General features: G+C 46.2%; 1 protein-coding gene across 1 annotated transcript; it reads right to left on the bottom strand.

The window, feature by feature from the left end:
• Positions 1-5,004: 5,004 nt before the first annotated feature.
• LOC126546111 (transcriptional repressor scratch 1-like) lies at positions 5,005-49,307 on the bottom strand. Its single transcript, XM_050194198.3, has 2 exons — positions 48,862-49,307; positions 5,005-15,945 (listed from the first exon to the last, which is right to left on the bottom strand). Exons 1-2 carry the CDS (start codon positions 49,064-49,066, stop codon positions 15,032-15,034), a joined length of 1,119 nt encoding a protein of 372 aa, XP_050050155.1. The 5' UTR covers positions 49,067-49,307; the 3' UTR covers positions 5,005-15,031.
• Between the last annotated feature and the right edge of the window lie 22,782 nt (positions 49,308-72,089).

Genomic DNA, 72,089 nt, shown 5'->3' on the forward strand with positions numbered 1-72,089 from the left:
GGCGGAGGGGCCTCTGGGAAACAGGCGGGTGCGCTCACTTTCTGCCACTGAATAGGGAGCGGGCGGACGGGCCAAAGGAGGCAGCGCGCCACTGTTGGGCGTCAAAACCTGTAATTAATACCTGAGGCGATTTATCGATTTTATATCCAATTCAAGCCGAGTGCGCAGGACACGGCAACAGATTGCGTTACCTACGCAGGGCCTTTTCTTTCTTTCTTTCTCTTTTTGCATACCAGCACTTATTTCTGCTGCCATAATAGCCGCTCACATTTATTCCTTGGACTGACGGCAGCGTGTCATCGAGGAGCCACTAGCAACAACGTACGCCTCCCGCCGCCCCAACTGTGCATTCGAGAGAGTGCTGCTCATTGTGGGAGAAATTCGTGGGCCAACCGGACCGAGCCTCGTTGTCGACTACTTTCTGTCTCTCTGTCTGGACCGTTGCCGATGCCGACTGGCAATTCTAGCCCTTGCTAACTTTCTCCCTCTTTTAGTTTGACAGGCACTGAGTCACAAATGAGTTTTACCGCAGCATTTGCTCTTAAAGGGTAGCCGCAGTGCACCTGTCGACACATTGTGTTGGCAAGAAAAACTGAGATATGTGCTTTTTTTTTTGTCCAAGTTCCAGATTATTTAGTTACCGATTACAGAGAGAGTGCAGTATTATTAATACCGTTGGAGGTCCCAAAAATAAAGAAGTATCTTCGCCCAACTTAAGGGGTAATAAAGATGAAAGTAGCGCAAGGGGTGGGGGGGGGGGGTGGGGGGTACGAAACCTAAGTTTAGTATACAAAACGTACGTTATACAATGACTACAAAGAATACTACATCAAGTTACCGACGATTACGATACTACCTAATGCGAAGTTTCAGCCCAGCTCGACAGGTGTTTTCAGTTCACGATATATTGAGGCAAAGAACATGAAACCGAAGTCACCGCACCGAGCGGCAATGTGCCAGTGCCGTCAGCGCCTTCGCAGAGGGAAGGGCAGTATAGGAATGCTGGCACTATGAGCGTCATCGGAGCCAGCTGTGGAAGAAGACGACGACAAAAGCGCGAACAGTGGCACGAGCGCGTTCGCGCGTTTACGCCAAGGGGCGCCGACGCTCAACCCAGGAACGGTCACTTCAGAGCGGCGCTCTCAAATTTTTATTGCTTTCAGAACCTTCAGAACCGAACAGTGTCAACCGCAGCAGCAGCCGTGTTTGTGTTGTTAGCTTCTTTGCAAGAAAACTGGTTCCTAGTTGCTTGCATTGTGCATCCTAACGGACCCACGCTTGTACGTAAAATTCTTATTTGTATTTGTGGACGTACATTCTTTTTCTCGTATTGTGGACGTACAGCACTTTCTCTCGAAAGGCGAAGCATTGATTTCCATAGCAAATTAATAGAACAGCTATACGAAGTAAGGATAGTATATTTATCGGCCGCATAAACTCGTAAATATAGGCATTAACTAAATTAACAAGCATAGTGTCACGCGCGCACAAGCCAACATGAACACATCTTACTCTTACTCGATGACCACAGAAACTCGATGTCGAAACGCTCCAGTGAGGAAACGCGGCAGCAGAGGCGAGCGAGTGGATCTCCGTGCAGCCGCTCGCATCAACGCGAACTACGCCGCGGAAACACAGCGCAGTGCGGACACTGAACCCGTCAGAGATGGCTTTCAAGATGTGGCGGCCCGGCCGCGTCGCCCAGAGTAGAACGCGCCTCCCCCCCCCCCCTTTCCTACCTTCACCCAGTAGCATTGCGCGCGACGGAAGGCGGCGCGCTTCCTATCCGCTTTCCGCCGTTGCGTGCGCGAGATTGAGGCGTGATCGCCGGCTCACCCTCGCTCGCTTTCACTCCCACGCACAGCGTAAGGCGCGCGGTAAGGATATTATCGCCCTTGGACTTGATACGGAACCTCACGGCGATGGCGACGCTGACGGCAGAAATGCGCCTAGAGTGTCCATCTAATTGCTATCTCAATAAAAGGAGGCTGGCAATTACATTATTTCCAAAGTGGCCTTTGCAGACGAGAACGCTGAACTGCCTTCTTACGAAGTGCGTGTACTTGCTATGTTATCAAGCAATATAGGGCAGCATTCCCTATGCTGCGCCCTTTGTACGCAATTTCTTAGCTAAAAAGCTCTTACGCAGTGCAACCGAAGTGGCAGCGCATTTGTCTTATGGCTTCGTACGAGAGTGATATGGAAACAAAGCTCGTAATAAACGAGAAGGAAATAAAAATCGCGCCAACTAACAGCATGATTGCCCTTCGTGGATCTGAATTTGAGGCTATGTCCTCACGGAAAGTCACTGCGCACTTCTCTTCGACAGCTTCCGTTTCCGGCATCTCCTGCAGCGCCGACAAGTGCGACAGTGCTCGCTTGTTCACCGCATCGTCAAAGCAATGGCAGCGCCCATATTACAAAGGGACTAAACATCTTTATTTAGATAATAATTAAGCAACAGAAAAAAAAAAAGAGAAAACTGCTTAACAACTAGTTCACATGGCTTCAAGGCACCGCAGACAGCACCTACACGTCCACAGGGATGTCATGTGACCCTGCTATACGTGGCTGCAGGTGCGGTTCTAATGCCGTGCATAGGCTCAATATATGCACCCTGGGCAGCTGGTACCGCCTAAGGTGCTGGTCGACGATCTCATTGAGCGGGAAAAGACGCCTAAATGCGTGCTGTCTTCGCAGGGGATCCCTGTCGAGCCTACGGAGACCTATGAATCCCACCATGAAAATTTATGACAGAGAGCATTGTTACGTTAATATACGTACGTGCACATTTCGCTGCCTATCACAATTTGATGTAACAGTGTTCGTCGCTTGTCGTTCTTCTCCGCAGCTGATAAAACGGCACCACGATGACGCTTCGCACGAAGTCAAGAGTTAGTTTTGTACATTCCGGCAGAGGCGGAATGCACAAAGGCGCTTACACTGAAATTTTGAAGTGCGCTAATAAATCATATTTTGGTGATATCGAGCTCTGGAGCCGGTGTCCATCATAGGCTAAGCGGCAACTTATAGAGGTCGAGGCTAATCAGTCAACACCACAACGATCACTGCGTAGGCTTCCATAAGTTTACTAGTTTCATTGAAACACATTTTCAAGTCCACGTCAGAATACTGCGCAGCTAGCACTGCAGCCAAAGCACATAACGGTTCAAAATTCGACATGGGTTTTGATCAGATCAGTCCAAATTGTCAGTCTTGTTACGCCAAGGCACTTTGTCTATTTGGAACCATCGCTGCACATATAGTATGAAGCCAAGGTGAAGGTCGGGGTATCCATGCTGCATGAGGCGCCGTTTTGTACACATTCTAATGCGGCATTGCAGTACGATGCAAACTTCGAGCCGACTCCAGCAGTGCCTGAAAATACCGGACAGATTTAGCATGTCGTAAAACATTTGAAGCCGAAAAAGAAAAGAAGGAAAAAGTTCTGAGAAGTGTGCCACTAGTATATTTTCCTGGGACATCGGGCCCGTCGCCTAATAGCTCGACGTAACCAAAGCTTCACTAAATGGATACTACTTACCTGTGTATTCTTACTATTATTGAATTCTTATTATGCAGAATAAGCAAGTGCTTATTCTGCACTAATTGGAATGGCTGACAGGGCTGAATGTGATGTCCGCGGCTGCGAGGAGAACATAGGCCACCTATTGTGCCCCTGTCCTCGATTTGACATACAAAGACGATCGATGTCCAATGCACTGTGGCGACCAGACTATCGTCCCGTGATAGCACACACGCTACTGGAACACCGTCCCCACCGGTCATCGACCCAGGAGGCAGTGAAGGCGCTTGTGTGCTTTTTGAGAACGACTGGCTTGCGCGAACCCCTTTGACTGTGTGCAGCAGTTTGCGTGCATGCGCACATTCACAGCCTTCCTCTCTCTCTTCTCTGTATTCCCATGCTCCCTTCCGCTAGCGTAGGGTGGCCAATCAGACGCTTTTCTAGTTAACATCTCTGCCGTCTCTTCCCTTTTTTTCCTTTCTTGTGGGAAAGCAAAGTGTATTACCTTTCAACTAAGATACGAACTTTTCTGTGTACATGTGCTCACAAGACTACACTTAACAGCTTATTGTTTTGCATTAGCAGAAGCGTTTTCTATGTGCGTTTTGGTTTCGCTAAATTCAGTGTGGCAGCAGAAACCACCAGTGATATTTTCTTTACTTTCTCATTTTTTTTTTTTTTTGTTGTGCCTGAGCGTCGGCTATGTCAGTTTTATGCCTTAACATTGTGAAAACTTTTAGAAAAAGTTCATTAGAGTCCATGCATTTTAGAATTAGCTTATGCCGCTCGTGAAAACTGGTCGGTCCTTCGTTCGCTCTTTGAGTAGGGGCTGCAAGCATAAACGGCGCTTTGAGAACGACAGTATTAGCTTGTTGGTATGTGCCCTTCTAATCGTTTGTAACGCGGGCATGGACAGCACATCAGACAGTACAGAGCACTGTGTGTTGTCCCAAGGGCCGTCTATGCCCGTGTCGTTGTGACTGCGCTGCAACAAATTAGGAGGCTCTACGCGAGTACGTAATTTGCGAAATGGTTTTTGTGAAAACGAATGGAGAAGAATTACTGTAGTAACGAAAAACATGAAGTCATTGGTTTTGATCTAAATGCTGTCTTTTGGCAAAATGATAGGCATGCTGTAGCTGATAGTAGATGTACTGTACCTTTTATCAAGGTTCCGCAGCCATGCCTTGGTAAAATACAGCTGCCAGCTAGAAATCGAAGCCGATATTCACAAATCAGTTCGTATGCTAAAGCAGTTCTGAAGAACTAAAGTCCGACAATCTCAATAACGAATATGGTAAATGAAGAGTGACTGGCTAATGACAAACAGTTGATATTGACGAAAAATTTCGTGAATTCAGCCCCTAATCCTTTTTTTTCGTAAACAGCTGCAATGTTGTGGTAGCTATTCTTGTTATAGTAATAAATTTGGGCACCGTAATAGCTATACTAAATGAACAACAGGACCCCAACAAAAGTATGTTCAAAGACTATTTATTTCGCTCTTTTTTCAAGGAATTCACAAAACAATTGTAAAACACCTTTCAAAACAATAACCGAGACATCTTGTCTCTAAAATAAATATTCTTAAAAGTGAACATTACTCTGCCGCAGTTTTATCGAACACAATATATTAGCGTTTATTTTATTATGTATAATTACACTGAACGGAAAACCGAGAACAGTAACTTTAATTACCTGTACATATGTATTCAATGATACACAAGAACCTGGGTCTCAAGCATGAATAAAATCCACACAAAACAGGGTACAAAGCAATATTTTAGGCTCTTTCGGAGATGTGAGAATTACCTGGGCTTCACATTATCGCATTTGTTGGAATAGAACCCGGCCAAGTGCCGTGAAATCTCAGATGAACAATATCGGAGAAAATCGATTTTCTGAAATGCGCACCATAACTAGTACACTTTCTGTCGTCGTTCGTAAAACAGGAAAAAAATTATTTCCTTGATTTTTTTTAATGTAAGGTTCTCCACATAATTTTCTAAAACGTTCAACAAGCAGTGGCGAAGCCAGTCATGGGGAGTGTGGAAGACCACATTTCTCTCGGTAATGGTAAATTTTCCTCAGTTTTGTTCGCAGTGGTTCTTTTCTTGTATTACTGACACTTTTTATGCGTATATTTATAGAATATGTCTGACGTTTTATTTAGGACTCCCCTTTCCGTGAATTCCGGAATCACGAATATCTTCCAATTCACGTTCCTGGCTGTGCCTCTGCCTCACAGTACAGTATTTACCAATTTTTATTATTAACACATGAATCTTCAAACTTTTGTGAACATGTGAGCTCATGTATTTTAGGAGTATTTGTTTTCTCTCTTTAGGCGCTTGATATTGACAGAAATATGAATAACAGCGCCTCAGCAGTGAAGACTGCTTCGGAACTCTCGAAAACAACACTCTGAACACGCTAACACCAACATTTTTTTATTAGCACTTAGTTTAATACTGGCATGGACACGGACACAAAGAAGCCGTAGTCTGAAGACTAACTTCAGTCGGCAACATGCACCAGAACTCCACGTGAAGGACTTTCGTTGATGTCAAACCTGAAGCGAAGGTCGCAATTAGTGCGACCTAGTCGTTATATTTTGTCAAAGACATGCACCTACAATAAAAACTAGACGAATTTAGTTTTTATACAGTGCACTGCTACACATGCAATAGAGTCTTACAGCAGAAGTACAATTGAATATCATGCAGTCTAGAAGAGAGATGTACACTACAAGAAGAGAAACGCTCAAAACGAAACCATTTCGCTCTTTTTGGCAGCAATCAAGCAGCCTTATTGCTTAGTCTCTTTTCGCATCGCCTACGTTCTCTTTAAGCCTTAATAAAACAACGAATGCACGCCTCTTATTATGCAGTCGTCCATGCATAGCCAGCTTACAGGCGTAAAAGCAAAAACTACCAAAAGTCGCATAGCTTATGCGTGTTCGAAGGTACGCAAGCGGTAAAATTATTGCTTTAGCTTAAGGTACAGGTGTTGTCAATGCATTAAATATTATTTATTGCTGCAAAAAGACCCCCGTTTGAGATCGACGACTTATAATTTCCTGTAGCCGTTATCGGTCAGATTTGTATGCTGCTCACTGACAAATGCCGCAGGCCATGCGATTGCAAGAAGCTCTCGGGAAACATAACTGTGTAGATTAACAGAGTGAGGAGCAGATGGCGGCGCACGGTACAAGCGCCATGGATACGTATAGGGTTGGCGAGTCAACTTTAGCATTTTTTATTTATTGCTTGCGCTTTCTTGTACAGCGTAGGGACTACAGTGTTTACACAACCGGTTCAATGCGATCTTCTGAAGTAGGCGGGGCTGAAAGTGGTTACAAAGCAGTTATACATCTTTTTATGTGCGCGCAAATGTTATTGCGAACAGTCGCCAAGCAATGCTTCCTTCAAGCTGGTAACTCACAAAGGACAGCACTATGTACACAGCCAATAGCACAGCGAGCTATTCTATTGGTGCTTTTGGCGTTGTGAAAAATGAGATCAATATCACACAATCTTCCTTCCTATTTGCTAATTTTCCGAAGTAACCAATTGTTACCAGTCTAGGCTTTTTTTTTTTTTTTTTGCCTAACTCCATATCTTCTTTACGTAGCAATTTCGGTAAGCTGGGAAATACAGTAAACATAGTGTGATAATGTAATTATTTCCCGATTTCCGTCTGAGAAAGCATGAAAAATGTCTGAATCTTCCCACATTTTATTCCTACTATTGCTTAGAATGTCATTTCAAATTGTATTTACTTTTGTAACGCGTCGCTTTAATTTTCGGGATTGACACCATATGCTTTAACATCATATGATTGTGCATAATTTGGAGCACAGTAATACCCACTGAAATCTTTACTGCTGACCGGGAACAGTCCCTACTGGCGTACATTTGGTTATGTCTCTTCGAACTCTATTTCATGCTACACAAACGAAAGGTTCCGAACAGAGGCTCAAATAGAGTAAGCTGCCGTTTCATGCTCAAGTACCCGCTCGCCAAGTAGTTATTAAACGAAATAGATGATCAGCTTTATTACATAACCTTAAGCCTTCTGCTGATAGCGCGAAAGGCGTTCGACAGCAAAGTGAACGAGAAAGATGTTATGCTCAGGGCATTTGAAGTGTTTGATTCCTCTAATAAACGAGATATACAATGTTTCTGCCGCAATGGATTACCTAACGCCTTCGAAGCAGGATTATATAGCATATCAAATTACTTGGCAGTTCCTCGCTCTATAGCCACGGATAGGCTGCTCAAATGAGCGTAACATTTAAAGTTTCATCAAGCTGAAAGCGTTGCTGCTTGACCTCAACAGGACACGTCCACCGCTAGAGAACTTCGCGAAGAAAAAATAGCGCAGTCAGAATGCCCTATGTAACACGCACGAACACACTTTGTAACTACTATTCATATACGTTCATCAAATCTATAACAGTAAGAGCGATGTTAGCGACATAGCGGCGAAGCGCTCTATATAGTCAGTTCACGTTAAAGCGCGCAGAGTGACTTGGCTTGACTTCTGCCACTTTCTTGCTGCGTCATTCAACAACCCCACGCTGGCCAGTATTCAAAAGTAACGCAGCCATGTATACGGCTTTTTTATCAGCGTTTATGCATATTGCTTTCATAAAAGACACCTAACTCAAAGACTGTGTCATTTGCTGTCATGGGTAGGCTGCCATCATCCTGACTTATTGTGCTCAAACAGCGGGACATATCGCACCCAACACAGGTGCAAACTTCTTTGCATAACATTATGTAGTGATTAGCTCCTGGTTTTTCTTTTTTTTTCTTTTTTTAGCGCAGTTGCACATGCAACTAAGTTAAGTATTAGCATGCAGTGCTTAATTTGTGCGTTTTACCTCATTGATTGAAATCTAGCTGCAAATGTGCGAGTAGATTTCCTTACATTCCCCGTATTTCACTGTGACATTTAGGTTATCTGCTGGGATTTCGGTTTAATGGTGTGGCTATTTGTGGAAAAACAACTACGTAGCTTTCGCCGTAATTCTCCCCTTCTCATCCACTGGATTTTTCAGATCTGGCGTTTAGCACTGATAGTGCTCGATATCGGTGAGAAGTCAGCATAAACATTTGTGAAATTACAAAGCTCAAGTTTCCCAATGCATCGCAAATGTAATTTATGTGTTGCTCTTAAAATAAAATGGGAGCACTGGGTACCTTCTCATCGATTCGGATTAGTTCAACGATCCCGGTTTCCCTATTGAACGTGAACCGAAGATTTAGTAACCAAAGACGCTCGTCATACCTTTGAACTCATAAGCAGCGAAGGAATACTGAACGACGGAGTAATAGCAGCACGCATTGGCAGAGCCAGCCAAGTATCGGAGATTGTGAATGCACTTCAAATCGCCACTCCAGACGTATACTACAGCTGACGTAGGCGAACCGCATTAGCGAAGAGAGAAACCGTAACACGAAAGCACACCGGCACAAGCACAAAACGAGAACCACTCGCATTCCGGCGCGTATTTACAAAAACAGACGTTTACGAAGCATTTGTACAAAGCAGAAGCCACACGGTACATTCTCGTCGGCACTAGACACAATTCTATTTCGATTGTCTCTACTTTGAAGTATAAAGTAGTGCCTGTATAACCATCTGTACAGTGGCAAAGAAAGCAAAGCGTTTCCTATCACACCGCTTGCTGTCTCAGCGGTATACATCATTGCTGGGAAAGCGGCGCACAGGCGTCGAGGACTATACACAACCGCGCGCGATGCTTTAAGCCAAGCATCCACTGCGCCCTGGCTACACCTATTCGCAAGCGCAAAGCGGTGTACTGCGCGACAAACTGTACAATGTATTATTGCTGGTCGAATATGTCGATTGCTTTGTGGCAAGACGACTGTAGTTGGGAAGCTGTCTAGCCGCCGGGGCGATTCGCTCCGGCGAAGGGTCGAACCAAAAGCCTCTCCGGTGGCTGTCTACTGCAAAACGGTGAGGCACGCCTAGCACTATTTCCTAGCTTCTCGATACAAGAGCGCGCTTGGCAATGACTACGGGACCGCGGGAACGAAGATTCCATCGCGGTACACCGGGAGGGCCTTCGCTAGAAAGTCAGATGCAGCATCAGTAACACCCAAAACTAGACAGCGGTCGTTGCAGAGTTAAAGGAGAACACAGCCGGGGTCGGACCCGGGAAGGGATCCGAGCGTGTACGAGCGGTCCCCGAGGGAGCGAGGACTTTCTAGCGTGTGGAACAGCTCGGTCTCTCTCTTTGTCGGGATTGCATAGGAGACTACGTGATGTCTATATAGCGCTAATGCACTTTGTTTTCGAAGATTGCACGTTTTAGCCAGGTTATTGCTATGTGAACTATACTACAGCAGATACAGCAGGTCACGTAAAGATGTGCGAATGTTGGCCACCACTAACGCGTTGAAAGGCGACCTTGTATTGAAGTGCTCGCATGAAAGTCATCTGAGCTCTCTGTCCCTTTGCTTGAGGCTGAGCACTGCTGCTTGTGTTCTTTGAACACATACTATGTTTTGACTAGAACGTTGAACACCTTAAAGGTCGTATTCTACATTGCTTTTTAGAGTTCAGTAACATTTCTTATTCAAGAGGTTTTTATTTGCATTCATTCAGTTCACTTTTATCTGTTCTGTTCAACATCCAAGAATATTTTTCCCAACATAACGCAAATGCGTTAGAATTAGGCTACATGACCCTTTGGTTACCTTTGAGCAGGGTGTAGCTTTGAGCGAGTTGGTGGAATAGACTCTCAAGACACAGCGAACGCGACTGTCATGACTGGACACATGAATTGCTGGACACCTAATGTTTCGAGTGTATGATTTTCTTCTTCGTGCTGGTCGTGTTACTTCCTGTATCATTAGGCTGGTTATCTTTACTGCGTCAACTGATTTTCGTGCCCCGTTATTCGGTCCCAATAAATTATTGTTTCTGCTTCTGCGGGAGTATTCTTTAGATATCGCGCAATGTTATGCTCTATTATGTTGCGAATGAAAGCTGATTATGTTGAGCTCAACTGGTTCCATGCAGATAAAAGAAGAAAAAAAGCGAAGTTATAGAAGCATCGACCACGCGTCCTCAACTGCCGGCAGGTGCTGTATTGTTGTGATGAGCCAGAGAAGAGTAAATTATCATTGGCTTGCAATTTGATCTGATTCGTATCAAACAGCTCGACGCGGCTAATATAATCTGCGCCATGCGCACATAGTGCACCTTTTACGCATATAGCCACAGTGTAAATATACACCTCGCTTGCTGAATATTGCTCGTCTTATCAAGCTACATCCATGTTATTGTCCGATCAGTCCGGAAACTGAAGCCATTCGCACACCTTTATTAACCACAACAACGATACTCTACTTTACACCACAAATACTGCGTTCCGCCACATACCAAGACGTCGATAGCTGACGCAATGTAGTTCGTTTGAAACGTGGAGGCTCGGTCAACGACCAAGATTTATTGAGCGCAATATTGGCGTTTTTTTTTCTGAATTACAAAATATTAACCCTTGTAACGACGCAGGATCCTTTTCAATCTGTACAAAACCGTGGCCTCAATACATTAGCTAAGACATATCGAACGCGCTCTTACCTAAGAAAAGAAAGAGTATTTGCACATTATTATTATTGATTTGATATTTTTCATGGGGAAGGATTGCAACTAATAAATATACTGCCCAACAGCCAATTTTACGGTTTCGTTTATTATGGAATCGCATAAAACTGTCTGCATATTTATTGCTGAGAAACCGGTTTTAAGCAGATAGAGAACAAAGCTAAAGTAACAGCTGTAATACAAAAGGCACCGTTATGCAGAAAATAAGTACATAAACAGACATAGCAGGCTGGTATATGCGCAAAACGTCAAATGAAATCGAAATATCATAATTATCTATAATATCATAAAGCAGTCGAACAAAACGAGCGTACATCTACGGTGCGGACGGTACGAGGGAGCACAAAGCAGTTGACCAATGAGTCTGGTGTCACAACTACTACTGAGACAATCGTAGTTGACGTCTGCAGCAGACTTCTCTTCATAAGCATTCAGGCTCATTGAAATAGCATCACCAATTGGATTGACAGCGAAAATTTAGAGTAATAGGCTTAATCGTCGCTCTTAGAGCTAAGCACGAGCTTTAGGTACCGCTCCGAGCCTTCAACTGCCTCCTGCAGCACTGCCAACGGCACTGTGCTCCAGACGTGCAATTTGTTTTTTTTTTTTTTTTTTGCTCAGATACGTATTGCTGCCGAATGTTGTGGAAGTCAGCTTCGCCGAGTCCACTTCCGCGCTCATGTGCTTCGGGGTGAATAACGGCTGCCGAAGAGCAAGCATAAAATAGCAGCTTGGGCTTGTTGGTTTTTTCCGTCCTGGTGTTAACAGCGCAAAGCGTAGAAGGGACACGATACGAGAAGACGGCACCACAAGCGCTGTGGTGCCGTCTTCTCATCTCGTGTCCCTTCTACGTTTTGCGCAGTTAACACCACGAAGAGCAAGCGGTGTGGTCGAACACGTTTGCGGAGTATAATTGAGTGGCACTTCATATCATAGGATCGTAACTCCCGCTTATCGCGCTATTTTCTTGCATGCATCAGCACCAGCCATCATACGAGCCTTATCGGGTGGCTCTAATGGAACATTGCTCGACGCCAACTTGCCATTTTTCTCGCTTAAATGGAGTAACATAAGCTTAGCGTTTGCTCTAATTCTATATGAATGGGAAATATCTTTCAGCGGAAAAAAAAGTAAGCGAAGCAAAGTGCTTCTTGTACGTACGCCTGCACCTCTTTGAATGTTACTCATGATAGATCTCACAGGTTTACTACTTCTACGGGTAAGTCTAGCTACATTTCTATATACAAATGTACAAACGACTTCGACACCTGACGCAGTGGCAACAGTTGTGTCTCTGACTTTTGATAGCTCATAAGAAGCTGTCACATCTTTTTTTTTAAATTCAATCCCTACCAGTAGTCGCAACGTGGCTCAGTCGCCACTTGCCTAGTGGGCACCGTTAGGCTGTGCTCCCTAAGTATGCACTTTGTTTCAGTTTAATTCCTTCGGGCTCGAGTATACGGGTCGAAAATTGAGAGTTATCTGTCCTGTTCAGGACAAGGAAGGAAGAGGTACTCTTGTCTATATTAGAACGCCTTGAAGACTAACACCTCAACTGCGTTATTTGTGACCAAAAAATAATTACTACGACGGCTGCTTATTTCTTTGCCAGAGACGATACCTGAGTCGGAATACTTGCTAATAAGAATACACATCCAAAAATGGGGCACGAAATTTAGCATCCCTATATAATTAAAGAAATTGGAATTTTTCTCACTTTGCTAGGAGACAATCATACGCTGGAAAAATGGTCCTTGCTTTTGTTCCTTTCTCCAACGATACTTGTAATTTCCCTCTAAACCGATTGTTCTGCAGTGACTCAACCCTGTGTCGTCGGTTCCATAACTCCCACCCACACTACCCGATGTGATGCCGTTATATTGAATTGGAAGTCCCGTTCAAAAGCGACCTGCTTGAGTCAAGCGTTGTCGGTTCCAACGTAGTTAAGAAACGTGTTTCACTGAACAACCCTCAAAAGTGGTCCGCATATGGCGTTAGACGCGGCTGTATCTACGACCTCGCATTATATACAAGCTACATTTTTTTCCCCGTGATCTCGACACACGGCGTGGAAGTCGGAGCGGAAAAGCGAACGAAGCCCACGTGGCTTCTAACTTCCGTTCGAGTTGCGTATTCAAAATAGAGTCGAGGATAATGATCGCGCCTCGAACTTATGTAGCGTATCAAAGCGGGAGCGACTACACACAGGCCAGTGTCATGAAGTTGGGGAAAAACAGAAGAAAAAAGTGTTGCCACTTCTATATGCGATGTTTCGGAAGGTAAATTGTCGCAAGCGAAATAAAACTTTGTAGCAATATGGTACAGGCTACGCGATGCGAGAAAATGTTGGAACGGTGAAACTCGTAAAGAGCGCGTAACTATTCTGCAATTTTTTTGCTGACAGCATGAAAGTATACAATAGGTAGTTTAATGTCAGATTTGAAAAGGGGAAGACTCTTGCTACATAATACCTTTATTTTTTCGCTGTGGGGAGGGGTGAAGTCTAACTTCTGTGGAAAAACGTCATGAGGAGCCTATAGAAGAGGGAAGACGGGAAGATACTACTACGGGTAGAGGGAGAACGACACCCAACTAACGCAAAGAAATCAAGTTGTCCGCTCTACAGCATAGCGGGCTCGTGTTGTACGGACGGATAGTGCGTTCAAAAAGCTACGCCATGCTGCCTTCATCGATTGTCGCTGAACACCTGCGCGGAAACTTGTGTATTGACCTGCGCACACCGTCTTCTTTCCCCCTCCCATGAAACGAAAACGAATCTCGCGCAATGCGCTGTCTATAGCCGTGTGCAGGAACGATGAACGGGTGAGGTGGTCTCTAGGCCGAAAATTTTCCCTCTCACCAGTGGATGATTGGCAACAGACGCCAGGAGAGGCGCCGTCAAGAAATTCAAGCGGAGTAAAGAATAAGATAAAAGTGGTGTCGCGAATTTTTTTTCAACAATTTCTCCTTCATTAACTCTCAGAATAGAGAATGCCCCAGAAAGCATGAAGAAAATCTGGATGTTAGAAACACGTTGAAGTTGTGTTATCGCATTACGCAGTTGCCTAGTGCAGTTTTAGTTTTATTGCGCAATACCCCTACGAGTTTCACATTTTCCTGCCAGCGAGTAATTAAAATATAACTTTTACGTTTTGTTCCTATCCTAATGCATGTAGTCTTTAGACCGCGCTATAAAATGAAGGCTGTATATAGCCGGGAAGTCCTGTACACTATGAAGTCTACCGCAGTCCGCGCAAGATAAAATTTCCTTACGCCAACAACAATTTCTCTACGTAGCAAACGAGGGAATCACTGTGTACACGTTTGCATAGCAGCAAAAGTGAATGAAATGCCTGTGCACGTCTAACCACATTACTGGAGAAACGCCAGGTATTTATCGTTGTTTTGCGGACATGTAGTGGTAAGTCACAAAAACACGTCTAATTCGCGAGCATGCAGCATTATTTTGGTCGAGAGATGTACACACGGCCGCCGTCAGAGACGTTGATCGTGAAAGAATTGCACAAGGTTAACTTAGTAAGTTTACAGGGTTTCGCAGTGCACTTTGCATACGTTTTAGAAGCGACTGATCTCACCTGAGTGTTACCTCAGCGAAAGCGATTATTTCTTCTTAAAACTCGTAAAAAGGAACAAGGGCACCGGTTTCTTTTCTCGCGCGCGCGCGCGTACTTCGCACCTGTGGGAACGGACGCCATTGTTAACGAGGCGTGAGTGCAACTGCTTTCGGTGTGTGTATGTTTCCTACCTCGATTAGCTTTTCAGTGGGCGGAGAAACAAAACAATGACAAGCGCTTCACGGAGGAGGTGGCGGCAACGCGGGAGGAAGTGAGCCCAGAGGTCTTAGGTGGTGAGGCCCAAAACGGCGGCCATGGCGGGACCCAGCTGGTGGTGTTCGGCGGGCGGCAGCGCCGGAGAAGGAGGCGAAGGCGTCGCGCCGTCTTTGAAGCAGGCCGACTCGAGGTGCTTGTTGAGGTAGGACTTGAGCGCGAACGACTTGTGGCAGCGCGCGCAGCGGAAGTGCTTGAGGCCCGAGTGGGTCTGCATGTGGGCGCGCAGGTTGGAGCGGTCGGCGAACGCCTTGCCGCAGTGGGCGCAGCCGAACGGCTTCTCGCCGGTGTGCGAGCGCATGTGGCCCTGCAGGAGCCAGGGCCGCGAGAACGCCTTGCCGCACACGGGGCACTTGTGGCTCAGGTTGTGCGTCAGCACGTGCATGGCCAGCGCCGGCATGGACACGTACACCTTGGCGCACGTCGGGCACTTCTTGGCCAGCTGCGAGTCCGGGCTGCGGTGCGTCTGCTTGTGGCGCGACAGGTTCGACGAGGTCGCGTAGTGCTTGCCGCACTCGCCGCACGTGTAGCGCGGCCGGTCCTCGGTGGCGGGGCGCCGCGTGGTGCCTGGCAGGCCCGAGACGGTCGTGCGGCGCCGAGACCGGCCGTCGCTGATGAAGAAGGCGTCGTACGTGTAGCTCACGGTCACGGCCCCACTGCGGGCGGCGCCGAACGAGGTGGACGAGCACGAGGAGGAGGCCGGGCTGCTGCTGCGAGCCCCTCCTTCGCTCGATGGTTCGGCCGCCTGCACCGGGGCCAGCGGCAGAGGTGCCGAGCCCAGCGGAGGTCGCGAGTAGAACTCGGGCCCGCTCAGGTCCAGCACCCGCGGCTCATCGCGCAGTGGGCTGTACGCGGCGGCCCGCTCGGGCGCCACCAAGCTTTCCGCACCCAGGGCCAGCTGGCCCGTTGAGTAGTCATGGATGAAACCTGCGCAGAATGCATCCTTTAACCTCACCATTGCTACCACAAGGTGGTCCAGTCCCTCACATCGCGGTATTTGCGTGGTTAGCATTATGTAACGAGCAACTTGCCTCGGCAGCTGAGACATGTCGTAATCCATGCTTCACTACATTAACCAGAGTGATCGCTAATGAACGCAACTTTTTCTTGCTGGCGAAACTACATGGCAGTGAACGTTGCCGAGTAATTAGTATAACACCCCAAGAGATCGACTGTGAAAACTTTTGACGAAGGGTATCGCGGAAATGTATGCATATAATTGGCCCATACGAGGTACAAGGCACATGAAGATGGGAAAAGCCATTTTAACGCATTCGTGGTATTGTATCTGTTACGAAACCGTGGCTGTAAGCATCAGCTAGCAGAATTTATGCGATGACCAGTGTGTATTCGCCTAAAGACAAGGTCAAGCTATTACTACCAAATTGTGACCGCGTATATAGATTCTTCAGTGCGAATTCGGTTTACGTCCACTCATGTTACCTGGTAAACGTGTGGATAACTGCACACTTCACTGGGACGCATTCTAACTAAAAAATATTTCTCGCTTCTCACGAGCAATAAACACAACGCAGTTGCACGTAACAGTGATACGAATAGTAAATTTGTGTGATGTCCTCATCAGTTAAGCTACGGTGACGGCTGTTCCCGCGTCCACATTCTGGGGTATTTATGTATGCGCGCAAGATCAACTCCGGCTGGTTTGGTGCCTTCAGGCGGCATGCGACGATTTATTGCCCAGCTTCATACTTCTAAAGATCCTGTACTACGTAACGCCAGTTCTCAAAAGGATTTACCATACCCGAAGCCATGGCCGTCAGTGCGGCCGGCTAACACTCCCACATTCAGATCTTGTAGACTTATATAAATACTCAAGAATGTGCACGTGGGAACAACCACCGCCGTAGCTCAATCAGTGATACGAACATCGCGCGCGTGGTGGGGAGGTTTTGGGTTCGGCACCCACCGGCGGCAAGCTGTTATTTTCGTCCATTTTCGCTTGCTGTTAGCTAACCATTTATGCATTTCAATTGACATAGCAAAATATTATGCAGATACAACGCAAATTTCGGGATCTATGTGAAGCGAAGCAATCGTGAAGCGCTTAATCAAGTACTATAAATCTGTCGAGTTCATTCTGGCGTCTTTGTCTCAAATGAGACACATGTGCTCTGGCGCAACCGTAACGTGAAGCACGCAGCGGTCACCTCAAAGAACTAGCTAGTGGCCGTTGCCACGATGGAAGTGTGCGTGCGATTGTGGCCCAGTGGTTAGAGCACCGGACTGCAGTTCTGGGGGACCGAGGTTCGATTGATTCACCAGCACTGCAGCCCGGTGATCTAGATTAGCACAGGGTGAGCTATTCGGCGAGACAGCAGCAGCAGCGCCTAGCAACCACGGTCAGCAATAAGTCCGGGAGTGTTCGCCAAGCGAGCTTCGCTTTGATAATTCCCCCAATCCTTTCTCTGGCTTCGTTATCTGTTAGCTTCATGTGGTTGTGACTGAAGTGAATCGGGCCCCTCGGTTGCCCTTCTTACTGTTCTTCTGAACAGGAAACGTTCTTGGTATGACGTTGCGGCTTCTTGACGCAAAGACAAGTGGCATGCAGGTAGGATAAACTAGAGTGCGCGCGCAGTAAGCATGGGTATTTATTTATTTATTTATTTATTTATTTATTTATTTATTTATTTATTTATTTATTTATTTGAGAAATTAAGAGAGGCTCTCTTCAGCAGATCGTAGAACTCCAGTTACACTGAGCAGTTCGCTTGGCGAAGTTATAGCTACTATAATTACGACCAGGCAGCTCCCCCGAAAGTAAAGAAACCCACCCTCAGAAAACACGCTTCAAGTGTTTGAACAAGTGGCGCTGAACTAAAGAGGAGGTGCTGCAAAAGCATAACAAGGTTTAAAGTTTCAATTTGTGATATGTTTGCACGCTAAAATGAAACGTTCAACATTTCGCCGTGCATTTGTTTGCATGCTAAAGGGAAGGATACCCGGTGAATTTCTCGTAACGGAAAAAATGCCCAAGCCTAAGTTCCCCATCTGTGCACATGAATGAGTTTCCATTTTCTTCCTTTGAAGATGTCGCAAAGTCAATTAGTTATATGCGCTGTTATCTTTGCCCTTTTATAATATTGTGCAATAAAATTGTCAGGACTGGTATACCGAATTTGCAGTTCGGGGAGAAATGGAGCCGAATTACTCACAATTCTTTTCGACCGTTGTAAACTTTTGCTGTCTTGGCTGGCGGCCTTCGCTAATGATATGTTTGCTGTGACGATTGGCTGGTGCCTACCTTTACGAACCTTTTCGGTGTGCCTACGGTATTGCAAATAGGAGCGTTGTTTACAAAGCTGCTCGTCTTCTCAATAATTAATTCCGGAGCTAATTTGACCGGCTTCTTGAATGGTTCAGTGAAGCCATTCTTTAGTGTAGGGAGGGCTTGACGAAACTAAACCCTGAAATGTGGACCTTTATTCTTTTTCGCAAAAGGCAATTCGGTCCCAAGCCTAAAAAATAGCGCGCTATTTTCACTCTCAGAGCCAACATGGGGCGCTATAACTTAAAGCTATTCCAAACTTTTCTATTCCAATTCTGAAATCAGCCCTCCGCGATTGGTCAAACATTTTCGAGCCACCACCCCACCCGTTTGTCACGCGACATCACGAAAGCCTCAAAAACGCCCCATCTGATATGATATTTGCACACTGATTATGCATGATTAGACCAAATGACAGAAAAATAATAATTACTGATTTGACGCCTTTTTCGGCGTCGTTTGACCGACGGCTATTGGTCAAATGTTTGGGGGCTGCGCCCACTTCGCCTGTCTCCCACGCGACGTTGCAAAACCGCGAAAATTCACTGCGTCAAAGTGACGTGTTCGCTAAAGGCGTATTAATATGCCGAACAAAACTGAAATATCTGAATAGCCGGAGATTGATCCGTTCCTAAATGAATGGATGGTGGCTGCCCGCCTATTACTGTGGCACTGGCTACTCGAAGCTGCCGAGGAGCATGGATGTATTTGCGTATAATAAAAGGTTTTGCTTGGCAGCATAACGTTATCGAGACCTTTCGGCACGTATACGACATCGCTCTGTCAACTGTTTTTGCTGAGGCTACGTTTTAGCGGCATTTTAAACTTCCGTTGCACGCCGCCGCGATTTTCCACCAGCCACTGCAAGATAAGTAAGGGGAAGCGGACCAATGGCAGACGCCGGCACCACCCGGTTATCCGGTTATCTACTTTCACTGTGCTGGCTCGGCCCCATCGAAACTCTCTCCCTTGGAGTTCCTCGCCTCTTCTCAGCCAATCAGATAAAAAAAACAGCTCAATGTAGGCGATGCTATTCGCTTTGAAAGCAAAAGAAAGCGGCATCCTATAAACGAGAAGCGCATTTGATTTAGCTTTTCAAACAACACTGCGGGTTACCGCCCGATGCTTGCGTTGGTGGTTACGTAAATTTGATGTCGCGAGATTGGAATAAAAACAGATTGGCATAGTGTTACGTTAAAGCGCCGTTGGTTCTGCTTTCTCTTCTATTCTTATTTCCGAATGGTCATTCACGGCTACAAATGGAGGCTGCTTAGTTTCCTTGCCGCGCACTAATCCGTTATCCGCAACGTTGCGAGAGTATATATTTAAGCGGTACATTTCGAATGCAATGCGTCACATTCACTTGTTTGAAGTTTCGTTGTCAGTTGAACTTGGTGCAGTTAAATTTCCTTTAGCTAGCGAATGCAACGATATTGAGTAGAAGCATCTTTAATTTGCTAGGACAAATATATTACTTATAAAAAAAATCTGCAATAAAAGAAATTTTTGCTTTTTGTATTTCTGATGGTCCTTTCTTTAAAATTTCATCTGCGTTCTGTGGTATATACCAATCTGGCCATTCCATCTATCCTAAGCCCTGTAAAGGCCTCGCAAAGGCGGAGGAGCGCATTCTCCAAAACTCTACTGTGCCCGGCAGTATCAAAATACTTTGACCCCGCTTGCTCGGGGAAGTGCCCGCACTGTGGGGAAAAGTCCTTAGACATTTTCCACATGGTGTGGGCAAAAAAAACCCAAATCTAGCTCCCCTACCCAACCCTTCCCGGGAGGACTGGGCGGCAGCCCTGCTCGGCTGCTCTGACCTGACGGCCCAACGGGCCTTGGTCCAGCGGGCCCGGGCGGCGGTCGAGGCCAATGGGCTCCCGTAAGTGTTGGGCTCCCGTAAGGGCTCCCTAGTGTTTGTATATGGCAGCCCCTTAAGGACAGCTCCCGCACCGTCCCTGTACAAAACTTACGTAAAGAACTGTTTTTCAGACAGACAGAGTGCTACCCCGTGCTTTATAAAAATTCGTGAGCTTTTCCCGGCATTTTTTTTTTTTTTGCTGTTCCTTTATTATTGCAAACTTCCGACACATTACATTGAACAAATAAACATTGCACATGACTGGCCTTTTATAAAGACAAGTGAAAACACACCGTTATTCAAGTTATATTTTTATATTGCTCTCTCTAATTATCAGTCTTTGTTTCGCTATGTAGATGGACAAAAGGCGGGCTTAGCGGAAAGAAATCGATGCCGAAGGCCGAGATTTTCATTCTGAGTGTCGCGCCACATGGCACAGATTGCATCGTTGTGTGGTGTCAGTGAATTCGTAGTCTTCCTGCAGATTTCAGCCTTCTCTGTTGTAAAAATGGGCAAAATATTCACGGTTCCATTTTCGTTTATGATATAGTATGTGTTCTCTTAAAATAATCCGGAATATCTAGCCTTGACCAGCCATTGCGACAAACCGTGACGTCTCAGTGAACGGATTCCGAAACAGGGGGATGGCATACCATTTTCTTTTTTTCATATTTACGTTGTTTTCTTGAATACCAAAGCATTCTTCGGGCTAAAGCCTTCCATTTGCTTTTTCAAAAGGGGCAATCTAATGACTCAGGGGACTTCAAAATTTCATTTTGTAGGAGTTATGATAGTAGTGACTGCCGATTCTTATGCTACTAGCCCGGTAACTTAACGGCAAAGCGAATCGAGTAAGGTGCAGCCTCTTTAAAATGTGGAAGAGACATGAAACACACCATGCGTGAGCATTTCTTTGGCAAAAGTCGAGCGCTCTCATAGTCTTTGGAGAAATTATATTGACAAAGACCGCTGAGACTACAGCTCCCAGATAGCAGTAGCAGTGTAATCTGCTCAAGCTACGGCTTATAACTGGCGTGCTCCAAAGGCTTTCGACTGACTTTGCCTTCATAGACGTGACAAATACACTCTTAGACGGGTGCAAGATCTTATTATTCTCCTGCTTGCCTTTTCCGGCATATTTTCGGATTCCCGCGGCTTAAAATATGTCAGTTCCTTACTACCGTATTTCTCGGGGCTCACCATGGTATTGAAGTGCAGATGTCAGTATATGTTGCGCAAAAGTTGTGCCACGATGACGGCTTTAGTTTGCTGCTAGCTGTCCCAACTCACAACGGTCGCTTGCGATGTTCCAGCTTACCTGTAGAGTTTCCACCTGTGCGACTACAAAGCTAGAGACGGCAACAAGAAAAAAAAAAATTCTTCGGTTTGAGGGCATCGTCGCGCGCTACATCCGGGCAGAAATAACGATGGAGGCGCATCTCCGCTTCCGCGTTGAGGTGAAACGCTGACTAGTGCGGCAGACGGATGCCTTTGATGCGGTGCCGGATTAAACGGGCTCCACAGGCGCGGTTCGATTCTACTTGTTATCAACTGGAGGAGAATGCCCCTCTTTGACAGTATCGATTTCTGCCACAGCAGCGGAGCTAGGTTGCGAGCTGCGGGGATGAGCGTGTTGTGCGCGCTTTTGTGCTTGTTCCAACGCGAAGCTTCGGGGCGCCCTGGGCCCGAGATAAAGAGCCCCCCCCCCCCCCCCCCCCCCGCCCCCCCACGAAACGCCCGCTCAAAAACGCCGGGCAATGGCGCGGCCCCATCGGCGCTACTGGCCCGTTGCAGGCGCGCGCTCTTTTGTCCTTGACGTGTTCCCGAAGCTCCGGCGAAGTTGAGGCTTTCAGGTCGCGAAATTGGATTGGAGCAACGCGCTGCCGCTTGTGAGGTCGCCAAGGCAGGCATCCTAAATGGCTCGCTTGCGGCGGCAGACCCTTCACGGCGTGGTGCCGGTATCGCTCAGCGTCTTTCCACTATATACCGTTCGGCAGTGCTTACAACCGCACGCTTTTCGAAACTTGGCCCTCGCCAGAGCGACGGGCAAAAAGCGTTGTTAAAGAATCCGGTTACCTACTATACCTGAATAAGAAAAAAATACACGCAGTATTTCTACCTGAAGAATGCGTGGCTCAAACCTGGGACTTGAAACTTGGAAGCGCTCTCTATAAGGAATGAAATTCGAGGCAGCAAACGACCGGAACACGCGTCTAAAGACTGCGCTACGGTTACGTTACCTGCTGTGACACGTACCGAGGTCAAAGTTCAGAGTTTCTAAACGCCTTGTGCCAGACGTTGGAGCGTTAAAATGTACGTTTATGGCGTTTGGCCAAAGGATCGCCGACCCCACGAATGCATTCATATATATATACTACTATGGGCGTGCATAAAAGTGATAAGCCATAACAATTAGATTTAACTTTGTAACAGACAGACAGACAGACAGACAGACAATGAACTTTATTTGATCCCGAGGAGCTTCAGCGGAGGCCCCTATCGGGGACCCGCGTAAGCCGCTGGCCGCGTCCCAGTCGGGGCAGGAATACCGTGATGTTCCGCCCTTTCTCGGGCCCTCTGGATTTAACTTTGTAACAAGTGAAATTAATTAAAGGATAACTATATTCTTGGGTCTTTCAGCAGTTAAGCCTGCGAATCACGGTTCCTCCAAGCAATAACAGTAGCTTCCTTACGTTCTTTTCTCATCTTCAAAAAAACTAATTATTGCACCACGGTTATTTTTTAATTACTTACTTTAAAAAAGCTGGTTCGAAACTGAAGTGTAGATGTTCTCTAAAGTACTGCCGCGTAAATGATCATGATAATTTATGCGGCTTTACATCCCAAAGGCTGCGCAGCCGGCTGTGAGGGACGCCGTAGTTGGGCTCTGCGGATCATTTTGACCACCTAGAGCTCTCCTTTCTTTTCTTTTTGTTTCAATGTGCACGTAAATATAACTGCGCAACCACTTTTTGTGTTGCGTTTCCACCAGAATGCGGTTACCACGGCCAGTTGGTTGAACGAGTCGCCTAGTCAAGCAGAACGCAACAGATTGCCTTATGTAATAAAAATAAAATGCATCAACTCACTAAGTACGGACAATGTGTTTAAAAGAAAACACTGGGAAAACTATCAGTCCACGAATTCATAGTGCAATTGCTTGCACTTCAATGAAAGTGCATGAAATGCTATGAACGTCGCACGATATGAGCTTATTATTTCGGTCTCTCCTGTGTGAGCACCTTTGTATTTTCCTTAATTGATCAGGTACAAACGACGGTACATTTGCGCCTGCAGAAGCTGAGACGCGTGGCGCATGAGTGAATCTCCTCCATTTTTTGTGTTTCAGAAAAAGTACATTTTGTACGTAGCAGTTTTCGTCGTAGCATGGCACTTGTTAAAAGGGAAACACTCATCCAGAGAATGGCGGCCTTCTCATGTTGTGCCATAGCATGAATTGCGTAGAGTGACTCTTGTCGTCCCATGCTAACGTGATCTAAAAGTGAAAGAATAAATTGTGTAATGCTTGGGGTGGATGAGGGGAGGTTTCATACTATATAGCCTTTATGTAGCTGGTTAGAGAGAATGTGAACGATGTCTGTTGGCCTGCACATCAGAAAACAAAAATTAAGGAACACTTTCCGGCGACCCTGCAATTCAAACCTCTATCATACACACTCCCCACTCCTTGGTTTCCAATGCGTGGCAATCGTTCATCGGTTTGTCTGTCTGCCTGTCTGTCTGTCTGTGTGTGTGTGTGTGTGCGCGCGCGCGTGTGTGTGTGTGTGCGTGCGTGCGTGTCTGCGTGTGCGTGTGTGCGCGTGCGTGCGTGCGTGCGTGCGTGCGTGCGTGCGTGTGCGTGTGTGTGTCCTCTATGATTTTGGCACAATCTAAAGGCAGTGGCAATGTGGCTTTACGCGTGGCGCTAGTGAACTTGACCATGTAGAAAATTCTTTTGTGGCATTTTATTCAACCCACGGACAAATGCAAGAGTCTTAGTCTAGGTGATGAATGCTGTCCACCGCTTAGCAAAGTTTCACGCTCTTCTTTTAAAGTATCGCGTTCTTTGTGGATACGTATTGGTGTTTATGCATGCTTAAATGGCTACACGATGTCGAGAAGTGACCAGACCCGTTCCATTAAAGAAGGGTTATTGCCTTTTTAATGTTTTGACATTTTTACTAAGAAACACGCAAGACGAAAAAACAAAAACAAAATGAAGGCAAAATAAACCAAGCATTATTGCAAACTAACATGACGCAGAAAAGGCAAGCATTGGTGTCTTTCGGTAATCCTCTAGTCGCCTCCGGTGCGGCAGTAATTGCATTCCGACGCGGTGACACCGGGAATGAGACGTGCAGTCATTCGTTTTCCTCGTGCGTTGAAACGAAGGGTCGTAAGTACATGCAATGAGGTGTTCGTCGCACGTCCGTGCCGACGCGCCTCCATGAAATCCGCCAGTATGCAGACGGGAAAGCTTTTGCCGCATCCCAGCGTAGAAAATAACAGCGCCCGGCGAACTGCAGTTGTAATGGCCTTCCCGGTGAACTGCTGAAGGCTGCTGCGGCTTGCACTGCGAGCGACATACGATACGCCGCGATGCATCCAAGGCGCAAGTGCCACGCAGCCAGCTCTCGAAACGGTGTTGGAAAGGAGAGCCTCCCCTCGTCTGGCGTCTTCTCGGGAAGAGCTGCGAGTCGAGAGCACATCGGGACGACATCGGGAACCCACTCAGCGCGACCCGCTAAGTCTGCTGCGGAGAGCCAGCGGCGCGCAACGAATCGACACGTTCGGCGCGTCCCGGCGGCAGCGCTCTGTTCGCCGCTAACAAGGTGACCCGCAGCTAATAAGCGAAATCTGCCAACAACAGCCGAGCAAGGAGCCAAGCAAACTAAAAGCGAGATTGTTATTTGCTCACTCCTCCTTGCGGAGCGAGGACCGAGGGTTATGGGGAGGAGCGGTGTAGGTGCGCGTGGCATTCTTGGTTTTCCAACGGCACGGCTGGGGAGGGCGAGGGGCCCTAAGAGCTTTTTCTCCAGGTCTGGGCGCCTCTCAGTCCCGGCCGCTCGGGGCGTTAGCTGCTCGCCGAATATCCTGGGTGCCAATTTGGGGATAAGGAAAGGCTTTCGCCCCAGGCGCGGTGTCGGGCCGCGCTAGGCCCCTCATGACGAGATTTGCTGCTGCCCGCCAGGGAAACCTGCTTCTGCGCCGCGCGCTCCCTGCGAAACAAGGCGGCGGTCTTTGTCCCGAAGCAGTAGTTATTGTTCCGCGCTGGCCGCCGAGATGACACGTCGCAGTTCTGCACACTCCACCGCGGCGAAGGAGAGGCGGGAAACTCCAGACTCGGCGGCAGCCATCGTCAGTGCATCCTGGCCGCCTCTCGCAGCTCTGTCGGCAATCGGCGCGGATAAGATCTCAGAGTCAGCTTGCGTTCATTTCCCATTTTCGTTCCCGAGCGAGCTGTATCGAGTATCATTTGGTGTAGGCAAAGCGTCCTTACCAACGGATGCAGCATTCTTTATTTCCAGCAGTGACCATTACAAAGCGACCACTTGCACACAGGGTGTCGAAATGGAACGAAAACCAAAAGGAAGAACGAAAAAAAAACGATATTCTTGCCCAGAAATAAAAAAACGCAACCGAAACGTTATTTATTATTTTAGAAAAGTTTTCGGGTCAAGGGGAAAGTCGGCAATCTGAAACGACCTACTTCAGGCAAGGTAAGAATTAGCGCGCATATATCAGGCATGGATAGCGCGTGCAATTGCCGGTCGAACACTCCACTAATATAAGCCTGCCGCTCGGTGCACTAGCAGATCGGCATCGTAGCAAAACCCAGGGCTTGCGCGCTGAATAGCTTATCGTTTTATATTCTACGAGTACGACTCTTTGTTACCAAAGTTTTATCGTTCGTTTTACCAGACAGCGGTCTCACATTTCGGCGCGTACACTCGATGACGTGCTGTTTCTGAGATCATGCTCGGCGCCTTGATTCAAGGCCCTGAGCGTGATCTCAGAATTGATCATTCCCTTATTGCGAAAAATAACTACTACGTTCTTATCGTCACTTTGCATTTTTGCACGCGAACCAAAACCATTATGAACCGTTACGGATCGTTTTTTTTTTTTTTTCGTTCCGCAGCCGAACCGGGACAGAACGTTTTTCAGCGGAACGAAACCAAAACCAGGGGCGCTATAACGTAAAACTATTCCAAACTTTTCCTCTTCCAATTCTGCAATCAGCCCTCCGCGATTGGCCAAAAGCTTTTTTAGACCACCCCCACTTCACCTGTCTGTCACGCAACATCACGAAAACCGCGATAGTTGCCCATCCTATATGACGTGTACATACTTATTATGCGTGATTAGACCGAACAAAAGAAAAATAGTTATTTTTGATTCGATGCCTTTTCACCATTAGCCCTTGGATATTGGTCAAAAGCTTTTGAGCTGCGCCCACTTCACCTGCCTGTCACGCGACGTCCCAAAACCGCAAAACTCACCGCGTCAAAGCGACGTGTGTGCGATAAAAATTCATTAATATGCCGAAAAAAACTGATTTTATTTTTCTGAATAGCCGCAGGCTGCCCCGCTCCGAAATGTATAAAAGATGGCTGCCGCCGATCGCTCAGGCACTGGCTAAATGTCCGCCTGGGCAGATAATTAATCTATAGTAATATGATTACAGCACATTTTGTAGGACTTAAAAAACATATGATTGGAGAAAAAGAAATACACACCTATAATAAATCAGCTTACATGTAGCCCCATCTATGCCATATATACCTACACAGATGTTCTTTACAAAATTGCGCATTTAAACAAGAAATGGTACCTAAGTATTCTTAGTGCAACAAACATACGCCGTGAAGCGCATAGTTCCTTTATTAAAGTGAAGCTATGATGCCTTTTTTCCCGGAGTTTGGGACATCTATTCGTTCGCCTTCTTGGCGAGTGAAGTGGCCGATCACGGAGACAGTATATTCCGGGGCCGCTTGGATCTCGTGAGCCTCGCGGTGGGCCTGTCCACGTCTTGCTGATTTGCCAGAAAGGCTTGCAAACGCTATGCTACAAAACGTGGTACAGATGATGAGCAGTTTTTTTGTTCTTAGCACTTAATTAGCCGATTCACTATATCTTCCCTTCGCGTAGATACCAACATGTGCGTTCGATCTGTATAACTCTTCTCGTTTCTTTCAGGTAGCAAAAACCGCGGACGTCACCTGCGTGGTCCGTTGTTTCTATTCTGAGGCGTGCACAACCAATTTCGGGGCTTCTTCAAGCGTTATTTACACACGCGTGCACCTGAAACATTCAAAAACCTTTATACTGCGACTCCGCCCAACTCAACATGGGTACGTAGACTCCGTATTCGCCCGAGCCGGCCAGGCGCATGGGTTTCCTTTGAACGGCAGCTAAGTTCATCGCGATCAGCAGCCTCCACCGCTGGCCGGTCATTGTCATCGGCGGCTCGTTGAGGAAACGCGGCGCGGCGCTACGTACACGTTCTTCCGGAGACATCAAAGCGACCGAGAATTACCGCTCCTCGTTTCGACAGGAAGGTGGCGACATTCGGTATGCCAATATCAGTGTCGTGGAACGGAATACAGTGACTAATTCGAGCGCGCGCGCTGCTACGCGCACCTCGGGAGGATCGTGCGTCGCTCTGCCACGCGCCGGCCGGCAAGAGCGCCTCCGCCGCCACTGCAAAGGAAAGCGGCGCGGCTCCCGAATCCGACGGCTGGGTTTCTGAAAGATTTATTCCCGAAACGTGATCTGTTTAGCTGAAATCGCGCTTTGTTCACCCCCGTCCTCCCCCCGCCTCACTTTTTTTTTTTTTTTTGCTTGCAACACGTAGACGCGCGCCGAATATCTAAGGAAGGCTCCTTGGCGCGCGCCCGCACCGCGCGTTGCGGTATTCTTTGGGGCGCGCGCGCCCCCAGAGTGTGCGCGTGCGCGAGCGCCTCCCCGAAGATTTTGAAGCCGCTGGTGTAGCGCTTCCCTACGGTAGGTCGAAAAGGACGGATGAAAATACGGTGTCGTATAAACTGGGCCCGCTTTTCTGGCGCTTTCCTCGGCGCTACGCGCCCTTCTTTTTCTCGAAGAATGTTTCCTCTCGCGCGCACGCGGGCCCGCCGGGCCGCTCCCGTTTCCGCCCCGCGCCGCTCCGACTTGATAACGCCGCTGTTTATTTCCCGGCCGCTTCACCGCGCCCCCTTCGCCTGTTCTGCTCGCTCTCCGTAGACCCGAGACTTTACTTTTGATCTGTATGCGGCCGGTCATATCGCCCACCTATAAGGAACCCGGCGAGCCCGGCCTCCGCGCTGACTTGCTTGTTGTTTAGATGATCGCATTCTGTGTATGCGTATCGCCGTGGCGCCGAACAAGGTCGCTCATGGGCTGCTTGTCCAGCTTTTGCCAATTTGAAGGTCTCGGCTGGCCGATATCTGCAACCCGCGTGACGTAAACGCCTACCTTTTCTTTTTCCGCTACGCCCTCCTGGTGTTTCAGTGACTCGATCGGAATTAGGTTCATCCAGCGTTAATTATGACCATGGAGAGTTGGACGTAACGTAGAGGAAATCTAAACTATTTAAGATATTGGCATATTCTTTCGAGGAACGTACCGAGTATGTGTGCATGGTTGCACGGTAGCCTTACCGTCCTAGCTTTCATTTCTTCTTTTTTTTTTTTGTACGAATGCGTCTGCGCAACGTGTATTTATTCGTCGCCACAATACTGGCGCTCCAAGTTTGGCCGATTTGCATAATTGAATAAGACTATTCACGTGCTGCATAAATATGTGTCCTCAATATAATTTTGACTGCCAAATTATTCGATGCAACTCATTTTTGTTATATCCAGCAGGCAGTCTGAAGTAAAGACCTGCCGGACGTCGGAGCTGCATGGGTCTAGAGGCTACGATTGCCTGTAAACACCTCCCAACATTTGCAGTTCAATAGTATGCGTGCTAATCGCTTTATCCGCTGTTTCAGTCAAGTCTTTTATTCGAGGCGCAACCTTTATTTTCAGAATTTCGGGACCAGATACATCGTCTTAACTCAGTGCAATTTCTACACAGCGCGTTGCGTGTTAGCATAGGAGTAGAAGCTCACGAGCAAAATGACATTAATGTAGCCCGTCTAACAAGCGTCATAAGCGTCGCTAATTCTCAAGCGGGAACAGGAACAGAACTACTGAGGCACGCTGCAATGCAAATCGGTCTGCGTTATGCTTCGGGCAGCGTGAGATAGTTGGTGCGCGAAATAAATTTACCAGTCAGTGGAACTACGTAAGACAGTTCGAAATGTGCGCTGCTAATGTTAACCGCGTGTGTCCGGTTCGTGGTACAAGCTTTGCTTACTTTCTCGAAGGAGGAATGGGAAATTGCATTTGAACCACAAATTCTCAAGTTGGTCGCGTAGCTGTCGCGGTCATTTGCCTGAGGGTCTCCTGCTTTCTTTTTCTGCGAGTCAAAAGTAAATCAAAGTGAAACGGGGGCCTTGAAAAAAGCGGTTCGACATTCTATTACTTTCGGAGTGAGCATCATCAATTTAAGTTGTGACATTGGGCACAATTCTAGTGACTTTTTTTCTTTTCTTCTCTTTTTTTTAACTACGTGGCGCGGACCCATAGCGCAGGCACCCACCCTCAGGCTCAGCCGTCATTTCGGAGTGGCGCCATGCAACGCTACGCGTTTCTGTGGGGCGCACTGCTGCAGGCGAATGAAAAGCAGCGTGCAATCAAAAAAAGCAACGATCACGCGCGTCGTTAAAAATCGATTTTCGCCGAGCGTATATCTGGAGGTAGGAAGAAGAAAACGCCTTTGCAAAATATAGAACGAGACCATATCGCACTATGATTTATGTGCATTTTCATAAATTATATTGCAAGCGTTATAAAGGCCGTAAATAAATAGGAAAGGAGAAAAGAAAAGAATAAAGCAAGAGCACTATTGTGAGAGGGGAGCAGAAAGGAAGGCGGCAGAATTTTCAGCACGCGTTGAATGCTGAGGCTGACTGGGCGCACACCCGCGCTTGTGCGCTGCTGGTGGCGGTGACGGTGTCAGGCAAGCCGTCTGGGTGGCAGGCATCCCTCAGCGGCGCTGGCTGGTTGCCGGCAGCCCCCGATGATCCAAAAAACAACTGCTGCAGCCACTTACGGTATAGCAAAAGAGAAACTAAGTAAAGCTGACGGGAAAGAGGGTTGGTTGAGGGTGGCCGGAAGGAGAAGAAGGCAGACGAGTTGACATTTCAGCGCTTGTGAAAATCAAATTTAGTCTGCCGGCGATTCGCCGGGATCGTCTGCAGGCAAATGCGTCTCGTCAGGGGGAAGCATGCGCGGGGCGGCTGGCTCCGCAGAAATCGTGTATAACCAGATTCCGGCGACTTTCGCCGTCTCACTTTCGCAGCCAGGAGCGGGGGGGAACCCTCCCCTCGCTGAGCAGAGTTAGCGGGGCGGGGGGGCGGGGGGTGCGTGGTTGGTCGAGAGCAATGCCGCATCTCCCCCGGGTAACGGTGCAGACCGCTGGATAGCGCAGAACGTTGCTCTCCCGGACCTCAGGCCAATGCGTGGCGCAGTGGAAAGGGAGCGGGAGAGCAGTGGAGGGGAGGTGTGTGCAGCACGCAGCTAACCTGGCCCCGCGCGTAGCTAATCTCCTTGTACGCACACGACCGGCGCCGCAGCGTCGGCATTCTGGGCCACGAAAACACACCTGGGCTTCTTCTTCCGCAGCAACAGGCGCAAGGAGCAGCTCGTTCTCGGCGTGACATATTTACTTTGGCTCGCCGTTATGAGCACTCAGCCCTAATAGGTGGTCTCCTCGGAGCTGCGAGGCTGCGCGCGGTCTCACTCGCGCGGTTTTCCTCTTCTTCTCGTTCATCTTATTTGCCTTCTCGTTACACCGTTCTGTGCTCGTCGGCGGCTAATAGGGAAGCTGTAAGTATGCAAGAAAGCTCGCGCAGGGCGCGTAAGCTGCCTGTCTTTGCGAAACTTGAGAAGTGTCGGGCTTTTGCTCAGAGCAGCGGGCGAAAGAGGGCACTTGAACGCCTACGGTCTCAAAGCACGATCATGCAAGGAGTGCGGGGCAGCTTATATGGAAGATGGAATAACTACGGATGTGTTCGCGAAAAGTGCGCTTCCTTTCAAGCTTTCATATTTTTGCAAAGAACGAAGCAAATAGTACAGATGCTTTCCACCCGGCATGCACGGAACTAATTCCGGTGACTGTTCCAGAATGTGGATGGAGAAGTGCAAGTCGGCCAAAAGAAGGGACAAGCGCCAAACTTTGAGGACGATAGCTGTCACCTTCGCAGGCCACAGTATTTTTTACTGAGGCAGAAACAAGTGACCTTGTATGGAGTGGAGGGTCCATGCTGTAATATGTGCCTTCAGGTATACAACTACTTTAATGCACCTCTTTGATTGACTTTACAAGATCATATGCTACGCGTTTTGCTACCATTGAGAGTATTATTATGTCTTAAACTGTATGAGCCATGTATGCACAAATAATTTTAATAGCCTTCTTCGTCTGTCTAGCCAAAGTCGCCAAGCGTTGGGAAGAAGGAGACACCAACGAGACTTTTAAAAATGGGATAACAAGGTGGATTTCACTTGCATGTACATTTCTCACCAACAGGCGCTGTAGTGTTTCAATCCGGTGTGACCAGAGGGTGGCCGTGAGAATATAATACATGAGACAGAGTGTCGGTGATATTATAACCAGCATCTACAAAATAACACATCAGTGAAGTTTGAGCAGCGATGTTAGGAGCAAAGGCAAAGACCACAATGAAAAGCACCAAGGATTAAGATCGCAATGAGCATCGACCCGCGTCAGCCATTCAAACGTATAAGCTGTCAACCATGGCATGCAACATTTCGACTCCAAGCGCGCAGGGCTTCTATCATCTTGGATATATTGTTTGAACCGGGCAACAAAGGGAAGATGCGTTATGTGCAGTTGTGTATTAAGGACAATGCTTACGCTAATACAGATAAACTTTTTTTCTTTTCTCTCTCTCTCTCTCTCTCTCTTTGTAGCCGTTCTTACGCGTGGTCCCTTTTGTGCTTTCTTTCACGCTCGTTGTAGCTAGCCTTCGAAAATTTTGTGAATGAGGGCCAAAACGTTACTCTGTACGTCGACGAGGGCTGCTGGACGTTCAACGCAAACACAGGCCTAACATGCGCGCTCGCCAAACTGACGATCGGGTGGGAAGCGGAGGCTAACCTCGCAGCGTTTTTGAAGAAGCCGGCGATCTAATTACGCGACAATCAGAGCTGCCCGGAGTATGTGACATTAAGTTTTCAGTCCGCGGAATGGGAAGGCTCCATTGAGCAGCAATAAAACGAAATTTATCTTTCTCAAGACGCACCGGCACCAGCAGAAGCAGCGCACGACGTAAAGATGAAAGCGGCGAGCGTTTTCTGATGACTCTTTCGTTTTTACTTTTTTTCCATCAGCGCGAAAAAAAAAATTTTTTTTTTTCATCTCTGGGCGTACGTGAAATTACCGATGTAGAAGTAATACAACTGCGCTATAAGCTATCTTGCTCCTGCTTCGGAAGAAATAAAAGCGATAGCAATAAAACGATAGCAGTAAAGGAAAAAGAACGCAAAAAAAGGAGGGGAGGTGAGGAGGGGGGCTAGCACACGAGAGGCAGGCTGGCTGAACGCTTGTCATTATAATTTTATCTGTGTCGAGATTTTAATCGTGAATTATTCATCACCTGTTACCTGAACATAATCCGCTTGGCGTTGCAAACCGTGGCCGGGTTCCGCGAGCGTGTAGGCTGCGGCGCCGCACATGCTCGGAATGTTCGCTTCGTGAAGCTGCGCTTTTAAGGGAAAATGCGTTTGAGGCCGCGGCGGCGGTAGCCGCGGAGATCGATTACGTTGATCACCAGAGGCGCGGTCCTTGACGATTCCGCCCACTTCTCTCTGACCTCGCTACGCGTCGGGCGTACGCGCGCACTTTATGGATGAATGCTCAGTCGTTATCATTTTTGACCACGGCCGCTGCTATATGCAGGCCGTCGTTACTGCGGAGGGCGGCCAAATGCCACACGGCTAAATGTAGCGGGAGGGGGGTGGGGGACGACTCATTAGAGCAAAAAGGCTTTTCTTCTTGCTGGTCCCTCTTGTCTGGCTGGTGTCCCGCTGCGTACAGAGCCACTCAAGCGCGTTCAAGTTTTTAGAGTTTGAATATAAATTGGGATCACGTATCCGGGCATCGGTGGCGAATACAACAGAGTGGACGGCGACGTGGCCAGTGTTGCGCATCTCTGCGCGAGTCCGCCCCCCCCCCCCCCCCCCCACCCCTCTGCCCACTCCCCTTACGGCTATTCGCTTTTGATCGCTCCGCTGCAAAGCACGATGCTCGGACGGCGCGCGTGCGATGCTTTAGCAGCCATTAATGAATATTCAATGAGTTTAGGACTGTAATAAAATTGAGCGCTGCCCTTTTTTCCGCGCGTTCAATTACAAGGGTGCCAACTCGGGCCGCAACACACGATTACCAAAATTGTTCCCTTCTACGTTTCCTTTTTTTTTTTTCTTTTTGATGTCGGAGTAGGCCAATTAATTTGGCCCGCTCGCTGCGGTGTGCATGCGCTTTGCTTGCTATGGGACAAAGATTTAGCACCGTGGCCCCGCAGTAAGCCAGATGCCGGCCACGTTAGCGTGTAAAGCACGAAATGCAAGCTGCAAGCTGTTCAACTGCTTTAATTTTTTTTTTTCATGGTCTTACTTCTCTTTTTAGATATTTCCTCCTAGCGCAGCTGTCCGATCTCACCTTACAATGTTTTCTAATCGCGCGATGCGTAATGGCTTCAGTCATAATTCCAGAATACGCGTAATCAGCAATGTATCCTGCAGCTATTTGCGAGTGTTCTTGCCGAATTCTTTGCTAGGCTAGTTGGTGAACAGGCATGCGGGAAGTAGCGCGAAACATGGGAAGTAAGAAGAAAGGAGTAGCACTCTGTGCTGTAGCCCCTAATATTTTTCGGAATTTTTGCGCTGCTTCTGTCATGGAGAGTGGCCAGTTGTAGATAAAACAAACTATTTTTTCATTGCTTGAACAAAAAGCGTTTGGCTACCGCTTTGCCAAGTTGGGCAAGTCTGTAAGGTATTCTTGTTTTCATCGTTGTTCCTAAACGTTTTGCTACCAAAAGGCTGTCGAGCGAGTATCCTAGTATCATGTGCGAAAGAGAGACAGAGACACAGAGAAATAAAGAGAGTCCGGAAGGTATACCAGACGGACGTCCGGTTTGCTGCCCTGCGCGGGGGAGGGGGGATGACAGATTCAAAGGCAGGAGAGACAGAGAGAGAGAGAGAGTTTACTCGAACCATAGTAGGCGATGGGTGTCTGCAAGCGAGTGGTCAGGTCCGTTGATTTTAGAAACGTAATGATAGCATGCTTAGCTTTCTGGGTTGATGATGGACGCGACCAAGCATCCAGAATCTTTGTCTCTGTAAAGAGTCGACCGTCCAGTTGGCTGAGTGCTCTGCGATGAGGTTGACTTTGGGCGTAAAAGTGGGTGGAGCGGCAGAGTTAGAGGGTGTCCTCACTGTTATAGTGGTTGCGTATGGGAGAGTCAGCCATTCCAATGAGGAAGGAGTATGAGTTTACGAAAGCTACAGACAATTGTAACCGGCACAGTAGTGTAGTGTCACACTGGGAGAGGTTCGATGGCAATCGCAGTTGCAGTTTCAGATCAAGCATGCAGAAACGACGGTTGAAATACTCTGGAGTCTTCCAAAAAGCAAGCGTCATGTCCCTTCATAATCAGATCGTGGTTTTGGCACTTAACACCCATCATTTAATTTTAATTTCAACTTATAATGTAGAGGCACGGGGACACTTTCTCTCAGTTTTGTTTACGTGAAATAATCACCCCAGACGACGGCAAATTATGACTTGTTCTGACAACACAGGCACGCCAAGGTTGGAATAGTTTCTTTTTTTGTTTTTTTGTGAAACGCCCCTTCTTCCGTAGCAAGGCCTGTTCTTGGGCTAGTCAGGCCACAGATTCAGCAAAAGTTCTTTTTTAAACTGCGCGAGGAAGATAGGACGTGAACCGAAGCATAGAGGCACACATAAAGCGCTTTGTATGTGCGTCTGTGTTTCGGTTCACGTCCTGTCTTGCTCGCGCGGTTTAAAATTTTGCTGAACCTTTCTCCCGTCAGATCGCACTCACGACTCGGTGCCTTCCAGCAACTTGCGACAGCCCGCACGCGCACCCGTGCGTCACGTGAGCAAGAAGTTGGGTGAAGGGCTGTCGAACAGCAGGAAAGAGGCGGATGACGGTATCTTCAGGGATGGCTTACAGTTAGGCAGCACCTGGGAAGCTTCCACTAACAGTGCCTCAGCAACGAAGCGTAAAGAATTGACGTAAGGCCACCTAAGGAAGGCTCCCTTACGGAGGTAAAGGAGGCTTCAGAACCTTGGGCTTCATTTTCTAGATTTTAGGGCCAATGCCGACAGCGTGCGCTGGAAATAGCCATGCACATACGGTCGCTGGTGGAGCGCACGGCAGGACACCCATTAGGTAATTCTGTGTCCTCTCCGACCACTAGTTTCAGAGAACTCCAGTAACACTGCAAACGCCGAGTAAGGCAACGACTAAGCTTTACTACAAGACTAAATCAGTTCTAATATTAACAATGGAGCACGGTTATCTCCACCGCAGTATCGCCTCAACACTTGAATACGGTCTTAATGAAATTTTGAATTTGTCGCACCTCAGCGGCATTCTTGAATGAACAGTCAGATGTTTCATTACAGCAAAGTGCTAGACTATGCCACTTTGAGTGATAACTATATTTTCATAATTTAGAAAATACTACAAGATAAAAAAATCTCGCGTTGAGGCACGAATCAACGTTTCCCGCCAAATTATGCCGAGCGTTCCTGATGCCATTAGGAAGACATATTTCAATAGGCTAATACTGTACATTTATTCACTGCGAAAAACTAAGAAAATTCAGAAAATTCTTATCAGGAAGTAACCTGCACCCCTCTCCACTCTTGCATGAAACGCATGAAAAATTGCAAGAAAAGTTTACCAACCAACACAACCCCCAACAGCGAGGTCAAAGCCATTGGACAACGTGGTTACAGCAAGCGCGAGACTAAAGGGGAGCTGCAAGTGACGGGGAACGCATCAGAACCCACCCGCCACTTTTCGTCAGCGTGGCCACACCCACGCCTAATGACTCTGTGAGGATGCAGTCCGTATTTATTTCAAGATGCAGTAAATTGCCGGAGCAGAGATTCTAGCTGGTTCCACGCTTAAGTAATGTTAATCCTCGCATGATGAACCTGTAAGCCAAGTTGGCTCAATATCTGTGCACTCCGCTGGTGATAGCGAGGTGGGGAGTTCGATTCCTATTCGCGGTTGCCGCATTCCTATGTACAGGCTGCCGGAATCCATAGTGTAAAAGCGCCCACGTAGGCCTACTTAAATTTAAATGCGCACTGAAGGACTTCAGGTAGCCCGAATAAATCGAGTGCCCTCACTGCTGCAGCGATACTTTAATGGCGCATGTTGTGTTTTTGTGTTACGTGTGTTAAGTGTCGTAAGTTAGGTGTGTGTCATTTTAATTATAGCGAGAGAGAGAGAGAAGGGAAGAAGGAAAGGCAGGGAGGTTAACCAGACTGAGTCCAGTTTGCTACCCTACACGTGGGGAGGGGAATGGGGAGTGAAAGAGAGAGAGAGAGAGAACTTAGGTGTAGGATGTCTATAGTGGGGCACTCAAGTCTGTTGCCCTCAGGTAGTGAAAAAGCGCTCGAACTGCTTTCTGGGCTAATGAACTAATGATAATGAGGCTCCCAAGATCTTCGCTTCCGTAAATGGCTCTCTAGTGTGCCTTAAATAGACTGGATGACATTTTAATTATAATTGCATTCATCTGCAGTAGCATGCTAGTCGTGCCCTCAGGAAAACCACCAGGAACCGCCAGGCGTGCCGCCAGACAAACCTCTACAGCTTTCATTAAAGAATGCCTCTCTCTCTCTCTCTTCCAGCACAAGTGTTCCTTTTTGAACATTCAGCCCCATCAAGCAATCAGTAAAATTTCATAGACGGACGAAGCAATCTGCCAGCATGGTCCCGTCACTCTAGTTTCATGTGCATCATGCGTTATCTACGCCGCCATTTCGTACTCCTCCACCGCGTTTGACCACCACGCTAAGATTATGTGCAGCTATTGCTGGCACGACTGTTGGTGACACCACACGGCGTAACGTTTGGCGGGGGTAACTTAATAAGCGAAATGGTAATTAAAAAAAATATTAACAGTGCGCATGATATCTGCACGTACTTACGCCGGCGGAACGCACCCTTCTTTAGATAAAGATGGGCCTTTGCTCGCTAGTTTGCATCATCAAAGAGAAACGTCGCTTAAATCGGCCACCTGGACTCTACCATTCGCGATAACTTCCCGCAGTTTGTTATTTTGCACATGCGGACTGCTTCCGCGCGCTAGCCTTATCGCGCGCTCTGCAATATATTACGCAATGTGAAAAAAGAAAAAAATACGTGACGTTTCTGAAAGTGAAAAAAGTAGCGGTGAAAAAACAAGGAGCAATATTCTACTCATCCAGCTTTTTGACGGAAGTGCATGGCGCAAATGGAGCGTGGGACGCTTATCACATTCCTCCTCATTTTGCGATGGTTCACGCTGTTTTTAATGTTAAAACTGCATGACCGAGTGGAACGCCGTATTGTGGCGCTAATGGGTTAGGCGCGGCAAAGGTGTCATGACGCAGCCCCAGGGTAACGTGCAGATAGTGTAGGCGCAGAATCGGTGCAATAAGGTGCGTAGGACGCATACTCTGCGCAGGCGTGTATCATCGCGTGGGCAGAAATTATCATCGTTCGTTCCCAGTCGCCGTTTACAAGGTATTGCGGCTAACGAACACCATCGCTTAGTCGGAAGTCTCATTCGCAAGAGCAAGCATTACCAATACTCGCGTCATTTGCAATTAGGACCCATTTGCGTTCTGCCGTTTGGGCGCAGCAGCTGTGACGCGCTGCGGTGATATTACGTCTGTGGGATCGGCTTCAGGCAGGTGTAGGTATAATTCAAAAGAAAAACTCCGACGCGTACTTGTTTTCGCGAGATTGTGGAGGAAGGCTCCGAAGTGCATTGTGTTTTCAGTGCACGCTGGGAGAAACCAAGGCCGTCAACAGTTTTGCCTAGCCCAATTGTTGCTTAATAGTGTTAAATTCGTGCATACATTTATAAGCAATTTTCATTTTATCATCGCTCATGAAAAATAAAGCAGGCATCCAGCAATACGTTTGATCCTCTGAAAACGACAGGAACGCCTTCGTTATTTCTGTAAGGTGTGTAATCACGCATTCTGTCTTAGCAGGGTCGTGCGTTGGAATACGTTCTACCTCTCAGCAATGCCTCGCGGGAGATCTATTATACAGCAATCCCGGTAAGCCAAGCACGGAAGATGTGCAAACGCACTTGTTTTAGGAGATTATGAGTGAAGGAACCGGAGCTATTCGCCTAGTCCGAGCTTGTCGTGCGTCCTTCGGGGAGGCTAACTAAACGCATCTTACCTGCCCGTTTAAACAAAAGCTATTAGCGACATAACTTAAGAACGTTCAAGCAAGCTGCTTTTGTATTCCGCATAAATTTTGTTTATTTGATGTACGAAGAATGTGTAATGTTGTGTGCATGGCGAGGGTGAGACTGGTGAAACCTGAACATCTATCAAAGTCAGACTGTTTAACACCTGCTCTCCTTGTGTATTGAGGCATTATCTCGCGTAATCTCATTGCGTGGGGCACACTTCAATTTAATACGCGAGTATACACGCTGCTTTTAAGATGAGGAGCTTGTGCTGAGAATCAGTATCTTCCCGCAAAACAATTGTAAAACGTGTATTTCTGTATAACTGGCGCTTATTTACAGCTATACAATAAGATAAAAAATGCAGTCAGCTATGTAATTATATTCACAATTATAATTAGGCGAAGAATGGATACAACAGCTAGGACGATCGGCTCGTGTTGGGCAAGCGTTGTTCAGCGACGAATATTGGTCTCCTGCATTGCGTGTGCATGTTTACAGTGACTCCCACGTTCTCTGACACATCTGTCAGAATGCTGAAACGTGAAAGCTTAACGCATCATCCGTCTTGAACATCCTATGACCTTGCAGTACTGTTTTCTGGCAAGGCTTGTTTTGTTCTAACATTAAGGCCATTCATGTTATTAAATCGAGGCGCACACGTGCACTTGTATACGTCCAAACATTTGCGACAAGATCGAGCAAGTTATTCCCAACAACACTTCTTCCTGTATTTGAGATTCGGCGCCTTTAATATTAAAAGTGGGAAGAAAACACTTTCCTCCAAGTACGAAGCGCCTTGCCAGAGCTCAGTGTCTCAGCGTCGCCTCGAGACCCTTTGTGAAGGCAAGCATCGCAGCGTTTTGTCTCCATAGACTATAGCGTTTATCACGGAGGTCTCCCGGGAGACCCTGAAAAGGAGGCCTATCGGCGCTTTTAACACCGGCTCCTGCGGGCGGCTCTCGTTACCCGGGTTCAGCCGGTGAATTGCCTTTCCTCCCTTCAGCGAGCCACCTTCATCATTAAAGCAGGAGAGAAAGCCACAAAGCCGTCCTATTAGGCGCACGCGTCATGAACGGGAGGTAGGCAGACCGCTTCAAGAGCTGAGAGGTCGCCCCTGAATGGCCCAGAAATAAGTCGAATTTTTTTTTTTTTTCGCCTTCCCCGCGTGTCTATGTGTGTTTTGTTGGCGTGCTGCAATTTGAGGGCAATGACGCGGCAAGTGCACCGGGAACGGGCTCTGATTCCTTGCGGCAGCGGAGAACGCTTTGGGTCCACGGCTAGGGCCCCTTTTCTGCTCTGCGGTCGGCTGTAGGTAATCGGCTTACGAGCGCTATTGCGGAGCACGCTACCTTGTTGGAGCTCTTGAATTATCAACGTAAAAATCTGGCACACACGCCTGTCGTGCACCAACGATTCCGTCCTCACTACTGGGTTTCTTTTATGTGTGTGTGTGTGTGTGCACGTGCGCACATGCGCGTGTGTATGTGCCCGTGTGTGGTCGTTTCTGTCTGTGTGTCTGTGCGTGTGTTCTGAGCAACTCGCTGCCGTTCCTCTCGCTGTAGATGATAATAAGTGCTGTAGGGAATTATACATTCTTCAGTTTGTCTTCCTTTACAAGGTTAAGTTAGATGATATTGTTTTAGAGTTGCGCCTCGCTTTATCTAAAGAAAATTTCAAATTTTTCCTACGATAAGATGAACCAACATTCACAAAATTATATAGACTTTCACCTTTCGATGAAATGATGCCCAGGGCAATAATCATTATCTCATTCGATTTGAAAGAGAACATTTGTGGTTATCACAAATCAGAAATTTGAGAATTATTTATCTCTTAGCCTACGTGTTTGAAATGATGTTTCGATCGAGCTACCTGAGAACGCGTACAAAGTATCATCATGCACAATTCCTTTGCATTCTGCATTCCTGACATTTCTTATTACTTAAAAGAAGTGTAGAAGAGTTTGAGATCTTAATGTTCTCATTCATTCTTGTGCTCTCTGAAGAGAATGCCGATCTTCACTGCTTGTATAGCGGAGCTTTGTTCTAAATCTAAGTATTTCTTCAATACTAAGCGATTGGCGTAAACAATAAGACATATTTATGGAATGGTGGTGACATCGTCGTACATGCCATACAAACGCTTGTGTTCCTGTGCACGATTATAAATAGGTTTAGGCGTATAACAGAATCCAGGTATCTCAATTCCAAAGCTGGTTTGTCGTTAGAGGCTGTACCAAAAACACCTCGTAATAATGTTATCTGTCAAGGACCAGCACAGGCACTAAAGCGAAAAATGTACATGTTGTGACGCATCAGCGATCGGTGCTGCCTAAAATACCGCTGTGAAAATTTCCTCGCAAATACTGTATTTATTACGGTCTGGTTGAGATATATCAGGTTAACATACAGGCAGAAGCAAAAGCATGAAGTTTACTCCGGAGGTGAATGAACTGGTTCCCCAATACAATATAGACTCGTGTAAGGGCCGCACCCGTGTAAGGGCTGCACCCGCACCCTCATTTTGACAGCCCAAAATTTGAAAAAAAAAATTTAAACGGAGAAGCAATCAGGTACAGTACCCCTATGCAGCACGCGCGCATCGGCGAATTTTCGCTCTCTGCGTACTTTCGCATGCCACTACTAGATGGCAAGAGCTGTTCGTTGACCTCTGATGCAATGGTACATCCGGGGATCCTGAGAACGACAGAAAGCTGAGCTAGTTGGTAAGGATTCATTACGCAAAAAAGAAGTGAAGCGTGCAGACAGGACACAAGAGTAAAGAAGTGGACAACAAGAACGCCGACTATCAACTGAAGGGAGCACTGAGGCGAAAAAAGAAAGAAGACACAAAACTCATCTGCGCATGCTCAGGAATGGTAACACCACGTGTCAGTCGGGTACACGTGCCGGTCTACGTGAGAGTTAACTGTTAAGGAACTTAATCTCTTCCCTGACACGTGGTGTTACTATTCCTGAGCATGCGCAGATGAGTTTTGTGTCTTGTTTTATTTTTCGCCTCAGTGCTCCCTTCAGTTGATAGTCAGCGTTCGTGTTGTCCACTTCTCTACTCTTGTGTCCTGTCTGCACGCCTCACTTCTTTTTTGCATAACGGGGATCCTGGGTGTGCACTAGTCAAGGTTGCGCCGGCACCGTTTTGCCGAAGAGGTTAGGTGCTATGTAGGGGCCGCACCTCACCAAAATTGTCAAAAGAAGTGCCGCCATGACACGAGTCTATACGGTATATCCTGCAGACGCTGCACAGACGTTATACCTATATAAGATGTCCTTTGCAGTTTTGATGCTAAGTGTAAAAGTGTATTGTTATATGAAGCGCGTAATGGCTGCAGCCATGCGGCCACTGCGGCTTCAGAAACGGTGGCGATATAGTTCCCGCATCGGTCCCTGGTAGTTACTGCTGAATCAGCATTTCCTCTATGATCTTACTATGCGCTGTTGCCTCGTGTTAGGCTTACTCACATGCCAGGTAATAAAATTTGAGTTAGCCTCCATGTTAACGTCACATATCGCGTCATTTTCCCTCACCACCTCAGACTATGTCAATGTCTTCAAACTACGTACACCTACCTGTATTCCTTCTGGGAGCAGTATATCTCACTATTGGCAGGGGCACGCCGTAGTTTGTCTATGCAAACTTCCGCCCATGGCAGCACAGCCACAGATGTGTTCGGTCGATATACTCAAAAACGCAGCCTCAATCCTCGCCATCGAGGCCGCGTTTCACTAGAGACCATGTGCAACAAGCATTTTGCTTCCAACAGTTGAGTTCGCTATCAGTCTAAAAAGACTGAAACGGCCCCTATGGCAGGCAACAACAGCAAAAAATGCAGTTCATTGCCACGACTCGCAACTGAGAACAATATCCATTCGTGTTTTCGCGTGTTTCGTGGACACCCTCTCACGTAAACTCATTTGTCATGAGATTAAACCCCTACTGCGCGCTACAGCCGTACTCATAGTTCAGCACGCGGCAACCCCAGCACGCGCTACGTCGCGATATGTTAGACCCTCTTAGGGCCTATAGGTATACCAAATGTCCAGGTGCCGTAACTTTAATTTCCTGGCTCTCTGAGTTTCTTCCGCAATTATTGTGTACTGTATCGCAAACAACGCACGATATCAGTTTTGAAATTTCATTTTAGCTATTGTCGACGCATGCATTCTGCAACGGATAGGTGTGGCCGACACCTCTGTGTGAACCAAAACCAGGGCAGGTGCCAATTCGTGGCAGCGTGCGCAGGGCACGAAACATATTCTTTTTCGCTCTTTTCTTGTGCCGTGCGCCATAACCTTTGATTGTCACATGTTCAATGAAAAACGCCAGCAGCAGTTCAGAGCTGTTAGCAACCTTTTATCTGCAACTTGCTTCCAGGCCAGCTGCGGATAAGTGTATATTTCATACATTTCCCTTTTGATGGAAACACCAGGTATTTTCTGACGTTATTAGCCATCACGAGTAAATGACTACTATTTCACGGTCTGCGGCAACTTGAAATTCGCTTTCGGCGTTACAATTATGCTACAGCTGACCTGAAATTTAACCCGAACACGCCAGACATGATTGGTAAGTAGCCAAGGCACAGTATTACAGCGTACCTGTATAGTAATAAAGGTATATATAATGAAGAAACCGATCTTAAATAACCACTTACGAAAATGAAATTTTCCTTGCCTATTGCGCAATAACAAGAAACACAAGTCAAGGTCCATCAAAAATGCTGGACTTCTACAACTTTTTAGCGCCCCTTATAAGAACAAGAAGGTTAATTCATTTTTTTTTGTGTGAACACGAAAATAAAAGAAACACATACTACAGCTCATTTCAATTTTCCACTTAACATTGTCTCCAGTTCTGTACGCGATTCAAAGCAGAACTCAGGAGAACAAGGCCCAAACGGAGAAAGAAAACAAGAAGGCCTCGCGCAGAGGCTGCTTTCTCTACTTATACTCGGATGCCCGCGGCTGCATTCTCGACATTTAGTGCACCTTCTTTCGCTCAGTTCTTTCCTGAGTGAACGCCTGCCCGTTGGGCCACTAAGCTACTTTTTACTCAAGTGTTAACTGCATTATTAGGCCTCATGCATGACGATGTTGTGTTCCTATTCCTCTTATTCGTATTGCTCCGTATGCTTTGTTCTTTCATGCATACTTTTATGTTCATTTTTATGCTATACAAAGAAAGGTGCTTCCTTTACTACGCTGAGCGACTAAGTGATTACGGCTATGAAACTGCTCGGATAACTACTCGCCATGAGTTCAATATATCACTGCAGTGAATGCTAGAGCTTAGATTTGTTTGAATTATGAGTATAATTTTGTGTTTCAGGACTTACTGCACATGAGCAGAGCCTCGATCCTACAAATTACTTCCTGATTATAGTAGACTGCGTAAAAGTATGATACCTCTAAATGAAACTGAAAAGCGGCTTCTGACTTTCTGTTACCGCGACCATTACTTAGATTCTTATCGTCAAAAGCTGGCCCAAAGTGTATTCAGTTTGTATGTCAGAGTACGCTGAAGAAGGTTTTTCACGTGACCTAGATTAAGACAATTGGAGTTAAGGAAGGAAGCCAGAACACTCGTGTAACGGACATAGGAAAAAAATGACGCTTACAAGGTGTGCATCCATCTTCTGCAACATTATGCTTGGAATGGCTGCAGCCTTTTCAGGCACATTACTTGGAGCGGATACGTAGCCCTGCCTGAGTACGGCTTGAATGATTTAAAGGGAGATTAAAAAGAAAGAAGTATAGCTATATTAGTAAATTGCCCTTTTACGACACCTCAAGAAAGCGCCGCTCTTACTCTGAGAGAAGGCTTGTACACCAGAAAAGACGCAATAAAAATAAAACATGGGGCAAAGTCGCTTTGAAGTTCTGAAGCTCCCGCACCTCCTCACCGTTACGTCGTAGGTTTTGATGATGTCTACTAGGGCCTAGCGATTTTTTTATTGGTATTGATGTATGACAGTGTGTATTAAAACAGCAATAGACAGAACTTTGCAAGTTTCAAAAAGTTGTAGCAGCCATAACGCCCCAAACACGATAAATAATTTGCAATCCGTTACGTCACACTGACGCACAGACCCGCTGAAATTCCGGCGTGAAAATTTTAAATATAGAACTCTTACTTTCATTTTCTCTTCTAGTATTGCCGCAAAATGAACGGAAATAGAATTTTTGGAAGAATAATAAGTTAATGTAGTGTTTCTCTTTAGTGTCCCTTCAGTGTCTGATATTTCTGGTGAAACCAACCTCAATAGCTCGAACATGATTTCCATGAAGTACGAGCGGCTACTGTCTACACAGGCCGCTCATTTTTGTGTAGTTTCAAGCGTCTCTTTGCCTGTACTACGTCATCTCAAAAGTGTACAATGTCATTGCTTCAACTATCGTTCCAGTCAACTCGGCTCGGTCTGGCATTCTCCTTCTTTAAGTTATACCTCGGTTACATGACATTCTGTCACTCGCCTAGCTGACACGTTATCGCGACTACTGAATAACATTATGCGATGGTAGCGATAATAGTGGCCCTTCCGTCGACGGTGTTGCCACAGGACAGGCGTGTCTGAGAAGCGGGTCCGGTGACTGCTCCTCCTGAGCGTCTTTTTCCGTATCACAAAGATGTGTCACCGGGAATCCATCATCAATTCGGTCTCACATCGACGGAGGCATGCCAGATACCTCCTTGCGCACAACCCGCGGTCCTTCCGGGAAAACTAACTGTTGTGCGCATCCGCGAGGAAACCGTCTTCTTTTCACGCAGAGTAAGCGCAGGCAGGGTTTCATATCACCCTCTCCGTTACACTCAGTGCAACACAAGAAAGTGCTGGAGTACAGACCAATCCTATTTTTACTCTGTACTGCGGTCTGGCATTAAATGAGCTCAAACCTGTAACGTCCGAGCAAACAGCTAACAAAGTTGACAATTTGAACTGCAAGTTACACATCAGGTTAAGTGTAACGCGAAGTAGCCTGCTGCCGAACAGACGGGTGAGTTTCACTTCCTGACTTTGCAGCGTGCAACGCCACCCAGTAGGGTGCCTTAAGGATAGTTGCTTTGTGGATAACAAATTCGCAGTCGGATGTTTTGTGACTCCAACAGCTATAATGTGACGTGGCATTCGTCAACTTGACATTTACTCTTCCGTAAACGTCATATTGATTCTTACTACTCTAAGATCACTTTTTTGCCGCGTATAACTCGAATGTTTGTATCTTATCCGTCATTCACATATTTGTTTAACGAAATAATCTCAAATTGAGTTTACACTTGTTTGTGTAATGTGAGCGTCCACATATTCATACCATTTGCTATCGCAACGTGAAATTTGTAACCACGTTACGTCAAATTTCCAACAAGCATCAACAACAAAAAAGGCTTTTGTACAGTCTTCTGATCACAGTTTATGTTTCTCTCTCTCTCTCTCTTAGCTTGTAAATTACGTTTGGCGACTCATGGATGCCTCCAGAGCAGTTTGTACTGCAAAGGTGATCCTCAGAATTTGTGCTTCTAAATGAATGCACCCGCGAGATATTCTGAAGTGTTCCACTCTTTTTGTAGGGCCTTGTTTTCCTACCGACAGTTTGTGACACGTTAATATCATGTTGCCATAATATTACAGACTACGTGAAAATACAATATTCACTCACTAAGGCGTCCGGCCTTTTGAGATTCCGGTTAGTACTTCACGACATCACGACAGTCAACAAGTAAAAATTTATAAGGCATCAGTGGACTCACTTGAGAAGTATTGAGGAACTACCTGCGTTATTAGTGTGTTCTAATAATATTTTTCAAGAACAAATAAAATCTACGCAATGTTATATTTGTAAAGCGTGCTTTGCCACTATTGTACCATTCTAACGGCAAAGCCTACTTTTGCCGTGAGGACAAACAACCGCGCGCGGGAAAGGATGCAAAAGGGTGCGCAACTATAGGAAGAAAATAAAAACAAGCAGGAAAGACCACCTGTTATATTCTGGCTTTACATTTCGCACTCCCGTACTGTCTGTTCATTATTATTTTTTTTCGAATGATTTCGTGCCTTTCTGCACTAAAAGGAACTATGCGCAAGCTAGCCCACCAACAAGTAGTAGTACGAGAAATGATAGTTGAGCAGTCTTTGTTAAAGGTTTTCTTTACTACAAGAGGTGTCTTAATAAACGAGGGGTTCAACGACATGAAGAAGTACAAAGAAGGACAGGACCGCTGCTGGTACAGTCGTTGTGTGTCATTCTTCCTGCTTTCGTTTCGTTGGGGCCCTGAACATTTCGTTCACTATAAACCAATTAGACTGTTCGTATTATATCGTAAGCTACAAAGCTACCATACTTATTAGTTGTGATTCAAGAAAGCTACCGAGACATTCCGCTGCATTTCCTTTATTGTTCGATCTCAGCGGTCACTACATAAAACAGAATTCTCGTATCGAAAGCTTACAAGCTGCTGATTAGCCGCTGTAAGCGTTCAAAATTGTCCAAGCGGATCTTCCTGAGCTAGCTGGCTTGCCACTTAAGCAGAAAGTTACGGCAAAAACAAATCGTTTTGCCTTAACCTAATCTAGGCGTAGCGTGTTGCGTAACTCATTCTAATTTTTTCTACATAGCCTCAATTGGCCCACTCTTTATAACGTATAATACACATTACTGAGGTGCCCCGCCTTTTTGGAACAAACGTTTTTTTGCAGTCTTAATCCCAATCACAACATCCTCTTACGTTTGCAATCCTAGATTTTACTTTATAGCTTATCACAAGTGGTTCGCAGTAGCAGCTGATTATTTCTGCCTAGCTCGCAAACACAAGTACTTCGTCTCTCATGATGGCTAAATAGCTCAAACGAAACACTTACACAGGTTGAAAAGGGCAGGACGAGGTGACGTCATTTTTGCTACTTTTCAATAGTCAGTACTACAAAATGACTTAACTAGATCATATCAAACAAACTTCACATGTGATGATCGGATAATATCTTCAAGTCAACGACTGGACACCTTAGTAATTAATGCGAATTGGTGCAAATTAAAGTTGGTATTTGCATTTCCCTGATCACCTAAGCTTTACCTAAATCACCTAAGATTTATCAACGTCTTGTGGCTACAGCGTGTTTACTAGCAAATTACGCATCAATGCAAATTCTTTTTGCTGCCGTTTTATTCCCGACTCGAAGTTACTTTTGCCTTGATTCGTAATTGAAGACCCATTCTGGAAATGAACACAAAATATTTTTAAGGTTTCTACACTAGAATTAATTTCATTTTATTGAGAAGGAACAAAGTGGTGTGACATGCGAAAGAGTTTCACAATGAGGCATATATTGCTCGCATGCCTCCACGAGTGCTCGGAATATGCGAAAGTTCAAGCCAGTAATAAAGACCGCTGTATTCGCAGAACAATGGACTGTCTCAGTTACAGCCCCTATACTAAAGCTGACGAAAATGAATTCTCGAGTATGGCAGTTGCAGCTCGACAAATTAATACGTATGTGCAAGAGAAACAAAGAGGCTTCGACAAGTTCAGACTGCAGTTGGTAATCGTAAAAGCCTCCCTCGTGTCATGCTGTGATTGTCAGCACACGTCTTCAACGTGTAGGCATCTCTGTTACATTTAACATGCAGTTAAACGTTATTCTGACATGATTGCGCAGTCGCTTAACTACTCGCGCCTCTTTTAGCAGTTTTGCAATAAGAACGCGATTGACAGTCTCACCTATCGCACACGCACACAGCCGCGGCAATTCTAGCATGGCACACGTCACCCTGGCGTTCGTATACCCGCGTTTAGCGAGCAGCTACATGGCAGGCAGTTTTTTCGGGAGGAGTCGGCGTCACCGAGCCGGCCGGCGGCACTCTCGCGCGCATCGTGCTCCTCCCGACGCTGGCCGACCACGCGTTCTGACATCTGCCGTGGTGGGCTCCCCGCGAAATCTCACACAACATCGTCGGCACGCGTTGGCATCGGGCCCCTTCAGCGTCAAGGGTGACGGCCGTCAGCACCCTTGAGGCGGAAGCGTCCCACGGGGGCGGCGCGTGGCGGCGTGCGTGCGTGTGGCGCGTGGCCGGCGTGACACGCGGTCCACTCACCGGCAGTGGGGCTGGTGCGCCCGAAAGCGGCCGAGGTGACGATTGCGGGCCGCTCGTCGGCGGCCTGGTCGCCGAAGAGGGGAGCGCAGGGCGCCGTCTCGGCCTCGCTGGGGCTGAGGGGCTCGCGGTACGGCCAGCGTCCCGACGAGGCCGGCCCCGCGGGGTGCTTGGTGGCCGCCTTTTTGACGAGGTAGCAGCGCGGCATGGTGCCGGCCCCGGGGCGGCGCGCGGCCTGGCTCAGCTGCGGGTCCTGTGCATGCCGCGGGCCGAGCAGCGTCCGCCAGCGCTGCCGCTCCGCTCGCGTCTGGGGGGGTTGCCGTGGGCCTCCGTCGGAGTGTGTGGAAAACGGGGAAAAAAACGACCAAACAAACGGTGCGCTCGGTTTTGTCAAACTGGAAAACCTGAGTTTACACCTCGGGCTTTGTTTTATAGCGGGCCCTCGCCGCCACCTCCTCCGCCGGCCAACCTCCTCTCCACCAACGTCGGGCGGGCGCATGCGCAGAGCACCCTTCGGCCTTCCCCAGGCCTTTCCTTCCCGCGCGAGGCGCCGCCCTCTCCCGACAACATCCCTATGGGGGAGGAGGCCTTCTAGGGAGAAGATGGAAGCGGACGGCCACCCTTCCCGCGCGCAGTGTCCGCGCGGCTGTCTTCGCGGTGGCGAGAGGGTGCCACTGCCGCGCTCACCGCGGCACAGTTGCGCTGCCGGCAACCGCGTCAGTGCCGCCGTGTTTCTTTTTGCTTGAACCAAAACATCGGCCTCCGTACTCCACCGATTCATCTTAGCCCAGCGAGAAGAAGCCTACATGTGGCCGAGTGATGTAGGCAGTTACCGGGGAAGAAAGCTAGAATGGTCGTGGAATAGGGCTCTTCATGACGAGCAAGCAGGCCGTAAAAAAACAACAAAGGTTATCAGATAATACGAAAAAGCCCCTGTCATACGTCTGCGGACGCTAGAGTACATAGGGCCGTTAACGCCTACCTGAGGCCCACTTATTGTGCTATATGTTCTCTGTAGAGCAGAATGGGAGTTAATATAAGCTCATAGGTTAGCACAAGCTTGACACAATGCGACTTTTCACATTTGCCTTTCTAGTTATCGGAATAATGGTACAGATTTCGATAGGTTAGGAGAAGCTTGACACAATGCGACTTTTCACACTTGCATTTGTAGTTACCGGAATAATGGTGCAGTTTTCAAATACCCTTGAGGCGAAACGTCGCAAATGAGCCGAAAGAGACATCATGTTGTAGCGTTTGCCAAATAACAACGGTGTAGCTGCATGTGAATAGATTGGTCATGTGTCAGCTGGAGATGCGTTTCGTGGGGATAAGTTTGGCGCTCGTAGAGTTGTCAGTTGCTCGGTTGCGGGCCACGCGTATCAAAACGTCTTGCGATGGTGCTGCCGCACCGTTCATCACAGTTGTTTGCATTGTTAAATTGCACCGTGTGGGATACGTATTCAAAGTAATGAACACTGTTTGGATAGGTGAATTATAGAAAGCTAGCGCAAGCACACGGCCCCCGAAAAGCACGGATCCTATAGAACTGGCTCCGTTTCTCCCATCTTCCTCCTGTGGGTGTTTCTTCTAACTGTACTCCATAACTAAAAAGCAGCAGCAGGAAAATTTGCAACAATGTGCAATGTTGCACATTGCAATGATCACGATTCCCTATCACGATATAAGCAGCGGGAGGACGAGAGAGCACAGGGTGTATCTATCTGTTTTATGTGCCGTTCTCGCGCTGTTCTTTCATTTAAAAATCAATGACACAAAATTTTCTAATTGATGGATATTATTTCTTCGCGCAAGGGCCAGAAATGGCCAAAGAGCGCCATGACATTTGGTGATGAATGGCAATGAGTATCGTTGAATATGGCGGAAATCGAGTGGCTGTATATTGGCCTAAAATATTGGCTGTAAATGGTGTAAAATACGTATATATTAAAATAATGTCAATGAAAAAATGAGTCCAATGGTTGTAAAAGTACGTTGTGGAGGATTAGATACTAAAACATGTTAATTTATAGCAGCACCAGTGCCTCCGCAGAGCCCTTCAGCGCAAGGGCTGCGAGGCATGTGCTCTGTAAGTGATTTCATTGCAGCTACAGCCTCTAAGCAGAGGCTGTGCTACAAATAGCCTGGCCAAATGATTTCTATGGTATTCGTTTCTTCTAAGAACTTGAGTACTGATTTAAAATTAAATAGAGGGTCATTGCCTAAAAAGAAGACTGGGTGCTAAGGTACATTATGACGGTATAAGGAAGGGAAGAACTTTTTTCTCTCCTCTTCTAATAATGGGCACTGAACTAGAACATGAAGGACTGTAAGTCTACTCCCACACCTAGTGCATGTCGGAGGGTTAGTTCCAGTTAGAATATACGAGTGAGTGCTATAGGTGTGCCCAATTCTTAATCTACAGAGCAGTACTTCCCGGTGTCTTGTTATTTTCTCAGAGATCCAGTTCCCTATTTTTGGTTTGATTAGGTGCAGTTTGTTGGATACCTGAGTGTCCCATTGCCGTTGCCAATATTTCCGTAGTTTATGCTGTAAAAATGGCTTAAGGTCTGTGTAGGGTACAGGTATATTAATGTTTGCATCACAAAAAGGTACCGATGTAGTCCTTTCGTCAGCAGTTACGTTGCCCTCTAGGCCTCTGTGGCCAGGCACCCAACAAAGAACAATCATTTGGTTCGACATGTATGCTGAACATAGAAGGTTGTAGACTTCATTAAGGATAGAGTTTTTAGAGACATGATATGCAACTAACAACGCTTAATGAGTTTTTGAATATGAAAGCCTTTGTTATACCTGTTTGTTTTATATGTTTCACAGCAGAGAGGATCGCGTATGCCTCCGCTGTTGAAATGCTCGTGTTTGGATTTAATGCACCGGACGTTGAAAATGAAGGTCCGAGTGCTGCATAAGCTACACCATAAGTAGACTTTGAAGCGTCTGTATAAAACTCCGCGCAGGAGTACTTCGCCTAGAGTTCGAGAAAGTGTGAATGTATATGCACCTCCGGCGCATGTTTTGTTATTGCTACGAAAGACATATCACACTGGATAGGCTGCCATTCCCAAGGTGGTGCAAGGTTAGTGGGAGTCATTAGGACTGTTTCTCGATGTTGAATACCGGTTTCATGAGCCAGTTGTTCTAAGCGCACAGACAGAGGAGCTCGAACAGATGGGCGGTTACGGTGAAGTCTTGCAGAAGACAAATCAAGGACAGTTGAGTAACACGGACGTTCGTTATTCGATTTATTCGATAGGTGTAAAGACCATTCGTTCGCTTCCACATACAGACTTTCCACAGGGCTTGTCCTAAATGCGCCTGTTGCCGGCCGTATACCTAGATTGTGAACTGGCTCGAGAATTTTGAGAGCACTGTCCGATGCGGATTGGTACACCACGGCTCCGTAGTCGAGGCGTGATCGTACAAGGCTCTTATACAGGCTAAGCAAACACCTCCTGTCACTGCCCCAGTTTGTTCGAGAAAGTAGCTTCAGCAGGTTCATAGTCTTCAGGCACTTCGCTTTAAGATATTTCAAGTGGGGAATGAAATTAAGTTTTGTGTCCAAAATAATACCTAAAAATTTGTGTTCAAGGCTGACCGATAGTCGTTCTCCGTTAAGGTCAATGGCGGGTTCCGGTGACATGCCTCTCTTGTTTGAGAATAGAACACATGTGCTTTTTTGAGGGTTAAATTTAAAACCATTTTCTTGTGACCATTTTGAGAGTTTGTTTAGGCCAAGCTGTAGCTGTCTCTCGCAGATGCTGAGATTGCACGACCTAAAAGCTATCTGTATATTGTCCACATAAACCGAGTAAAAGAGTGTGCGAGGTATGATGGTATGCATACTACAAATACATATTACCTATTACAATACATATTACAATTAAAATACTACATATTACATATTACAATACTGCACATAAAACCTATTCCTCTATAGACCTCAGTATTGCATTTCCCACCCTTTTACCTGATCTTAAATGGAATGTTATTAGAAATCCGTACGGGAGTGACCATTTCCCAATAGTTCTGTCTACACCGAAGATGAATGAATGTCCCCCACAGTTTCCTCGGTGGAAAACTGATTCAGCCGACTGGGAACAGTTCTCAAAAATTATTCTCATATCGTGCGCTGACATCTCTGCTCTAAGCCTGGAAGCTGCGGTTGAATACTTCACCTTTTTTCTGATTGATGCCGCAACCAAATGTATCCCAGAAACAAAGGGATCATCTAAGAAGCGCCATGTTCCGTGGTGGAACGAGGAGTGTCGTAACGCGCGTAAAAAGCAGAACAAAGCATAGGGGTTGCTCCGCGATTCTCCGACCGCAGAAAACCTTGTTAATTTCAAGCTTGTCAAATCTCAGGGAAGGAGAACGCGCCGATAAGCTAGAAGAGAGAGTTCGCAAAAATATATATCAGGAATTAACTCTTACACGCATGAGACAAAGATCTGGAATAGAGTGCACAGAATAAAAGGTCGACATTCTTACTTGCTACCTTTAGTAAACACACAGGGAAATAGTATGGAAGACCAGGCGAACTTTCTAGGCGCACATTTTGAACGCATATCCAGTTCGTCGCACTTCTCTGACACATTTCAAAGACAAAAAACACGAATAGCACGGCAGCCATTAGTACGAAAAAGTGCAAAATGTGAGGTACACAATAGACCATTTGGCATAGCAGAGCTTCAAGCAGCACTAAACGGCTGCAACAAATCTGGCCCAGGCTCTCACCGCATAATATATGAAATTTTAAAGCATTTGCCATCTGAAACACAAAAAACTCTTCTTTTTCTTTACATTGGTATATGGTCTTCCGGCCAGATTCCCGCTGTATGGAAAGAGGCCATTATAATTCCCATTTTGAAACAGGGTAAGGATCCTTCCTTGGCAAACAGTTATAGACCGATAGCGTTGACAAGCTGCCTATGCAAACTCTTTGAAAAGATGGTGAATAAACGCTTGCTCCACTATCTTGAAACCAACAAAATATTAGATCCATACCAATGCGGTTTCAGGGAAGGTAGGTCGACGACAGACCAGCTTGTCCGCATGGAAATGTGCATCCGTGAAGCCTTTATCCACAAACAGCTTGTCGTATCTGTATTGCTTGATATGGAAAATGCATATGACACTACGTGGCGCTTCGGGATCTTTCGGGATCTTTCTGGAATGGGTATACGCGGCAACTTGCTGACCATTATTGAGAGCTACCTGTCTGACAGAACATTTCGCGTTAGAGTTGGCAATGTGCAGTCTCGATCATTCTCACAGGAGACAGGTGTACCTCAGGGTGGAGTGCTGAGCTGTACACTCTTTATTGTGAAAATGCACAAAATTTTCTACTGCGCTTACTTTTTTACATGTGTCGCTTATAAGATGGCTGATTGTAAGTGACAACGTGTAGTCAGCGAAAAATTTGCCGCTATGCTTTATATAATAACTTGCTGACAGTTGTAACATATTATCCGGTGAATGCCCACACATAAAAGAAAATCATCCATTCTGGTGATTTCAGCAAATGAAAATGTGTAGCCTGGGGAGCAGAGGACAAGATGCAGTGAAGGTGACATTCCTCTTTAAAATCAGATAAGTAGCATCATAACAGATGCTCCCATCTCCCATAGGGACCTAGGGACCGCTGTTACGTCACGTGGACTGCCTTACCACTCGGCGGAAATCTCTTTGTAATATATATATATATATATATATATATATATATATATATATATATATATATATATAATAAGGAAACTCTATATATATAAGGAGGAAACAGTAATGCCTACTTTCCTCTTGGCGGAGAAAGTACTTCATATCATTGCTATCGCTATGATCAAGCTCACAGCTTTAGTGGGAGAAGTTCCTTTTTTTATTGAAATGAAAATAAAAGAAAGAGACGTAGTCACCTTATAATGGTGACGGCTACTCCTTTTCTCATAGCAGAAACAACGATATAAAAAAAAAATATGTTGGAAAATGAAAAAAAAAAGAAAAATCACTTCATAGGGTGAGAAAGCCACAGCACAGTCATATACGCCTATGAACATCACAGTGTAAAAGTCAAATGCAACTTGCACCACAATGAGTTGATAAACATTCACAAACACACACAAACGGCCATGATGTAGAGTACGATGAGCATATAAACAGATGAGGAATTACAGTCTTAAAATAATTAACGCACAACAACAAAAAATGTATAACACGTAATGTACAAGCACTAATAATCACGCACAACAACGAAAAATGTATAACACGTAATGTACAAGCACTAATAATTACAAATAATGGAAGAATGTTTTAGTGACATCGTGTGATTATTCAATGCAATGCCTAGTATTTGTTGAGGATGCCTGTGTCTTCATAAGAAGGTTCAATTGCGTTCAATGCTTTTCGCTGTGCTATTTTCGATGGCCATGGGCCCAGCAATTTTGCGAGTGAGAAAGGCCGGTGAGGATCGATGGAGTGTAGCTCTTGTTCTAGCAGCTGTCTTTGTATCTCGTATCTCGTATATGGGGCATTCGAGGAGTAGATGGCGAAGATCCTCATCGTCGTGGCCACAGGAGCAAGCCGGGTAATGAGCCCGTTTGATGCGATGCAGGAGATGTTTGGTGTATGCTGTCCCAAGGCGTAGTCGGTGAATTAGTGTCTCGGTACCTTTAGAAAGTTGTACATCCAGCTGGTATTCGAGGTGAGGGTCTACTTCGTAAAGTATTGATTCCTTAGTATTTTCATTAAACCATGTTGACATACACAAGTCTTTCTTTAGTACTCTCAATATCCGTTTTGTGTCCATTGCTGATAAAGGGATGAGTTCAATTTCTGCATCTTTATGGGCTAATTTTGCCAATGAGTCCGCTAGTTCGTTGCCTGCTATACCAGCATGGCCCGGGACCCACTGTAATATCGCTTCATGTTTCCTTTCATTAGCCTGAGTTAAACTCTTCAGTATTGCGTATGTTATTAGTGCGTATCGTTGGCTGTCATCAATATTGTCAAGACATGCTAAAGCCGATAAAAAGTCCGTGCAAATTACCCACTTTGTTGGTGTCCCATATCGTTTGATAAAATGAGTGGCTTGGAGAATTGCCACTAATTCCGCTATTGTTGGTGACGACGTGTGTCCAAGTTGACAAGCGTACTCTACCCCTAAGGGTGGTATAACATAAGCTGCAGACGCACTTTCTTTGACTACAGAACCGTCCCTGTAGACGTGAATAGATTCCTGGTACTTGTCAAATGAGTGATGTAACTTTAATCGTTTTGCTGCTAATATGGAAACGTCGCTTTTATTTTTAAGGCCTTCGATTGACGTTTCTATTTTCGGCGCTTGCAGAAGCCATGGTGGGTAGCAGAGGTCGGAGTGCCAAAAAAGTGATCGTGGGAGTCGTGATTTGTGCTCTTGAAACAAGGCGTGTATCTGCGCACCCGGACGGTTCTCTATCAGAGAGAGAAAGGGGTGTGCAGGATTCTGAGTAGAAATTCTGAAGAGATGTCGGCATGTTTCCATACTCCAAATCACCGTGAAATGCGGTTCCCGCGCTTCTGCAATAGTGAGGTGACTGGACGTAGCTTGCAGGACTCCTAGGCACACTCGTAAACTCCGAGCCTGTAATAGCTGCAGCCGATGGAGGGACGTCGCATATAATTTGTGCAATATAGGGGCGGAGTGAGCAATTCTCTGACGCACAAGTGCTGAGTGGACGTGAAGCAGGGATGCAGTTGTTCCACCCCACTTCGTGCCTGCGATTCTGTGGAGAACATTTATAACACAACGAATTTGGTCCTCCAGGGCGGTCAAATGATGAGTCCATCGAAGCTGGTGGTCTAAAATCATGCCGAGAAAACGCTGTTTCCGAACCAACTCGATGTGATGAACGGTCATCTGTTGAAAGACCAAAATTTCTAACCTTTTTTCTTGTGAAAGGCATATCTTCATGTCCCGTTCTCTTAAATAATCACCTATTACGTTCAAAGCTTCCTGCAACCGATTCTTGACAACTTCTAGAGACTTGTTCAATGTCCATATGCAAATGTCATCAGCATACATAGATATGTTTATGTCTGCTGGAAGTACTGCTGGTAAACCTGCTATTGGTGCATTGAAGAGAAGTGGACTTAATACACTTCCTTGCGGAACTCCTTTATTTATGGTGTATTCGTCGCTTTGGCCGTCATTTGTATTTATATATATCTTTCTGTCTCTCAAGAAGTTAGCGATCCATTTGGGTACTCAGCCATGCACTCCGAGAGTTGCGAGTCCAAGCAGAACGTGAAGGTGACTAACCGAGTCAAAGGCCTTCTTAATATCAATAAACACAGCAACAGCAATGTCCCCACAGCTAATCTCGTGGTCAAGAAACGTTACCAAGTCAAAGATGCAGTCCATTGTACATCTGCGTTGTCTGAAGCCAGCCATTTGATCTGGTAGGCAACTGCTGGATTCTATCCACCATTGCAGTCTAATATCGATCATATTTTCCATCATCTTTGAAACACAGCTCGTTAAACTAACAAGACGGAAGGAGTCAAGAGACAGTGGCGTTTTGCGAGGTTTTAGCAATGGGACTACGTTAGCGATCCTCCAACTCATAGGAACATGTGCTTCCTCCCACATCTTGTTGAAGACATGTAGGAGAGTGGACGTGCCTGTTGGGCCAAGGTTTTTCAAGGTACAATAAGAGATGTTGTCAGGACCAGTCGCTGTTCTTTGGCGTGTCTTCGAGAGAGCGTGCTGCAGTTCCTTTAGAGAAAACAGAGTATCCAACTGGGTATGAGGTAAATTGCAAGCATTTTCAATCTGTTGCTGCAACGAAAAGATAGACTGATCTTGACTTGATACAGGATTTGCGAAATTTACTAGTGTTGCGCAGAACTTGTTTGCAATTTCGCGTTCAGATACGCCAAGAGATACCGGATGGCCAAGGGCGTTTATTATTCTCCAAATTTTGGGCAAGGGAGTGAAGGGGGTAAGTGACGTACATAATTTAATAGGTTTGAAATGGGCAATCTTGAGACAGGCGAATCCTGGGTCACACCCAAATATTAAGAAACGAAGACACTATCTGTGAAACGCGAGTCATATTGATTCAAGTTCGCCATGATGTGAAATCCGAAATCCCGAGGCACAACGACGGTGATGAGGCCAGTTATAACGACGGCGCAGCTATAACGAAATTATTTTGTGGGGTCTGACGTCCTGAAACTGCAAAAAGTATTATGAGGGACGCCGTAGTCGAGGGTTCCGGATTATTTTTAACCACCTGGAGTTCTTTAACGTGTACATAAGTGTATGGTACGCGAGCGCTTTGGCATTTCACCTACAATGAAATGCGGCAGCGGCGGATGGGAATCGTGCCCGCAACCTCGTCCTCAGTAACACAACGCTAAAGCCACTGAGTGATAGGAGAGCGTCCAGCTGAAATGATTTTCAATCTTGCCAACATAAGTATTAAAGGACTAGCGTAGAGACGACAAAAAAAAAAATACAGAAAGCTTTGATTTTATCTTCTTACTTATATCACGTTGATTTTTGGGATAATCAAATAATCATAATCGGATAATTGCGCCCTTTCAGTCAACAGTTTTATCGCTTCATGCCACGTATGCAGTAATATTCCCTGTGAAAACACTAACTTATTTCTTTTTAGGATTACTCCGACAGACACCTTGCATAGAATGTTATATGGCAGGGCGTTTATACGCTTGCTTTTTTGTTTTCCCCTCACTATAGTGAGTGCACTCACGAAGCAATAAATAAATTTCTTGTCCATACGAGAATGTTTCATCATACCATAAGTTTGAACAGGGAAGAACCTAGCACAAAGTATGGATTGAGCAAATGCCAGGAATCCACCGAAGTTGTAGCAGAACTGATATATGCAGGCTTAAAAATGAAGCAGAAATTTCAACGCATGTTTTGCTGAGTAGTGTCATATATCGTGACATTCCGTTTCTAAGCTCAACTTTCTAAGTTTCCAAGTTTAATTGATGCCGAATATGTTTGCCTGTGCAAACGCCTAGCAGGCTATACTGATTACCCTTCCTTGCATGGCAGGTGTACATTGGGGAAACAATCCTATGTCGATGCTTAAACTGAACGCTGCACTGTTAACAAGCCGCATTCTCTGTCAACTGCGGCTGATATCACCATCGCCGAGTCAATTCAAACGCTTGGAGGCAGTACACAGAAAGGCACTTCGCTTGGCGATGGGAGTTCCTCAGGCGGCTTCAAACAAGAACGTTACTAATGAAGCACAGTCTCCTCCACTCCGCCTTATTGGCATCTCAGGCCTTGTTGACGCGGCTATTAAGGGTGAGCGAGTCCCTCACAGGCACGGCGCTTCTCCGGCGGCTAAGAGCAAGAAGTCGCTCCCATTTCCATGCAGCGCTGAACACAATCCGATATATAAGATAGGAACCGTCTAAACGGAATCGTCTCGACCCGCCATGGTTTTTTTCGGACGTTACCTTAACGTGTACCCCGTTACCGTTAAAGTGTACCCCAGCTACCGGCCCAAATGCGCCATTCCAACTGCCGAATAAAGTTTCTCGTACTAGACTACATGAGCACAGTGTATGAAAGCCACCTACAAGTGTACACAGACGGATCGCTGTGAGCACAAACAGATAGCTGCGCAGCGGTATTCTGCATATCTTACGTTGGTGTGACATGGTATGGCCACCTGGATCACGTAGTTTTGTCTACAACGCTAGAAAGCGCCCTAAATACCGCTGCTTTGCGAAAACGGGCCTATTGCGCACGTGATGCCGTGGCGCTGACATACTAAACGTCAGCGTTACAACGATTACATCGTGGCCTGCCTTGAGAGAAGTTTACAATGCAATCTCTTGCACTGATTAAAGATCTATTGAGCAAGGGATTTAACGTCACATTGCAATGGATTGCATTTCACGTAGCAATTGAAGGAAACGTAAAAGCTGACGCTCTTGCATGACTAGCGCTGACATGCGTCCCAACAGTGAGAGCGCCAAACATATTTCAGAACCCTTGGTATGCAATCCGCAATCACTTTAAGGGGATCCACAAGGCTTCATATCTAGTCTGTGTGATCCACGGACTTCCTCGCGAGGAAGCGACGCTATTGTACCGCATCAGAACCGACTCCGCGTACACCCTGGCTTGGTTATTCAAGACTGAACGTTGCGCTTCCCCGCTCTGTGCCTTCTATAGTGATGTCGGTGACATTGAACGTTTTATTTGGCTATGCCCGCAGTTCGACAAAGAAAACACAGGAAAAAAGTGATCGTCGACAGCCTGCAAGAGAGTGGTCTTACGTACAGGACCTTTGAAGATGTCGTTTTCCCTGAAGGGACCGCTGCAAGCAGGAAGAGAGTGCTACGACTGGTGATTACCTTTCTGCGAGACACGGGGCTTATCGACACCTAGTGACACACGCTTGATGTCAACTCATAGGAGGGCCAGGAGGAACAGTTGCCGGCTATGCATGCCAGGCTAACCCCGCCTGCTGCAACATCATCACCACCACCACCACCACCACCACCACCAATAACAAGTAACTGAGTGCCAGGTGGAGGCTAGTATCCCGAAGGACGACGTTGCCCGCAAAGCACTATTAGCGCTGCTTCAAGGTACAAGTATATGGTGCAGCTCAAAGAAGCTGCCACGTAAAATATAGGGCAGATTTTACGCTCGTACTGTTAGCACGCGGTGGTGCTGATGTCACTCAAGGCATGGCAGCGATGAAGCCAGGCTATTGGGACCGCTAGCGTACACGTGTCCGCACGCGACGACGCCGAGTCTATGCTGAATCGTACAACCCGTATCCAACTACTCCAACTGGTGCGCTGCTGTCTAGGCGGCAATAGTGCAAAGGCGCACAATTTAGTGGCGCTCGATAGAACCGAAACGGATGTTTCACTTCGGCTGACCGATGGGGGAAAAGCCAAAGCTCGCCGTGCTAGTGCGGGTGAACAGAACAGAGCGTATCGGAAACGGTCCACCGAAGGGGTAGCTTAACTGATATATGAAGGCTGACAAATGAAGCAATGGTTTCAGCGCGTGCTTTACCGAGTCGTGTCATACATCCCGTTTCAAGGTCGTCGAGACTTTTCCGAAGGGTGCGTCGAGTGAGAGTTCGGGTTGATGTTGTGTACACAAGATCTCAAGAAGTCAAAGGAGGGTGTTTGCTGATGCACTGCGTAATACGCAGGGAAGAGAGGTACAGGGGGCCTCGAAAGTATGTGGTTGAAGTCTGCTCGGGATCGTCATGAGTCTATCGCGCACTTGATCATGAAGGTTCGTTTGCCTGGCGTTTGCTTCACTTATTGGCATACCTGATCGAACACTTTGTTTATTGAGTTGTGAAAGAAGAGGGGTGTAAGCTTGGAAGCTCGAAAACCGTATTTAGATAGGTAACTTGCTTGTTCGCTGCTGTCAGTATTTATAGATTTTTGAGAGAAACGAGCCAAGTAGCTGAGCCACGACTCCCTAAGGTATTAAAACGCTTCCACTAAATACTTAAATAATAATAAAAAAGAAATAAAAAAATAGGAAAGAAATTTGTTTGATATAGCTCATGGGCCACTCCATCCTATGTTGCTCGGTAATTACTAATGACTTGGTTTCTTCATCAGTTCACATTGGAAATAAGGCGTGTTATAGGTACCTGCATTGAAATAGGGGCGTGTTATAGGTGCCTTGCATCGAGACCGTCTGACTGAACACCACTCACAAACTGCTGTGTGGCTCATTGCGCGACCTCTCCTCTTTCACAGATTTTCGACAGTAATTCAGCTACATTGCACTTGCACTGACTTCCTCCAATTTCCCTTGTTGCTCAAATCAAATTAAATGAAATATAATTTTTATTGTCGAACAGCTGTGGAAAAAAAGGTTTTTTTTTGTTTAGTATATCTTGACTATAGTTCACAAACCGGGAATGAATTTTGGAGCGGTAACGGCTCTTAGTAAGACAAACACTTCAGAGACGCCTTATTGCTATAAAGTGTGCACATTAGACAATGAGGGTGAACAGATAGTAAAGAATTACAAAGATTTCAAGTTATTTACATAGTTATTCAAGTTATCCTGGCTGTTCCTTGTTTTAAGATATTGTGACTCAACGCCTTTATCATACCCACCATCACAAAAAGGTCTGTTCCAATTTCTATATTTCACACTTTCTTTCATTATGCCTTCTGTGCCTCTGTATGACGCCACGTTTTCCTCCCCCTCCGTGGGTTAGCAAAATGGCTGCCATTCTAGTTGAGATCGCTGTCCTTCATTCTCCCTCTTATTTCTTTCCGCCATTTCGGCATTGTAACACACATCTTTTGCAGAGCAAGAAATATTCTTTCAGCGCTAGGCTCAGGCTACAAGAACTCGGTCACCCGATCGGACGTGAACGAGTAGAGATCGCTGGTGCACCGTTACTATCGCTCACTACATTCCGTCCTCTGTGTCGTACGCTCCCAACAGCTAAGTCGATCTAAGAACAGGTCGGTGTGTAATGCTGCAGTGTGCAGTGCACTTGTCTGCAAGTTCGAAACATGTGTGCGAGTGACCTGCACCTGCGTGTCCGAAGTGAACTAAAAAAAAAGAATGTATGTATACATGGCAACTAATGAGACAAAGAAAAAAAAGTACGTATGCAATGTCACTGCTCTATTTGGTTAGGTACGTACATTTCCATTAGACCTTCTTGTTGACCTCCCTGCCTTTCCTGTCCTTGCTTTCTCTCTTCTCTCTCTGTTTCCATTAGATCCGTGCCTTTTGTTTTTGTGTGTGCTTCATCTGGATGTACAGGCCAATGTTTTATTCGTTCCTTTACATCTAGTCCTATTTCATCTTTTCCACGTAATTTTGACCTGAAATAGTACTGCAGTTGTCGCTTTACACTCGCAAGGTTTTGTGTCAGATGATTCGAGACGTTTCTACTGATCATCTGGCTGTTTAAAAACAGCGGAACTGGAAGACGTCACTGGAACTTTCTGAAAAAGCTCGCTATATTTCTCGGGCAAGAAAAGGATGATCAGGCCGCAATATTCTACCAATACAACCGCCTTGAACTGCGGCCACTTAGCTTCAAGGAGAATAACAGCTTTGTATCTCGGATTTGCCCTAAGATAAGCAGTATACCACCTGAAGACATAAGGCATTTTTTTAAACAACTGGTAACTTCAGAAACACATTGAGTGCACGCAAAATGCGTTACCCACTAACGCTTGTGACTGACGCCTTGCCGCTATGCAGAAGCTCCATAAGATATCACTCTTTGCAACCCTTTTATCATCTCACTTCGGCGTACGGCGCGAAGCATTTTCTTTTTCTTTTTTTTTTTTTTGGAACGAAAATTCGGCGCCGTGCTCATTGAATGGCACGTGCACACAGGTCAACTATTGCGCTCGAAAGTTTATTGACCCTCGGCTTTGGCTTGTTGGGATTAGCGCCCCGTGAAATTTTCTGATCACCCAGTCTCCTTCAGTGTGTTGCCGTTCTTTCCCTCGTCCTCGCCTTACGCGCTGTTTACCCCGCCAAAGATGTCCACTTTACACTGCGAGAGAATAGAGGTCCATCAACACACACCCGTGTGCTCGATAAGGATTCGCACTGTGCTACTTCTTAATTCTCGCACACATGAGAAACCACGCTAACTTAAACGGCTCACTACTACACAGGGTGATCATCTTTAAATTTTACGAAATTTTTTAAAATCACATGTTGCAGATAGCATTATTCTAGTCCCTGAGCTGACTTAGTCAGAGAGGCGGACATTACTAGCACGAGAAATGCACAACCATTCTCAACTAATCAACGAAAACTTACAAATTAACTTTTAATTATTTACTTTAGGGCACATAATGCAATTTACGAATTTCAGCCGTTAAGCTTGCAAGGCGTACCCAATTATAATGAATTTCCGGAGTGATACCAGTTTGGAGATATGCTCCATCAAACTCGCCGTTAAAATTCACTGCTGTTCCACTTACTTCTTCAACAAACCACTCTTTTATACATTGAAGCACAAAAGTAACTGGAACGCCCATGTATCTCGTCGCACACTTTGGGAAATAATACCGCGAAAGTAGTGTCATCTTGGAAAATCATTTCAACTCGAAAGGTCTTGCAAACTCACCGGCTACAATTCGTAAATGGCAATATGTGCCGTAAAGTAAATAATTAAAAGTTAACTAGTGATTTTTTGTTAATTAGATGAATGAATGAATTCTGGGGTTTTACTTACCCGAACCGTCACTTGATTATCAGGCACGCTGTATTGGGGGACTCCGGATTAATTTTGACCACCGGGGCATCTTCGACTGCCACCAATGCACGGGACACGGGCGTTTTTGCATTTGACCCATTGCATTTGCATTTGTTTATTTGGTTGTTTGTGCGTGCGTGCGTGCGTGCGTGCGTGCGTGCGTGCGTGTATGCGTGCGTGCGTGCTTTCGTTGGGACGGCGAGAAACAACTTGCAAAAATTTTGCGCGAATGCTCACAGCTCTTTCATTTTTTTTCAGCGTTTCTTACGTTTATGTACGTGCGCGTTTGTGTGTTCATTTTATTTAGTGAAGCTGTGGTTGCGATCAGAAGACCTCTAAGCCAAGGATGACATCAACGAAAGTTCCCGTAACACAACACCCGGTTACCCATTAATCTTTCGAGCATTATGTGATCGCAGACAAAGCTACTCTTTCAGTACAGCCATTTTTTTTTTCGCGCAAGCTAAAAAATAGCTTCGTCATCCACACCGTAGACGCGTCTGAACGCACACCGGAGCCGCGTTGGTGTGCCGCATGCAGCGGTAGCTTCAGCGTCGTCGTTTATTGCTATTTTTTTTTAATTCTTAGCTGAATCATAAGTTCTTAAGTTGCCAGCGTTATTTTTACATTCTAACTTTTTGATGTTACCTTTTCTTCCCGGGTCATTAGCGCTCTATTATGCACTTGTCAGCGTCAATTACTTCCTCGCATTTTTTCTTTCTTCCGACCCCGTTCTCGTGCAGCACCTATAAGCTCGGCTTAAAGAAAGCCAAGGCCTGAGCAAGCAATTGAAACAAGTTTGAACAGGGAGGAGTCTTCCACGCAGTGTCTGCCAGAGAAGGCGAAGGGCAGTGGGTAGTACTTTGCGGGAACAAAAAGCCGGGCTGCTATTATTTTACAAATTACCGAGCTTCTTATACCAACATTGTCTTGGCAGGCTGGCGATGGCGGCAGCGGAAGCAGCGTGGCGCCCCTGTTTGTTTGGGCAATTCTTGGTCCAAGAAGAACACACGGTGAGGACGTTGCGAACTGGAACGACGGCGAGGAGGGCAGGAGAGGGGGAACTCACTCGGGGGTGGTGGTGGGGTGGTGGGGTGGGGGTGCTTTCCTTCACCGCAGACGACACACACGACGCCCTTGCCTGCCCCGGAGTCATCACTCTGTTCGGTGGCTTGATTCTGCACAGCTTGAAACTTCAGCTCGCTGCGCTTTGTTTTGTTTTGTTTTTCCTGTCCTCGCAGCTACGTCACTATTTTTCCTAGCCCCATCTTTGATGTTCTGTTCTTGTCGCGCTGCCGTTTCGCTTTTAATCTTTCACGGAAGAACGTGTCCGTTCGTCTTCACTGCCGCTTCTATGCACTTGCTTTGATGCGTAATTTTTGCCCCGGCTCATTGCGTAGACCTCTTTCGTTGTTTTTTTTTTGTTGTTTTACTTCTACTGTTGAGAAGGCGTTGGTGGCAAAAAAGAATGAACAAAAAAAATTCTGCGTGCTGAAAGGTTTGTTCGTTCTTTTTACCGGCAAATATCGTGCACATTGGTGCAGCTTTTTTTCTCTCTTCTTTTTTAGGGTAAAGTGTCATTTAATCTGATGAGGAGGAACCGAAAAGCTCTGCGCTTCTACGTAGTCCTCTAGAAGTAGGGCTTCAATTCATTATTTTCTCGTAATGCGTCCTCCTTGCTCTCAGCGTTGCGCCTGTGCAGCTACAAATTTCAGCAGCGTGTTACTTTCTCTGCTTCGTCATTAAGCCCTTCTGTTCTTTCTGGAATAAAAATGACCAGTGAAGGAAGAGAGAAAAATGTTTAACGTTTAAGTAAAATCTTTTCAACCAATTTTTGATATGCTTTCCTCATTGGTTCGTTCATTATTTATTTATTTATTTATTTATTTATTTATTTATTTATTTATTTATTTACGTATTTATTCATTTATCGTTATTTATTTATTTATTTATTTATTTATTTATTTATTTATTTACGTATTTATTCATTTATCGTTATTTATTTATTTATTTATCTGTCTGTCTGTCTGTCTGTCTGTCTGTCTGTCTGTCTGTCTGTCTGTCTGTCTGTCTGTCTGTCTGTCTGTCTGTCTGTCTGTCTGTCTGTCTGTCTGTCTGTCTGTCTGTCTGTCTGTCTGTCTGTCTGTCTGTCTGTCTGTCTGTCTGTCTGTCTGTCTGTCTGTCTGTCTGTCTGTCTGTCTGTCTGTCTGTCTGTCTGTCTGTCTGTCTGTCTGTCTGTCTGTCTGTCTGTCTGTCTGTCTGTCTGTCTGTCTGTCTGTCTGTCTGTCTGTCTGTCTGTCTGTCTGTCTGTCTGTCTGTCTGTCTGTCTGTCTGTCTGTCTGTCTGTCTGTCTGTCTGTCTGTCTGTCTGTCTGTCTGTCTGTCTGTCTGTCTGTCTGTCTGTCTGTCTGTCTGTCTGTCTGTCTGTCTGTCTGTCTGTCTGTCTGTCTGTCTGTCTGTCTGTCTGTCTGTCTGTCTGTCTGTCTGTCTGTCTGTCTGTCTGTCTGTCTGTCTGTCTGTCTGTCTGTCTGTCTGTCTGTCTGTCTGTCTGTCTGTCTGTCTGTCTGTCTGTCTGTCTGTCTGTCTGTCTGTCTGTCTGTCTGTCTGTCTGTCTGTCTGTCTGTCTGTCTGTCTGTCTGTCTGTCTGTCTGTCTGTCTGTCTGTCTGTCTGTCTGTCTGTCTGTCTGTCTGTCTGTCTGTCTGTCTGTCTGTCTGTCTGTCTGTCTGTCTGTCTGTCTGTCTGTCTGTCTGTCTGTCTGTCTGTCTGTCTGTCTGTCTGTCTGTCTGTCTGTCTGTCTGTCTGTCTGTCTGTCTGTCTGTCTGTCTGTCTGTCTGTCTGTCTGTCTGTCTGTCTGTCTGTCTGTCTGTCTGTCTGTCTGTCTGTCTGTCTGTCTGTCTGTCTGTCTGCGCTTACAAAATCCTCACAGTCTCGGATAAGAAAAGAGAATGACTCTTGTCAAGGCACTAATCCTTTCTTCCCTTGGAAGGGATGTTTACCACGTGTCTAACTTGCTCAATTCTTTCCCCATTTCTTTTTTTTTCCCAGGCGCTCTAAGCTCCTCTCTTTAGGTGAACATGTCTCACGCGAGCTCAGAGGAAGCACGGCCATTAATTCATTTCTCTTCGGGAGAACATATCGCGCGCTCCTTGTGTACACACCGACACTTGCGCCTTCCGTTGTGACTCCCCCCTGTGCCATCGGTGAAGGCTGCTGCCAGCGTTGTATGCAAACAGGCTCATTTGCGGCCGAGAAGCACGGGCATGCGAGCTGAGCCAATGAGGAGAAGGCGCCTGCAGGATGCTTTCAGCAGCGTCCTTGTCCCAAGCGTATGCTAGCTCCGTGGGTTTATGCTTGTTTGTTTGTTTTCTTATTATTTTTCGGCAGTCCCTTCTTAGTGGCTTGTTTGTGTCTCTCCTGATCTCCCGAGGACTCCGCGTTCTCAGCAGGGATTCTAAGCATGTGTCTTGTCGCTGCTCGAGCTGTCCCCGGGAACAAAGAGAACGAGCGGCATCTAATGATGCACCCAAGCTACGACTTAGTTGGGCCGTCGGTTGAAACAGCCTTTTGTTTACTTCGCGGCCGACGCGTGCTCCAGTGAAAAGAGAGAGAGCGGAATCATGTGCCATTGAGTTCGAATGACGTTTCTTTTCATGCCTGTTCGGCCTCTCGCGAGTCATGCTGTTAGTGTTGCGTGCTCGCTTTGTTTTAACGTCCAAGCCCTTGCCCATTAGACGATGAGGTCGGGCTTATTTGGTGCTGAAATGGGAGTGTTGAGGAGAAACATTTTGGCTAGCTATTTTTTCCGTTATTTCTGCGGCTGCTCCCTAATGTGGCTGCACAGAACAGTTCCGACGAAATAAAAAGGGATGAAAAACAAACGAACTAGTTTGCGCAGCTGAGAACAAATATCCTTGGAATATCGCCCGCAGTATGTAACATAACATAAAGGTAGAACTACGCACAGAATCTGGGCATAGTTGTTTGAACATAACCTCAGTGTCCAGCAATTCAACGTAATTTTAGTGGGATAAAGACTGTGGTTCACTGGTGAAAACGTACAACATTATTGACCAGTTATTTACAAAAAACACTGCAGTCAACTTGTAGGGATATTCGCAAAAAAAAAAAAATAGCGAATGTTCATTTTGATATCGTGATATCTATATATGCGGCTTGACTTTAAAAATGGTGACAATTTTGCTCGTGGACTCGCGTAAGAACGCGCTCGTTTCCCCCATATTTCTGTTTGGGCATAGGGTTAAAAGTGCGCAGCTTTGAATATGGCGAAGTCTCCTGAACTATTCTGAGGCAACCTTCTTACTACTGAACCTTCCAGAGAGGGGAAGGCAACGCAACCAACGGTGATTTACGTACAAATTAAGAGGAGGATAGTTATAAGCAGTGCTTACACTAGATTTTCTCTTTGAAGAAGTCGCCTTAATGAATCTTGAATTGGGCAGGAAAAATAAAACCTTGCATTTTAATTTTAACAGTACCGAAATAGATTGTGCGCCTAGAAAAAGGAACTAGAAAGCTTCAGTCTGTCCTTGGATTTGCGTTCAATTAAGCTTCAAGGTGGCGTTGCACCCAGTCCCAGCAAGCGTGCATGCTAACAGCACTACTCAATGGAATCCCCCATTTATAATCGTGCGACGCGCAGGTAGCCTGTCTGAGATTAGCCCCAAATATACCAGCATGCTTGGTTTTCGCTATTCATTATTTTATTTTATTTATTATGTTAGTAGATATCTGTCATCAGCCACGTAGTAGTACAAACTACGTTGACTATCTTTCTCACTGGGCCCTATACTCCTGAGATTTCGGATGCAGCACCTGCAACTGTGTTCAGTTTCTGCAATACGACAACAATAAATAAATTGGAGCCTAAAGTGCACGCGACCTTCGTAGTTGTATTGTGCTGCGGAATGCAAGAAAAACAAAAGTGCACCGTACGTTCGTCTTGTTTTCCGTGTAACAGAAAGTGAAAGAAAGTCATATACACATGCACCAAGTAGCCCCGTTTCTTCCATGGCTTTGTGCCACGTAAAAAATAAAATGAAAGCATACATTTCATTTAACATAGCCTACCACGCAGCATAAAAGTGTTACATGTTACGGAAAATATGCATTACAACTCTTTATCGCGCGGGTCATTAGGAGCGTTTGCGACATGCATTACAATAAACTATAATGTATAATTATGTTGATAAGCATGACTTGCTACACAAGTTGCAAGTGAACTGCGTGATACGACACAAAAGCAAACAAAAGATGTGCAAGCTTGCCTTTTTACCCGCCGCGGTGGCTTAGCGGCAATGTAGTTGCACTGCTAAGCACGAGGTCGCGGAGTCAAATCCCGGCCGCGGCGGCCGCATTTCGATGGGGGCGTAATGCAAGAACGCCCGTGTCCCGTACACTGGGGGCACGTTAAAGGTCCCCTGGTGGTCAAAATTAATCCGGAGTCCCCCACTATGGCGTGCCTCATAATCAAATCGTGCTTTTGGCACGTAAAACCCCAAAATCCCGCTTGCCTTTTTTTAAATTAGAAACTCCCGCGCTACAGTGTGACTGTGAACACACCTGCTCACTGAAATTTCGCTATATCGTTTAATTTTACGACTGATTTACCCAGAAGTTAATATCTTCAGAGCAGAGATTCGGTCTTTATATCCAGCATGGAATAGGTAGCTACTGCATCGTGTCATACAGTTTACCATTGCGTTGAGCCGGTTAAAGACGGCAGTTGTAATAGGCTGCATATCAATGTATGGCGGCATTATTGTGTGTGTTTTACTATGTATAGCAAGATCTGTTGTTACAAGTTAAAGTAAAAATGCACAATTACCAGCAGCGGCTGTTCATCTTGAGCCACTTCTCTACTTTCGTTGTTTTGCTAAATTCAGTGGCTGTGTTTGGCACTACAAGCCTTCGTTGCCTTCGTGCTAGTATTCCGGACGACGCAACAAACCGAGCAACCGAATCCAGTTTCATCAAATTGCGCGTACTAACTTATGTTCAAAATTGAGGTGAGATAACTTTGAACTTACATATTCGTAACCTCGTAGATGATTGTCAAGGTCAGCGATAGCTTTCTTGTGTAACCTGCTGCATATCCCCACGCGATCTGTGAATCACGAAACCATATGGGCGCATCAGCAGTGCCACCTAGTGGCAATCTCACTGCCGACCACAGGGCCGAATGATAACACGATACAGTATATCTTGTTGTAATCACTGTACCCCATTTGAAACCCACCCTACGCCTAGTACATCGTGGCTGCAACTTCGTTGCAATGGTTATCCATCAAGCGACCGTGCTGGACGCGCAGGTGTCTGCTGCGGGTGGGGCGCTGTCGCTTTGATATATTTAAGGCTACGCACCCCTTGCGCCACTTTGACACATCCATTCTGGTTCAGTGGTCAAGAATGAGCGCATACCAACATCACATACGCAGCGCGTAATTCGTTTCTTGGGCACATACCCAGTGGCACATACCTAGTGACCCAAGTTTTCTAATAGGTCAGACAGTAGCCAAGAGCAAGTTGTCTATTCGGGCACGTATCCAGTCACCCAAATTGTCTGCTCGACAAGACAGCAGCCAGAACATACCTGGTGGCCCAAACTAGTAGACAACTTGTTCACTGTGTATGTCCTATTGTTGATTGTGCCAGATCGTCTTACGCTACAAGTGCGACCCAACCGATCAAACCACACAAGGAAGTGTTGATCAAAGTGGCCGAAGTCACGAAAGAAAGCTACCTATTTAATATTGGCGGTGGTTTATCTTTATCTCATCCTGCCTCGTAACGTTGAGCGCTCAGAAGTGTTGAACAAGGCTCGGGTGGTTTACTTTCATATTTGCAGCATCGTTTCCGGATAAGCACCAGTTGTATAAGTGAATTCCGTGCACGTGCTGTTACAGCCATACCTGGCCAACCATAAGCTTATTTTTTTAAAATAAAAACTAAACTTTCACTTAATAAAGTGTGCCCAAATGTATCCAGAAGTAAGCGCTCTTGACAGTGATCGTAAGATGCACCAAACATTAGGTACATTGCAAAAGGATGCATAGGTGGGCTAGAAGCGCGTGTGGCTTGTGTTTCTTCTTCTAAGTCCTTTGTGTTTCTAGCGCTCTAAGTTTTTATTATAATGCATTACAAATATTAGGTAATAATTTTCTCGATGATGTTTTCGAAAACAATGTTCATCACTAATTATTTGTTTTTAACATTATTTACTCTTAGTTTATCAAAATTCGTACAACGACTACTTTAAATTTTCTTACTGGTATATTACGATGCTAAATGTCGTGAAACAAAAATAATATGCTCCGGCAGCACTAGCTCAGTGTGGGAAGCTTCACACTTCAAGTAAGTTACTACGACAGAATTCAACTATACTCTCTCTCGCAGGCTTTGCAACAGTTGCTAAAGCGGTCCTATAAACACAAGATTAATGTTAGCTCATTGTAGAGCTTACAGTATATCATACCCTGCGTACGTGTTTGGGACTTCCTCGCTGTGCTTCAACAAGAGCAACGATCGTTCTCGTCAAAGATCATCCCGTTTCGACATGCATCGGTGTTGATTGTCTTAGGGCGCACACTCGTCGTCTTTTCCGCATCTGTGATCATCGCATGGCCCTCTTGTTCTCTGAATGATCTCGAGCTACACTTTCAGAAGCAATTGCCACTAATCAATGTTTTGTTCCATCTAGATAGACGCCCGCATTAGGGCCTTCATGTCCACTAGTGGTAACACCAAGAGCTCAAAGTGAGCCTTATTATTCTGGAGGTCACGTAGAAAAGCGATCACCCATGAATGCCTTTGAAGTAGATGGTGCTTAAAATGTTTAATGAGACATGGGGAGCGAATACACATATACAGATGTCCCAACTATCATGCACCAAGATTTGAAAATATGCAAATGCCACGTAGCTGGACTGAACCAAGCTAATG

Source organism: Dermacentor andersoni, chromosome 1 (genome assembly GCF_023375885.2).
Source record: "Dermacentor andersoni chromosome 1, qqDerAnde1_hic_scaffold, whole genome shotgun sequence".
Lineage (NCBI taxonomy): Eukaryota > Metazoa > Arthropoda > Arachnida > Ixodida > Ixodidae > Dermacentor > Dermacentor andersoni.

Bases quoted from the DNA above. Each gene is read 5' to 3' on its own strand.
- LOC126546111 (XM_050194198.3), bottom strand. From the start codon at position 49,066: ATGCCGCGCTGCTACCTCGTCAAAAAGGCGGCCACCAAGCACCCCGCG. The intron at 15,946-48,861 runs GTGAGTGGACCG...CATTCTGCGCAG, and splicing joins GCGCACCAGCCCCACTGCCG to GTTTCATCCATGACTACTCA.